At 50.0% G+C, this 70,722-nt stretch overlaps 2 protein-coding genes across 2 annotated transcripts; one reads left to right on the top strand and one right to left on the bottom strand.

The window, feature by feature from the left end:
• Positions 1–7,414: 7,414 nt before the first annotated feature.
• On the top strand, positions 7,415–10,903 carry FABP6 (fatty acid binding protein 6). Its single transcript, XM_054567889.1, has 4 exons — positions 7,415–7,527; positions 8,831–9,006; positions 9,485–9,574; positions 10,850–10,903. The coding sequence occupies exons 1-4, from the start codon at positions 7,461–7,463 to the stop codon at positions 10,901–10,903; spliced, it is 387 nt and encodes a 128-aa protein (XP_054423864.1). The 5' UTR covers positions 7,415–7,460.
• An 8,414-nt stretch (positions 10,904–19,317) lies between these two features.
• Positions 19,318–66,349, bottom strand: CCNJL (cyclin J like). Its single transcript, XM_054567888.1, has 7 exons — positions 66,190–66,349; positions 66,110–66,158; positions 65,599–65,728; positions 41,018–41,231; positions 22,879–23,181; positions 21,113–21,272; positions 19,318–19,741 (listed from the first exon to the last, which is right to left on the bottom strand). Exons 1-7 carry the CDS (start codon positions 66,347–66,349, stop codon positions 19,318–19,320), a joined length of 1,440 nt encoding a protein of 479 aa, XP_054423863.1.
• Positions 66,350–70,722: the final 4,373 nt, after the last annotated feature.

Below are 70,722 nucleotides of genomic sequence, written 5' to 3'. Positions count from 1 at the left end.
AGCAGACCATTTGGGGGCAGGGCCGTCTTTGGACAGGCCTTCAAAATCCGCCACTTGGGCTGCAGCCTGTGTAGCTCTGACATTACAGGATATAACACCAGGGAGGACACTCGTGCCCCAGCTCACAGACCTGCGAAGCCTGTTCCCCTCTGCACACTCCAAGGAGAAACATAAGAACAGCCACTTCCTGGCCTTCTCTGAATGTCTGACACTTTCCATAATTTAACTGCCTGCTCTGGATAATTACTTTGCTTCTGCTTACGAGCTTAGAGCGATAGTGGTTCCCAATAACTAGAAACTTAATAAGGCTAAATTATAATGAGTGTCCTGCAGAATTACACACCGCATTAACACCAAATGAGTTCATTAGAAATTCATTAGGAGTGATTCCTGTGGCTGCCGCAGGAATTAATCACAGGTAGCCAGCGGCGGCGGAAGGGAGGTGAACGACTGCATAAAGCAACTGGAGGAAGACCTTTTGGCATCTGACTTTGGCCTGAAGCAATATTTTTGAGGGTCATGGGCTGCTCTGGGTCTGAGTTCGGTCGTGCGGTTGCTTCGCTGTTGTCGGAACTACCTCCATTGCGCTCTCCTGGTTATGGCCCCAGCCAGGGTTAGACGATCTTCTTTTGCCGTGCGGGGGAGCTGAGGTCTCATAGAGAGGACTTACCGTTCTTGCCTGCCTGCCAACAATTTCTCCTTCCCTGGTAAACACGTTCACGTTCCTTCCAGGTTCCTTGCAGAGCTACTCCCCCTTATATTGCACATGAGTCTTCAGTCAAGACCTTCCACCCACCCCCAGAATTGACTCATGTCCCTAACTAGGCCAACTGGACTTTCTCTCCTGGTACTTTTTAATTGACTAACCTTTTCAGTAATTGGCCCACCTGGGAATTTGAGTCTTGGCTAGAGGCCTACGAGGATGAGAAATATTGAAGGTCCTCATCCTCCACAGACTTACGACTCATGAACAGCCACGGGCACTTCAGGCCCATACCTCTTGCCTCGAATAATGCTCTTCATGTTAGTAATGGTTTTGAGTACTAATACTTTCGTTTGTTTTCTCCATGTTGTCGTGTTTGCCATTTGTGTGTGCAGTTTTTCCTACCTACCTAACTGTCCAACATAGGGAACTGGTTAAATATTAATAGTTGCAGTGTTTCTATTCAGTGGATTTACTCTGTGGCCACTGAAGAGATGGCTGGGGGCTGGGGTGGCCGCTCGGCGGTGGGAGTGACGTGGGAGAGTTGATAAGACTACTAGTTGATAAGGTGCTATGGGGAATGGAGCGGGCGGCCGCTCAGTGATGAGGGGAAGGGCTACAGACAGGGCTGTGTAAAGCCCGGCTGAGGGAGGACCATGAATTTGTAGCGGTGTCATCCCTACCCTCCCCCTATTGTGCCTTTTCTCCTGGTTGTAGTCAGTCCTGAAGATGGAGAAAAGATTAGAAAAAATTTTTTGTCCAAAGATGAAACCTAGGAAGCCAAGGCGGCCAAAGAACATTGAAGGTCCCAGCAGAGGAAACGATGCATCCACGGGCTGCAGAGGAAAGGAACTGAAGCTAAGAGTAGGGGATGAACTGGGAGAAAGAGTAGGGGATGAGCCTCAAGGCTGGGCCTTCGCCCAGTAGGGTGGGGACCGCCTTCTACTGTGTATCTCCATCCCCTCACACATAGCCTGGTGCTCAGGAAGTAGATATTGAGTGACTGGATTAATGCATGGCTTACAACTCTGGTATTAGAGCCAGGGACTGGCATTCTGCTGTTCATTATAGTGGTAGCAAGTACCACTTCAGGTTCAGGAGAACTGAATTCAAATCCGAGCTTCACCAGCAACTTCGTGACCTTGGACACTTAACACACTCTTGCATATTCTGTGCCAAGCTCTGAAAAAAGCGCTTTACGAAAGTTAACTCATTTAATACTCTTAACCCCCCTTTATGGTTGGTACAATTATTACCCTCTGTGCAGAGGAGAAAACTGAGGTGCAGGAAGACAAATAACTTGTCCAAGGTCACACAAGCAGCATTTGCAGAGCTGGGATCAAATCCAGGCAGCCTGGCCTCAGAGTTCTTATGTCTTCTAATTTTTAATTATTTCTAATTGTTCATAAACAAAGTGCTGACTGGACTTTCCAAGAGAATACTGAGTTTCTGAGCCTCTGACAGAGCGAGGAGAATCCTCATGGAATAAATTACCCCTAGAGGTTCCACTTAACCTTGACATTCTGGGATCAACCCCAATTAGTATTTCAGATTCTTGGCTGAGGACAAAAGGAGGAAGGGGGTTTGACTGAGGAATCTGTAACACCAGTCAACCAGGGCCTCCATGCAAGGCCCTGGAAGGCGCCTGGGAGGCAGGCTGGGAGGAAGCTGGGGCTTCTCCTCCGGCCTGGGACTCAAGCGCCGGCCTGCCCCACCCGCTTCGCTAGTTACTCTCAGAATGAGGGTGGCTGACTTGAGGCAGGAGCTAGAGCCCAGGTGGGAGGTGGGTGGTCCAGAGGGGCCTCATCTGGGGGCCCTTCTTCATCTCCATTGGGGTATAGTTGCTCTGTTGGTTCAATTGCTCCGTAAAACCTCCCTGGGAGTTCATTTGCCCCTCGTGGAAGGCTCTCGATGAGCACCTGCATTAACAGGTGAACCCCAGCTGAAGAGGAGAGACTGGGTGTGGGGAAGACAAGGGCTGGGGGACAGGCGCGCACACAGGCTCTCGTGGAGGGAGTGGCGCTGACTCAGGGGTTCTGGTGCCAACGTTGTCCTTTCCACACCCCCACCACTCCCATCTGCTGTTGACTCTGACCTCGGATGAGTCGCTACTAAGGAGAACATTTTCCTGGCTGTGCAAAAGAAAGTCAAAGAAAACACTGGTACACGGGGGCCTGGAGAGGCCATCTGGTCTACCCGGCCAGCTCTTGCTAAGTGCCCTGGCTGGAGCTGCTCAAGGTGACTGTGCATCATACCCCCTGGGGAACCTGTCAAATGCAGGTTCCAGGGCCCCGCCCAGACCTACCTAATCAGTTTCTGGACCAGGGCCCAGGGATTTCCATTTTTCACAAGCCTTCCCCTCCTGCACCCTCCGTGGTGTATGAGGAAGAGCACACTTTGGAGACTACTGCCCCATAGTCTATTCCGGACTGACCTGAACAAAAAGTCCAAAATCAACAGTACTCCCGTGCCTGCCGGGCACACCCCTATAATGAAGTATGAAATGCAGCTTCTCTCCTAGGAGGCATTACATTCTAATTGGGAGATAAAAGACACACTTTGCGAGGAGGTAAATTAATGCTACAATCAATTGTAATTCAAAGAAATGGGTAGATAGGCTGGACAAACTGCCAATGAGCAAGAATAACTGTGTCATTCACTGAGCGTCTATGACATCCTAGATCCGAGGCTAAGCCCCTTGTTTATATACTCTTGTTTGACCCTCATTTATCTCATGAAAACTCTGGATGACAGTTTTTTTACCCCCACCTAATAATGAGTCAATTAAGGCTTTGGCTTGTTTGTCCATTTCTGTCAGGTCAGCCTTCCCTGACCCTTAGGAAGTGCTGGTCAGGGTGATGTCTCTTCCCGCATCATCATGGCCTTTCTCTCATTTATGACACCATGTTCTCTTCACCTGTTTACTAGGCTGGGTCCTCCACAAGCCCTGAGGACAGATAGTATCTGTCTCCTGCACAGTAGGTGCTCAGGTAACATTTGCTGAATAAATGAATGGTTGTGAGTCTGAAGTCTCCAAGCTCACACATGAAGATTAATAGAGGAGACTCTTAAAGCCCAGGTGTCCCCCTGAGCCATGACAAGGAGAATGTACACACTGGGGGGATTCCTGTTAGGAACAATCTACAGGCTAGAATAATCATGGAAGGCTCTCAAGAGGGGGTGTATTTGTAAGGACAATTAAAATTTAGAAAGACAGGTGAAAGGTGAGCAGTCCTTCCAGACAGGCCAAAGCACAAAGGTAGGATTCTACCAAGTGCATACTTCCTCCAAGACTAGAGACCCCCGGGGATTTCAGGAGACTGCACCCCACCCCCTAAACCTCTCTAGATTATCCACCGATTGTCACCTTAGGTCTCACGTAGAGCCAACCACATCTGGGAAATTATTTTCTTCCACGGTTTACAGGAAAGCGGCAGATGCTCTATTGCTTCCCCTGACTAGACTGGGGTAGCACAATGTATGCTGGTAGTGGACTCCTCCATTTGGAAAGTCCCTTTTAATAATGAATGGAATGGTTATCAGTTTCCAGGGAGAAAGAAGATCCATAATGTTTAAAATAAACTGCAAATTAGGCGTGGGGAGTCAAGACAAAATAATATCTTTGGGTTTCAGTTTTGTTAAAAAGAACAGAAAAAAAGATAAGCACAAATATGTTTGTGTGCATGTGGGAAATATCTAAAAGGTTATGTACTCAATTTAACAGCAGCTGGAAAATGAGATGTAGTGGAATGTGGGCCGTTCACCTTCACTTTATCCTATTTTCAGCTCTTGTCTTTTTAAAAATTGAGTATGTATTCATTTCACAATTTGAAAACAAGACCCTATCGTGGGATTACAGGTATCCTTTAGTTTGTGTTTTGCTTTCTCCCAAATTTCCTGCTATGAACATCTATTACTATTATAATCAGAAAACTTAAAACCCTTTCCTCCATAAAGGTTATTTAATAAAAAAAAAAAAAAAAAAAAAAGGTGTCACTTCTTAAGATGGCACAGTCTGCGATGTTGCTGGCAGAATGTTTGGGGAAAGTACTAAGATGTTTTAAACTTTGTGTCCCAAGACATTTAGCACCCAGGTGAGCTGGGTATAAACCAATTTAGTCCCAACATGACAAAACATATTAAGAGCTCTATGAATGTTCCAGATCCTGTAACTTTGTAATCCCAACCTGGGGCTTTAGCTCAATGAAATGCTTAAAAAAAAAAAAATCCTCTCCATATGAAAAAGCTCACTGTGGCCTGGAATTTAATGAGGTAAGCTGGGATCCCCCTAAAAGTCCAACAGCAAACATTATGTAGCCATTTCTAACAATCAACATGGCATCTTTTCAGAACCATGGGACTGTGTTTACAAAGTAATTCTGGGCAAAGAAAAATAGAATGAAATATTACATTTGCATGGAGATTATAGCTATTATATATCTTTTCTAATTAGAGTCACTGAGAAAGCAAGGATGAGAGAGAAAGAAAAGAGTGAAAGAGGGAGGAAGAAAACAGAAAAATTAAAAGTTACAGTGTTAGGGTAATGGGACCATGGGGAATTTTTGGAAATGTCCTTAAGTGATATTGAAAATTTGTTTTGGTAGTAAATATGAACTATATACAGGGACTCTGTGACTTTGGGCAAGTTCCTTCAATTCTCTGAACCTCAGTTTCCTCCTTGGCAAAATAGGGACAATAACTGTACCTACTTCATAGAGTTGTTTTGAAGATTAAGTGAAGTAATTCACATAAAACACTCAGCACCATGCCCAACACATACTAAACACTAAATGTTAGCAATTATTGTCATTGTTATTGCATCATTGTTTTCAATGAGGGGAAATACTCATGTGCTCTAGGAGGGAATGTAAACTGTTAACACCTTTCAGAAAGGCAGTAGAGTCATCGATATCAATATTTTATTTATAAAAACCTTTGTTCCAGGAACCTCATATCTAGGAATTCATCCTCAGCAAATAATCTTAGTAAATAATCTGACATGTACACCAAGAGGTGCACATGTAAATGTTTATCTCAGAGTTATTTATAATAGGAAAAGATGGGAAACAACCTAAACATCCAGAAATAGCTATATAAGTTATAAAACATACAGACAATAAAAATACTCTGGAGCTATGAAGAAGGATATGATATACCTTTTGTAATGATATAGGCATGATCTATATCATTACATAAAAAGGGGTTATAGGACAATATAATTCATTTACATAAGAAAGTGTATGTATACATTTAAAAGTCTAGAAGGGTTGATACCAAACTGTTATCAAGGACTGTCTCTGCTGGGACTTCCAGTTGCTCTGAATTATGAAATTTTAATAAATATAATTTAGCATCAGAAAATCCATGATGATGATGATGATGATGTGCGTGTGTGTATGTTAGCAGTGGTTTAATGTGTGTTTATGTTTTTTTTCTTTTTAAACAAGACTCCTGGCTGGGATAAGAAATTCCAAGACTGGAGAGTGAAGGCTGGTAAAATGCGGCCAAGTTGGTGTCATCAGCTTAGAGGCCAGTGAGTCCCAGCGCTGGGGGTCAGCAACTGTGGCGAATTCATGGGGGTTCATGGAGAGCTGACTCTGCGAGAAGAGAGAGACCTGCCAGATCTTAATGAATAAGAAGAAGGATGCGGGCCTTTGCAGAGGGCTTCATGCTTTGCCTCATCAACCAGCTGGGTCCAGAGGACAGTCCCACCACACAGGCGGGGCAGGAGTTGTCGCGGCGGTGATGGAGTCGCCAGATGACACAACAGGAACCCGAAGTCAGGGGTCTAAGTTCCTAGCCCTTCCAGCTGTGAAACTCGAAAAAAGTTCTTCAAGGCCCTAGCCCATGCCTGTCCCATAGCGGGTCTTCGCACACCCTGGCACCTCCTCCTCCGGGGTGGCTCCCGGGGCTGCTGCTTCACGCTGCTGGCATTCTTCTCTGCATCCTTCTTGTGCCTATTCTTCTTCAAGGGCTCTTTGCTGCAGCCAAACTCATTGTTTCCTTTCATCCTGGCCCTTTGCACCTCCGTCACACTTTTCCCCTACCCTCATATATCATTTCCCTACATTGGCCTTCTCCAATCTGCCTGCTTGTCCTGACATCCAAATCCCACTGTTCCTTCAAGACCTGTATCAAATGCCTTCTACACAAAGACATAGCAGCCACCTGTGCAGGGTCGCTCCTTCCCCAGGCCCCAGGCCACACCCCTGCATTTCTCTCTGGACACAGTGCACACCGTGCTTGCACGAGAGCTCTTTGCAGTTGTCCGTTTTGTCTCTGGCCCAGCCTGGAAGCTCTCTTGGGAAGGAGGTATGTCTCACTCAGTGTTTCCTCGGTGCCCCACGCAGGACGTGCCTCATGCACTTCGGTTGGTGAATGCGGGAGTGAAAGAGTAAGCGAGAGGGGACGAGCATGGATGAAGGGGAGACATGGATGAACGGAGGGACGGACGGGCCGAGCGGATGACCCCACAGGCCCTGCAGCAGCGCCGGCCCTGGCCCTGCTGGGAAAGGCGACGGGGCTGCAGCCAGCACTTGCCTGGGTGAATGACCTTGGGGCCCTTCTCCTCCAGGCCCTTCCCACATCATAAAACATCAAGTACTTCCTTTTCAGGGGCAGGAGGGACAAGTGGGGTGACATAGGGGGCTGAGCCTCAGCATCTGGGAGGGTTTATAAGCTGGGGCGCCAGGCCCTTCCGCACCACGAACCTTTCTCCTCATCTCCTTGCTCCCTGGCCTCCAGGTCTCCCGGCAGCATGGCCTTCAACGGCAAGTACGAGATGGAGAGTGAGAAGAACTATGACGAGTTCATGAAGCGCCTTGGTGAGTGGGGTCCTAAGGATGCCTTGCCTGGGATGGTCTGCAGAAACCAGCCCTGGTCCAGGAACCCAAATTCCTGGGGTAAAGTGGGATGGGACTTCATTTATTCATTCATTCACTTTCTCATTTGTTGAGCACTTCTCTGTCCCAGGCTCTTAGGCTAATAGGAACCATAAAGACTCTGACTTTAAAACACTTAGGGAATATAAGAATATCCAATTTACTGAGCAAAAACTTGAGGCCCAGAGAGGTTGAATTACTAGTCCAAGGCCACACAGCTAGAAATTGATGAAGTAGAGACTAAATTGCTGTACTCATTCAAATGTTTATTGAACGTCTACTATATGTAAGAGCCAACCTACTGTTACTGAGGGGGCATCTCAGCTCTTGCTATAGAGGATATTAGAACCCAAGGCTCTATGATGAAATGAGTGGTATCGCCACATCCTGCCTTACAACAGGTGACTAAGGAGTGAGCATAGACTAGTTTTGACAAGCTACATACTCATTCAATCATTCAACAAACAAAGGCTGTGTGGGCGGAGAGATCAAAGACTCACACCTCCCACTGCTAGGTTTGCAACACTGCTTGTGGGGAACCAATGAGATGGCCAGGATGGGCCGTCCTGCATCTAAGTCTGAGGCAGTGCAATTGTCAGGAGTCTGAGGACAGCCCCAGGGACCGGTGCCCTCATCCTGGTGGCAGAGAGGCCCCAAGAGCCATGCTTGTGTGCCCTGGGACCTTGGGGAGGCCAAAGCCCTTCCAGGTCAATTATTGGGATTGGCCCTGAAGTAACAGTGACTTAGCCTTCCCCGCAACAGTCTGGTGTGGAATTACGAGTGAGCCAGTCTCAGTTCTAGACCTGGCTGGCGCTGCCCAGAGCTCCCACTGAGGTACGGGGAGCCCTCTTTCCTGCTGCGGGTCTTCATTTCTGAATCCATGAAATAAGAGCCATAGAAGATGATCGTGAAGGTCCCCCTCATTCAGGAACTTTGTGAGCTTGGCAAGTTTCTATTATGTTACCATAAGAACAACGATTATTTATTGTCAACTACACAGCAGGAGCTTTACAAGACACACTTTATTTGTTGCACCAGCCCTGTGAAGTGGGCCTCACGACCCCATATTGCAGATGGAAGCACTGAGGCTGGGAGAAGTATTTGCCCAAGCCGCATAAATCATGGTAGAACTGAAATGTGTGCTGTTAATTGTCAGGGTAGCTTGCCCCAGAGCAGGCGAGCTCTTTTCCAAAACCATAGGTGTAAACAGCTTTTACATAGCCCTTCTGCTTGTCCCCCGGGCCAGGGCTCCCCAGCGAAGCAATTGAAAAGGGCCGTAACTTCAAGATCGTCACGGAGGTCCAGCAGGATGGGCAGAACTTCACCTGGTCCCAGCACTACCCCGGGGGCCACTCCATGACCAACAAGTTCACCATTGGCAAGGAGTGCGACATGGAGACCATGGGGGGCAAGAAGTTCAAGGTGAGCAGTCGCTGGAAATGCTGTTATCTATTTAACATCCCCTCATTGATAGCCTAGGTTGGATTTTTAGGTTATTTACAATGACAAGCAATGCTGCAATCAACACCCTCAGACAACATCACCATCATCCTAACAACAATGGTCACGTCTAACCCCGCAATTAATAAGGAGGCTCACCACATGCCTGGCAGTTCTAAGCACTTTACATGTGTCATATTTAATTACTTAATCCTCATGATAACTCTATGAAGCAGGTATAGTTACTACCCCCATTTTAGTGATGCACAAGGAAGGCACAGCAAAGCTGAGTGACTCGTGCAGGTGATCTGTGTCTGGTTTATGTAACCGTACACCTACAAGGCAAATTAATTCCTAGAGAGGATCGCTGGGGCGGCAGGCAGGTCCTTCGTCCCAGAGGGGCTGGCGTGCATTTGGCGGCCTCTGCCGACTCACACTCAGGGCTATGCTTCCCTTCCAGGCCACGGTGCAGATGGAGGGTGGGAAGCTGGTGGTGGATTTCCCCAACTATCACCAGACTTCGGAGATCGCGGGTGACAAGCTGGTGGAGGTGAGTGTCCTGCTGGCTCCTGGCAGGCCCGGAAGTGCTTTTCTGCCCACAGCCAGGGCCCCGGAGAGGCAGGCTTCTGGGCAGCTGGTTTTGTAAGAACTTCCTGTGTGGCAGGCCATGTGCTCTCATCGAAATTCACGATAACCCTGAACGGGTAGGGACTTTTATCTCTAGTTTACAGATGAGGAGACTGAGGCATGGGGAGGCTCAGTGGTTAGCTGGGGGGGCACGTAGCTTTTATAGCAGAGATGGGATCTGTGACTCTTGAGCCCACGCTTGAGCCCCGGAGGCCCAAGTCTGGAAAACCCACGGGGCGCTTTCCAGAGTGCCGGTGAAGGGGAAGTCCAGGTGACCCCAGCCAGGGCAGCCAACACTCTGCTCCACCATGAGGCTTCAGCCCTTCCTGCTAGGTCTTCTGATTTTTCAAGAGAGGCTGGAAATCTGCACTTCTTTGTAAAACCTCCAGGTTGTTAAATGTTTTTAAAAATCCCGGCTGGGCCAACACACACACCTGTGGACTGACCCCTCCCACACTCCGTGCTCTGTAAACACAGGTCGGGGGTGCTGTCTCGGGGGGCTCTTCACCTCACTTCCATTTCTACCATGCCACCCCCAAACCCAGGGCTCCAGGTGTTTCCCCAGCGGGAAAGACTCGGAGGTGAAGTTAAAAGGAAAAGCTTGCTGCTTTCCTCGGCCAGACGTAAGGACCAACGGATGACACGTGCACACGCTATGACAGCTTGTCTCCGTGGCCTCGAGCCCGGGGCCCTGCGCACAGGGGCCTTCACTGAACAGCATCCTCTTGTCAGCCTTTCCCCGAAAAACTTATGCTCCCCGAGGGCAGCAGCCACATCTGCCCATCACTAAGCACACCTGCCCCCAATTCCAAATGGTGCAGAGGTTGAGCGTGTCCTTTGACCTTAGATGGGTTGACTTCTCTACACTTCAGTTTTCTCATCTGTACCATGGGGACAACCTCACAGTGTTGTTGGGAGGATTCAATGGGATAATGCCCGGGAAGGGCCTGGCCTGGTGGACTGCAGTGAACAGACGGGGGGAAGTTACCGTGTAAAGAGTCATCTGCTTAGCACTTTCGCTATACGGAGTCTGTGCAGTGATTTGTGTCAGAAATTGGGAAACTGAGGCCCAGAGAAGGGGTGCAACTGGTTCGTTTCTACTCGGGGCTAGGATCGGAGGCCGGTCTTCCGCCAGCTGTGCCCCATGACCCCCCGGGGTCCCAGCACTGATTCCCTGTGTTCTGGCTGCTTCTTTCAGATCTCCACCATCGGAGACGTGACCTACGAGCGCGTGTATAAGAGGCTGGCCTGAGCAGCCAGGCGGGGCTCCGAGGCGCTCACAAAGCCACCAATAAAGCTGGCCCAAGAACAGGCCTTCTGCTCACTTCAGAACCTCTTTGTCTTTGTTTTCTGATGCCGTGGGCGTAGCTTCTGGCTGGAGTGGGATGGGAAACCCTTGAAGATGGTCAGACAGGCCAAGCCCTTGTCCTGAGGTCCCTGTGGGATCCATGTCATGGCAAAGGGGGTCTTGAATGTGGACTGAATACCCTGGGCCCCTGCAAAAAGCCAAAGGCAGTGGCTCAAGAAGCACCATGGACACACTTCCGTAGACCCCCCACCCCACTCTGCCACCCACCACGGTGTGGGCGGACTTAATCCTTTAAAGAGACCAATGTCACCCGGGAGGGGTGACACAGTGACTCTGAGATGGGCCACAGGACAAGCATAGCAGAATTGGTGCGTGGGGCGGGGGAGGGGGTAGGAATGGCTTTTCCAAGAAAGGCCTCCAAGGCTGCGCAGACACTGGACGGACACCTGGGGCTTAGCTGGGTGGGTGGTCCAGCATGTCCCTGGCTCTGCTGCTACTTTCCTGTCGGGTCATTCCTTTGGGCCTCAGTTTACCTACTGGTACCAAGGAGTGCCAGGGGGGCCAATGAAGGGTTGAGGAAAAATGACAGTCCATAAGGTAGCAAAGGGACAATGAGAATGACAGGAGGGGACTGGGGAGTCATGGTGTGGACTAGTAGCTTGGGCAGGGGCCTGGGAGAAGCTGAGAGAGGCTGTGGTGGGCTGGGAAAGGTGGTCAGAGGGTCACTTGGATGTCCTGGTGGGTGCCCGGGGCCCTGGTCAGGAAGGCTTCCGAGGCAGCGTTTGGCTTTGGCAGACGCCCCTACCTAGTTACTGGGCCTGCCCAGGGCTTGGGGGGTAGGAAAGGGAGGCGGGCCCTGGCTAGATAGTCCTTACGCCAGGGCACTGAACGGGCCTTCTTACCTCTCCCATCTCCTGGGAGTGGCCACATTCAGGTACCACCTTGACTCCTTTCTAACCCCACACTGTTTTGAATGACAGTTTGCTTATTTTTACTGCAAGGAAGACTTTCCATCACTTCTAAACGTGAGAAGCCAACATTATGCTCCATAAATAAAACTATTAACAAAGCTGAAACTGAACCATGTGGACTTCAAGCTCAATTCTGTTGCCCCTGCCCAAAGCCCTGAGCCTGAGGCCTCCCTTTATGAAAACGCTGAGATGTAAACTTGCAGTAGTATCAAATGGGGAACTTTCTTCTTGACTAATGAAAATTACTGGAAGACTGCTGTGAAAAATTACAGTTGTCCCCCTTATCCACAGGGAGTATGTTCTGAGACCTCCCCCAGGGGATTTCTGAAACCAGATCGTATCAAATTCTATATATGCTGTTTTTTCCTGTACATACATTTGTATGGTAAAGTTTAATTTATAAAGTTTAATTAGGGACTGTAAGAGATTGCTAATAATACAATAGAATTATAACAATATACTGAAATGAAAGTTATGTGAATGTCATCGCTTTCAAATTATCTATAGTGGACTGTACTCACCCTTCTCGTAGTGACGTGAGACGACATTACTCCGTCGTGACAAGATCAGTGAATGGTGAAGGGTGTGACCGTTAGGGGCCGAGAGACCTCCTGACTATACGTAACCAGCACTCGACAGCTTCTCTGTGGCATACCCGAACTGCCAGCATCACTACTCTTGTGCTTCGGGGTCATTATTATGCAAAATAAGGGTTACTAGACATAAGCACTGAGATACCAAGACAGCCGATCTGATGCCCCAAACGACTACTGCTGGCTGCGCAGGGTCTATAGCGCCCTGATGCTGGATGCGTCCCGGGCGGGAGCCGGTGGGACTCGCGAGATTTTATCACGCTACTCAGAATAGCCCGCAATTTAAACCATGAATGGTTTATTACTGGAATTTTCCATGTACTATTTTCAGACGGTGGTTGACCACAGGGTAACCAAAACTGCGGAAAGTGGAACTGCGGATAAGCAACCATGGTAGTAACTTTGAGACTTGAATTCTCTAAATTACCTTGAATATACAAGTCCCACACATAGAGCGTAGTAAGGGTCTGTGTACACAGCAGGTGCTTAGTAAGTGCTATTTGACCCAAGGTCCTTGCAGCCTGCGTAGTCTACAGCCTTTTGCTCTGAGCGGCCAGCCTCGGCCTGGACAGAGGGCACAGCGTGACCACTCACAGTTCACTCCTTGCCTCCTCCAACATTCTGCCCTGAAACTTGTTTATCTTTCCAAGAACAGCTTTGAGCTTCTACCCCCTCTGTCAACTGCGGCACACAAAGCCAGGACCCCATGACTTCTATCATTTTGCCAAGACTTATTGCTAATTAAGTGAACTAGGTAAGCATTAAATTAAACTAGCAGCAATGCTGTTTCCCCTCCAGACTGAATAATTATTCATAATGAGCTTGGATAATAAGTCTCTAAGTAACAGCAAGTTAACCATAATTGAGCTAAAAATTGAGAGACAGAGAAAGAGAAAGAGAAAGACATTGTTTTTAGTTTTGGAAACTGATTCAAGAACAAATCCAGCCCTGGCTCATGTGGCTCAGTGGATTGAGCACCAGCCTGTGAGCTGAAAGGGTACCGGTTGGATTCCCTGTCAGGGCACATACCTGGGTTGTGGGTCAGGTCCTCACTTGGGGGTATGTGAGAGGCAACAGATCGATGTCTGTCTCACACATTGATGTTTTTCTCCCTCTCTCCCTTCCTTCCCACCTCTCTAAAATAAATAAAATCTTAATAACAAAAACAAAAGTTAACAAATTCAAATTATTGGCAGGGAAAAAATTCTTAAGTTGGTCTTGGTACAGATTCACAGACTCATGGAAGGGCAGGATCTCAGAGCTCACCTAGTTTAAAGTCTGTATTTTACAGGTATGGCAACCAAGGCTCAGAGAGGGAGAGACATTCATTTCAAGTCACCCAGCAGAGCGAGTCTCTGCGAGTAACGTGCCGTGGGCATCCCTGGCTGGCGGAGGCATTTCCCAGTCCAGCTCACGAGGGTGAATGGCATGAGCTGAGCTAGAGTCAAGTGTCTATTTTGCTCACATCTTGGCAAAGGGGCTTCTTCAGCCGGCAGAAGGGACCGTGGCTAAGAGCGTGGACTCTGGAGTCACATTGCTAAGGTTTCCATCCCTATTCTACCACCCAGAAGCTGAGTCACCTTCAGGTAAGTTCATCCATTTCTTTGAGCCTCAGTTTCCTCTCCTGTCAGTGGGGGTAGTCACTGTAGTTACCCAATAGAGTTGTTGTGCTACAAATGCACTGAATAGTAGCTGCTGCCACATGACCACCGTGACCTCCATTGTCACCACCAACGCTGAATCTCAAGCCAGTGTGATGAAAGGCTTAGGAGTGCCTCTTCCCTGAGCTTTTGAGGCACGCGGGCGAGCTGCCGGGCTGCTGGGAGCCCTAGCTCATCTCTGTGGAAAATGGATGAATCAGACCTTCCCTTGGGTCACGGAGGAGTTGCAGATCCATGTCAGTGGCTTCGAAAGTTAGAGGAGCTTCGTCGTTTGCTGTGATGTTCCAGATGCTGCAGTCACTCCCCACTCAGTCCAGGTGCCCCTTACCCAGGCGCTTCATGACCTTCCCCCTGACGCCTGAGAGGCACCTCTTCCGCTCTGCCAGGGCGACCACATCCCTCCTGACAAGCTCATCTAGTGAAACGGGAGCTTCCCAAACCACCACCAGGTGGCACTCCGCCACCCGCCTGCTGCCCATGGCCACCCAGATGCGACTGCGTGCTGGGGAGGGTGGGGCAAGGCGGGGTCGGGCAGTAAAATCCTGAGTGATTGGGCTTTGGTGCAGGCGCGTCTGTGTCTTCTAGGGGTGACAAGGCATTGGAGGCCGTGTGGCTCCTCCAGCCAGGCTCATGCAATTGTGAAACCCACTCCCACCACCTGCCCATGGTAAGATCTTGAGCCTCCCTGAACCTCAGTGTCCTCTTCTGGAAAATGGTGGTAACTCCAGCTCATGGGGGCATTGTGAGGGCAAAATAAGAGCAGGGGGAATGAGAGAGCACAAGGGACGTATCAAACACAGGGCCCGGAACATAATAAGTGCTCAGTAAACAGCTTTTCAGGGCCTTCTTGGTTGGTTCTCTGTGAGAAGGGGCACAGACAGGGCCAGAGCTCCCTCAGCAGGGAGAACTATCCACACCTGGCTGTGCAGCTGCGTCTCCTGGGGGTCCTGTTAAAAGGACAGCCTGAGCCCCACCCCAAATTCGCTGAACCGAACTCTTTAGGTACAAAGACTAGGGAGCTGCCGACACGAAGTGCTCCCCAGCCAGGCATGACAGAATGTTCCACTCCCAATCCTTCCATTTTTCAGACGCAAAAACAGACCCAGAAAGGGGAACTGACAGCTATGGAGTATTAGGCCCGACTCCCTATACATCCTATACATCCTGCCTATAGTGCAGGTGTGTCCAACATTTTGGCGCCTCTGGGCCACACTGGAAGAAGAGTTGTCTTGGGCCACACATTAAATACACTTCGATATGTAATCACAATAAAACCTCATAATGTTCTAAGTAAACTTGCGATTGAATGTTGGGCCGCATTCATAGCCATCCTGGGCTGCATGCGGCCTGCGGGCTGCACGTTGGACGCCCCTGTGTAGTATCTCTGTCGAGGGCAGGGCCCTGAGCACTGGCCAGAGCTGGCCCAGCAGAAGCAGCCAGACCACTTGAGTTCTTTTCCTTCCTTTAACACTAGAGCTGGGCTGGAGGGAGGGGAAGCTCAGAGGCCCACCTGAGCCCCCAGAGGGAGACGTCCATTTATATACAATATTCCTCCTAGAACTCCCTGTTGAAAAGGGATACCACAGACTCCACGCGTTTTTACCATAAACCTGAAGTGAAGGCTGATCACCTTCCCCAACTACAAGTGGTGAGACAGAGTTTCAGAGCAGTGAGCTGGCATTTCTCAAGGTCACCTAGCTAAGAGCAGACAAACGCAGACCTTCCATGTCTCCGGCCCAACGTCCTTGTCTGTGTAGCACTAGATGTTGCAAGCTTCCAGCCCGCGGCCCCTCTAACCTATAGTGTATTAATTGGTCTTCTCTTGTGTTAAAAATTTTTTAAATTAAATGAAAAATTATATTTCCTAGATAGCATAGACTTCCAATTTTTCTGTAAATCTGAAGATTTGGCAACAAAGAGCTTACATCCGTGAACAGTGTTACTGGACAGAGCTGAGTAAAAGCCATCTCCTCAGACACAGGCTTCAACTGTCCCCACCATCGGCTGGCTTCAAAACCGTTACCTGCCTGCTCCTGGTGGGCATTTGGGCTCGAGGCTCCTCTCAAATGCTATGGCCTTTCTGCTCAAATTCAAGTCCCAAAGTCTTTCCTGCAGAACAGAGAACGAGGTTACCAGGGCTGGCGAGATTCTTTCCCAGGTACCCGGTGCCAGGGATCGCCAGGGCCAGCCTAGAGGTGGCGTCCTTTCCAGGGGATCCCCAAGCCTGTCTTGCAACTCCACCTTCAAGGAGGGGCCTCAGGGAAGCCCTCCCCACTCAGAGCCTGTTGGGGGCAGACAGGTGGAGCCGGAGAGCCTGTTAGCCCATGGCAGCTGTGCAAGAAATGCGTTTGTGTGTGTCTGCCTGCCTGCCTGTGAGCGCGCTCTGAGAGAACGCCTGCCGCTCTGTAACCCAGAAGCATGGGTGCCAGGCAACTCTTCTCTTTTATGACCCCGCATCCACTGTTCTGTCCTGTCTTCCTACTGGGTGAGGGACAGCTGGGAGCCTGTCTCACTCACCCAAAAACCCTGGAGGTGCATGAATTATGGCTCCTTCCTTCCCCACTGCTGCCCCTGGATGAGGTACTTCTGCGCACTGCGCTTCCTGATCTGTAAAATACAGCTGATGAAGTCCCAGCCTTGTAGGGTTACAGGGATGATCATTGTAAATGCCGGCAAAGTCCTTAGCACAGCGCTTTACACATAGTGAATGCTCAGTAAGGCCAGCTGCTACGATTAGCACTACCATCATCAGGCAATGACATTCTAGATATTCTGCTGGGGGTGGATGGCTTGGGGCGCAACCACCAACCCAATCAACAAGATCACTTCAGAAGCTTTTAACCGCTATGAGGAAAATAAAAAGGGGCAATGATTGAGTGAGTAGGGGTATTGCAAGGGCCCTCTTTAGGAGGTTGCATGTAAACTGAGGTTTCTCAACTTTGGCACTATTGTCATTTTGGGCCAGATCATTCTTCACTGTGGGGACTGTTCTGTGCATTGTAAGATGCTGAGCAGCGTCCCCGGCCTCTACTTGCCAAATGCCAGCCCCTCCCCTTCCCCAACTGTGACAACCAAAAACGTCTCCAAACACTGACACCTGTCCCCTGGGGAGCACATGTGAGTGAACACCACTGAGAATCACTGAAACAGAGGAGGAGAGAATTCAGATGTGAGGACAGGTGGTGAGATGGCCTTTGAACCGGGAGGACGTGAGGAAGGCTCGACTCTGACCCTAATCCAGGCATTTGCAAGGTTGAGCTAATTCCTTAAAATCAGTCTCTCTCGCTCTATGTGTAATAAGTCTGTTGCTCTGGAGAACCCTGAGTTAGTGGTAAAGCTAGGATGTCAAGTCTCAGTCACCACGGCTGCCCGTGTCCCCAGGGAGACCCAGCCGCACAAACTCTCAGCAGGAGCGAGGCACCCTCAGGCCCAGGTGAAAGGGAGGGGGGTGTGGCCGGCTGAGCGAAGACGACTAGGAAGAGAACTCGGAGACCTAGAGCAGGTGGCGTGTTTATTGCAGGACGCCTTTTTCTGGGGGCCCCTCACCAGCCCCCAGCCGCAGAATAAACAGACACAAGAACTTGGAATCCAAACCAGTCACACATAAATAGGAGGTTGGCAAAGGAAAAAGAGAAAAACAAACGAACGTGCAGTCTCCTATATGAATGTGACCAAGTGGCAGTGCCAGACCCACACCCAGTCTCTTCTTCTTCCGCTCCCACGTGGAGGCTTTCTCCAGCTCGGAACGTTGCCTTCAGACTGACCGGACACGGCGGCACGCCGCCACGTCCCGGCAGCCCCCTGCCGGTCTCCGGACAGGCAAGCGAGTCCACAAAATCAACATGGTTTCTTCTTCAAAAACAAACATACGGAAAAATGCTTTCATGGTTCTTTGCCCCTCCCAGTTCTGTTGGGTGAACAACGTGTCCCCGATCCAACCCAAAAAACACACTGAGCACAAGCCGCGAGTCGGAATAAAAACATATTGCACATGGCCACCTGAGTGGTCCTGAGAGCCCCCTCGCTGCAGATACCCAAATACTGGCTTTTGATCCAAAAGATCACTTGCCTGTCACTGGTGGAGTCACGAAGGCCCGCCCGCCCACTCCCCAAATCCAGCTGGCCATTCCCCATTACTACCCTTCGCCACTAGCCAAACTCAAAGCCGAGGCTGGGTTTACACTCACGCACTAAAAGCAGGTAGAGGGAGGTGGGGATGTGGGTGTTAAGTCTCTGTCACCCTTCAACAACCTTTTGCCTCTGGGTGGTTACTGAAGTTCTACAGGTGAACACAGCATCCAAAATGTGGAATCTTCTGGAACCGAGAGACTGGAAAGTGGTTCTCCCCAACCACACGCTTTTGAAAAGGGAGCTCTGCTGTTACCCACCGGGCCGTCACAGGCCGGGGTAAAACCTACAGCCCGCGCGTGGGACAGGCAGTATGGCAACCAACATCGTTTTTCTCCAAAGGAATTTTCAAGTATCACAAAATCCCTGATACAGTATGTAAACAAGACTTCTTACTGAACAGAGAGCTAGGTCACTTCGGGAAGCAGCAGCACGTGAAATGTCTAAAAGGGGGTAGGTTCGACATTAAAGGCAAGACAGCCGCCCACTGTGCCTCAGAAGGCAGACGCTCAGGCCCCACCCACACGCAGGCCTTGCATGGGGCCCCTGCCCCATCGACCGGGGTCCTGAGAACATGCCAGGCTGTGCCTTCTTCTTCAGTGGTGTAGCTGCCGTCGGCAAAGAATAAACGAGTCTCTGATGCTGAGCACCGGGTGTGCTCGCAGACTGGTGTCTGCGTCCAGCTCCCAGTCTCCTGGCCTCTCACCAGGTGTTTCTCGGTTCTCTGGGCCCCTGCTCCAGGGGACGACCACCAAGCCATCCCCCTGCACCGCAGGCACGCGTGGAAGACATTTTCCAGAGGAATGCTCTTGGGTGAGGTATCTCATTGACTGTTTTGCTCTGGGTCCGTTTTATTTAAAAAGAGCACAGACCCTCTCCAAGCCAGGGCACCGAGGCTCTGCGGGGGTGGCCTCCCAGTCGCCTTGCTCTGCTGAGCTCCCCTTGTCAGCGGCCTCTTCCTCTGCCCGGGTCCCCAAGGCTTCCCTGGGTGGTCCAACAGGGCCCTATCTGTCAAAACAGCCTGCAGGGAACGCGTGGCTCCCGCTGAAGTAGCTGCTTCTGTAGGTGGTGGCGAGGCAGTGCCGGGGCTCGGCTGCGATGGCCATCTGCATGCTGAGGGACGCGGGCAGGGGCACGGGGCACACGTCCAGGGGCTGGAGGGAGGGGTACGGGGTGTGGAGGGATGAGCCAGTGCCTGCTGAGAGCAGGCTCCCCGAACCCTGGGCCTGCAGTGAGTCCCGGTAGGCCAGACACAGGTCCTGCACCGGGGCCTGGAACTGCCCCAGGGCCACCGGCGTCGGCTGGCTGAGGGCGGGGTAGGCAGGTGGCTGGAACAGCATTTGGGTGGGGGCTGGGGACGTGCCGGGCACCATCGCCAAGGCCTGGCTCTTGACTGTGACGGCATCCTTGAGGACATTGTCATACGCTCTGAAAGGAAAGGACCCAGGTGAGACTCAGAGGTGAAAGGCAGACACCTGAGAGCACCTCCACCTGCCCCGCTAAGTGGGTCTCTGTGCTGTGACCGCTGGACCCTGCCCAGCCTGTGCTCGCTGCCTCCGGCCTTGGTCCCACTAGCCTCAGGCCTCGGATCTCCGCTTGGATCCACGTCCTGCAAAGACCTCTTCTGACCCCTCAAGACCAGCCTTGCTGTCCTGCAGTCGTACTGCCCCCTCACAGTCAACTCCCTAGGCGGTAACTTCCGGGTTACTCCCTGGCCCCGCGCTGTGCCGCGCGTGAGCTCCAACAGAGACCCGTGCCTGCTCCTGCTCACCGCTGCCTCCCCACGCCGGGCACGGCGCCTGCCCCGAGGGCAGAGCTCCTGCTGCTCAGATAAGCCCCACCTCTGCCTTCAAGGCCCTTTCAGCGGCTCTGTCCCCGCTGGGTCACTCTAGAGCTAGCGGTTCCCAAGCAAGTTGCCCACGGGGCCTCGGTTTCTTCATTTGTGAAGAGGAATGTAAGAGAGGAGCCAGTGGAGGCTGCAGCAGGTCTGGGGAGGGGGTTATCCCCGCGCAGCAGCCGTGAAGAGGCAGGGCTGGTGGCTAAGAGTCCGGGGGTCTCTGTCAGCACTCAGGCCAGGCCGCGGTCTCTGGCTTTGGGTAGTTTCTCCAAGGCACAGGTTTGAAAACAAGGCCCAGGGAGCAGGACGGACACTCCAGGAAAATGAGACAAGGGCAGCTGCATCTGGAGGCCAAGAGGTGGCTCTTTAGGGACCTGGCCCCGTGTTCAGCAGGGCCAAGTGTCTAGGAGACGCTGCCCCGTCAGGTGGAAGAGGGACTGGGGGCAGCTGGGCAGGATCTTTCTGTTCCATCTGCCTCTTTCACCTCTGATATCAGTTTCATGGTGCTGGGTCTACAAAGCCTTTAAGGATCTTCTCTGACACACTGAATGTTTTCTCCCCAAGATTCCCAGGGATCCTTACAAGGAGGCTGTGGCCCCTTAAGTTAAGCCACTCTGGGCTTAGCTGGCTAAGAGGTCAGCTGTGTGGCCACACCTGAGTAAACAGCGCGTAATGAGAGTCCTTCAATGTGATCATCCATAGACTGACTGCTACACTGAAAACTTCGATCAAAGAGCCAGACACGCAGAAGGTTGTGCACACAACCCCTCTCTCCCTCACTCCTTGATCCTAAAACTGCAAACCCAAACCTGCCCCAAATATGAAGGACCAACTCCCCACACCCCAATGCTATCAGGAGTCCCCGTGACCCACGGGACGTGAGACGCTAGCTGGGGGACCCACCATAAGCCTCAGACTTGAGGAACTCGCCTGCACTGGGCCTGAACTGGAGAGGGACTTACACCAGCAGGATCTCGATGCACGTGCTGAGATGTTCCAGGGAGTAGTTTGAGATCCTCTGCAGGTCTCTGGTCCAGTAGGGAGAGAGCTGAAGGCAAATCCTAGAGGCCCCAACGCAGGCCGCGGCGACCACAGAAGGCTGGAACTTGTAGAAAATGTGATCTGAAAGGGAATGCGAGGGAGTCAGCATCAACCAGCCTCGCCTGGAGGCCCGGCGCCCTGCCTGCCTTGTGTGCCCCGGAATCGGCAGACAGACAAGTGGGTTCAAAGCTGTTGACTGCTGCGCTGTGCCACCGCCCCGCCGCCCCCACCCCCCACACGATGAAAAGTGCAAAGGGCACCATGAAGTTCTTTAATCATAAACATCTCGGCTCTGGGGTTTCTGATGTCTGCCTAGGTCAGTGACTTTCAAAATATGGTCCACGGCTTCTGGGGGCCACAAGGGGCTTGCACATGGGCTACAATGGAACCACAGAATATCTGTCCTTTCTTTGGTGGTTAGAGATGAATGATGTGCCATTTCAAAGGCTATTTATTAATAGTAACAAAGCTTGGACCACAGTAGGCACTCAATAAAAATCTGTTGAACCAATGAACGTATGAATGAATGGCTATAGCAGTTTGATATTCAGAACTACAGTTGTCACTCGGCTTACATTTACTGAGGGATCCCCCACCCTGCTTTACTGAAGTATGATTGAAAAATAAAAACTGTACATGTAAATGAGGTGTACAGCGTGAGGCTTTGGAATATGTATACACTGTGAATTTATCTGAGAAACCCTAATGTCCCACACTAGAGTATCTTACAACATAGCAAAGCTGGCACTACTGATGTGCAAAGGCAAACTGTTGTAGTTCCCCCAGTTTTCCTGAGGGACACCTGGTTATCAGCGCACTGCCATGCTGTCTTAAACTGTTTACAATTTTCAATGACTTCAGCTCTTGCCTGTTAAAGTACGAAGTCAGTCAGGGTGGTATTATGGTTACAGGCATAGCCCCAGGGTCAGACTCCCCAGGTTTAAATTTTAGCAATGACCCTGGGTAAGTTACTCCTCCTCTTGAGCATCAGTTGAGGAAACTGACTTGAAAAACGGGAATAGCAGCAATGATTTTTTGGTGGAGTCATTGGCAGGTTCAAATGAGGTAACGTCCCTATGCAAAGCACTAAAATCGGGTGCCAGGCACACAGAAAGCACCCAATTAATACTTGGTAACACAGCTGTTGACACTGTTACCCCTGACCATTCTGATGTGTGGCGGGTTACTGGGTGGTTGGTCGACTCAACTGTATCTCTGACCAGTGTTTTACCTCCTACCTAGATTTTAAGATACTGGGAAGAGTGAGATTCAAACACAAGTCCCCAAACAGGGTATCTCAGTTGCTAAAACAGATGTAAACCTAACCCGCCCCCCTCGCCCCACCCATCTGTATGACGACAGCTCTTCCAGACTGACCCACCTGCAAATCTGTCCTATTCAGATCTGCAGTGTTGCAGGTCACCATAAAAAAGTTACCAGGTGACCACTAAGTTTGTAGGACACTGGTGGCCTGTAATAAGCTGCAATTTCTCTTTTATACATGATGGGTAACATGACTCCTTGTTCCTTTTTTGTTTATCCCTTGCAAAGTGGGAGAGTCTTGGGTGGAGGAGCTGCAGCCCGTAAGGGGGACCCCCCCAGGATGGACACGCGTGCCTCTCGGCGCCACCTGATCCCGGCCCCTGGGCGGTGGGGAGGGGCGAGAGGCCCCAACGTTGGGCCCCACCTTGCAGGGTGACCTCCAGGAAGTAGTGGGCGTACTCCCTGAGGCACTCTTTGGTCTTGCGGGGGCAGGTGGTGGGCCAGCTGTGGCAGTGCTGGTCCTTCTGGCTGACGGAGGCCAGGAGGTAGTAGTCTAGGAAGTGGGCGGGTGTGGGCAGGCAGAGGTTCCAGCCGAAGGCCTCCAGGAGCAGCAGCTCCGTGCTCAGGAGCTCTTTCTTGGTGAGGGTGAAGTTCTGGCTGCTCAGGATCCTCGTGCTGTTGATCTGCTCCAGCTTGGGCACGTGGTCTTCCCTGTCCTCGAATTTACCTGTGGGAGACACAGAGGTTACTGGGAGACGGCACTCGCCGACACCCAGGAATTTAGTAAAGGGCCACCGGGATGTGCCTGGACGTGCCTGGATGGTGCTGGTGGGGAGGATGGGGGGCCAGAAGGCCCCACTGCCGAGGGAGCACGAGTGTACACACTGACCTGTCGAACCTGAGCTCGAATCCCCAAGCCCTCGCGTCGAGCTATGTGATCATGCACAGGTATGTCACCCTCTCTGTGCCTCAGGCCTCTCACCTGCAAAATGGAACCTGGACCTCATAAGGCTTTTGCCAGATGCAATGACAAAACGCATACGCGATGCTCAGGCCAGCACGTGGAACGCAGAAGGCGCTGAAGAGTCGTCAGCACCCGCAGTGAGGACCTGCGGAATGCAGGGGCGGCTCCTGTCTGGTTGCGGCTCGTTCAACCTCGGGACCGCTCAGAGGGCCAGGTCGTAGTCAGAATGACGCCGCAAATCTGACCTTGTCCCCCCAGATGCGAAACGCCCTTTGAGAACTCCCCACCACCTCAGTACTGAGTTTAAGCGGCATCGATGGGTTTTTAATTTGGGTCCCCTCAGAAACAGAGGGCTTGGGAGGTGAGCCTAGGGAAGATTGGGAGGTAGGAGAAGACAGGAAAGGGAAGAAGGCCCCGAAGGGGACTTATCAAGTGTGTCACCACCGTGGACAACTGGAGCCTGTCCCCACACGGAATTCTGGGAAACAAGATCAAACGCAAGCCTTGGTCAGGCCGGCGGAGGGTCAAGGTGCTGGGGCTGTGGGCGGGAAGTGGCAGCCTCCACCGTGGGCGGCTCTGCAGCCTTCCGCCCCTCCCTGCGGGGAGGTGCGCGCACCTGGTCTGGGCCCCTGTCGCTGCAGTTCTCAAGGCACCATGCTCTCCTGGCCCCGTCTACACAGCCCCTCCGCCGGGGGCTGCCCCCAACCCCTCTTCACTCGGCTATCCTTGCCTCGTTCTCTGCCTTCGGAGTCACGGGCCCTCGGAAGCCTTCCCTGACCACAGTGCCACGTTCTGCCCGAGCCCGCCTCAGACGGCAGCGAGCCCCGAGTCCTGGCCTCGCTCCGGTCGCCGGGGGCCTCCAAGCCCGACCTCACTGGGCGCAGAGCAGCTGCTGAGCGAGCGTCAGCAGAGGCAGCTGCGCTCAAAGCACACGTCTGTGCCAGTAAGGGAACAGCCACCAAAGTGTCCACACACCTGTGTGCAACCGCCAGCGCTTCCGACCCACTTCTCACCAGGCTTTCAAGCTTCTCGGGAGGAGGAGGAGGAGGAAACCACGACAGGCAGCGGGGCAGACGCAACACGGTCCTCGGGAGGGCTCAAAGGACGTCACTGGGAAATGAAACGCCGACTCTGGGAAGCCTGCGGGCCCGTCTTCTCGGCGAGCCTGACAACACCCACTCAGTGGACGGCGGTGGCGTAACAGGACTCTGGTCTTCGACAGGGAGGAGCTGAGCGAGTGGAAGTGGACAGCACAGCAAGGAGCGGAGAGGACCGCCGGCCTGTCCCTAAGCAGTGAACACCCTCGGCCCCCTCTCCTTTCGGAGCCCCATCCATCAGGAACCACCTCCGAAACACACGCCTTCCCTTGTCATCACACTCAGGGGTGGCACAGGAGGGCAAAGGCGAGGGCAACGCTGCCCAAGGGGGAAGAGCCTCTTGTACAGCTGAGATCCTGGGCTGGGGCCTGGCTGACCAGGCCCTGCCTCTTACCCCCACGCCCTCCACCCTCAGGCACAGGACCCAGCCAGGTGGAACTCTGACCCTCCTCCAGCTGGGGGTGTTGGTCCCCTCACCCACCTACCATGTGTCCTCCAGAGCTCAGTCAGAGGCTGCTGGATGTCCCCACGGCACTTCTCACACTCAGATTGCTTGTGTGATGTTGAGTAGTAATATTCCTGGCCAGCAGGTCATTAACAGGTCTAAATGCCGTGAGAACTAGGTCCCACCCATTCACGGCTGTGCCCCCACGTCCAGCTCAGCCCCTGGCACATGGTAGGTGCCCAATGAATATTCATTGAGAGAAGGAATGGTTCTCTCTGGATAGTGAAATTTTAGGCCCTTTCAATTGTCCTCTGATGATCCCTGGTTATCTGTATGCCCTAACTTTTTTCTCATGGTCATGGATTCTTTGTGCAATTTAAAAGGAAAGAAACATTCCCCCCCCCCCCAAAATTGTCAAGGCTTCCCTGAATCTTGTGCTGAACTGGGCCAACACTGTTCACAGGCACTCGATAGATACGAGCTCTTCCCGGGAGCGGGAGGCGGCTCGGTGAAGGCCACAGTCCCCGTGGAAACGTGCATTGGGCTGGGAGGGCACTAAGGCCCTCCCGCGGCACTGCTGGCAGCCAGCAACCTATTCTGACGGGCGGGTGTGCTCGGTCAGATCAGTTTCCTCCCTGCCCTTGGTGCTTTTCAAAGCTTTCAGAGCTCTGCTTTTCCCCCAACCACCAGGCCCAAGAGGATTACCCTGGCGTGGAAGCAGCTGTGATGACCGAGTCTGAATTCACCGGCAGCTTCTTGGGGACCCGCTAAGCTACAGGCCAGAGCCAGGCAGAGGGGGATCTGATTCCTCAATGTGTTGGCTCTGAATCTAACAGCACGAAACTCCACAGGCCTCTCATTCCCCACCCAGGAGGATGAGGCCACAAGGGGAGATGAAACGGCCCCGCGGAATGGGAAAGGCTCATGTGTCCAGCACACAGAGCTGCATGGAGTCCTGTGCTGGGCCTGGCGCTGTGCTTTGTGCAGGACACGCACCGGATCCTCCCGTTCTGTTCAGATCCTCAGAGACTCAGAGAGAAAAAGCTCTGAGAACTCGGCTCCACGCTCCGGAGCGACCCCACAGCCTCTGCTCTTAACTGCTGGCCAGCCGCCCCAGCTTAGCGGCTATTCCCCAGCACAAAACATTTCACAGCCAGAAAAGATTTTATGAGTTTCCTGGTGTCGCACGTGCCTGGCAGACATTTCCTCCCCTCCTCCCATGACCGTGAGTGGGGCCAGTCCTTTGTCCCCAGCGCTGCCACCACCAAGCGCCGCCACTCAGCTGCCTGCTTCTTATCGACAAGACAAACGACACAGACAACAGATGCCTGGGAGTCTTCAGGCAGGTCCCCAGGCAGGCGCAGGGGACAGAAGTCCAAGTCCTTCCAAGTCAGACAAGAGCCACAGACTCTCTTCAACTTGTTTGATCTATTTGGAAAATTTTCAAATCCACAGAAAAGATGAATGAACTGAGATGACCCTTCACCCAGATTCACTAACTGCTTCACCCCCGTTCGGTGTGTGTGTGCACACACATGTATGTAAATATTGGTTCTGTTCAATCATTTCTAGTCAGGTTGCAGATGGGATGTGCCCCCTAGACACTTGAGCATCTTTCCCTGAGGTCATTTTCCTGCATAATCATAATGGTATTAGCAATCCTAAGAACATCACTATTAATGCAATAACATTTTCTAATACTCAATTCATATTTCACTTTCTGTAAGGGTCCCAAAAATGCCTTTTATAACTTTTTTTTTTTTTTTTAAAGATACAGGATCTAACAAGGCTTACATATGGTATCTGTTATGTCTCTCCAGTCCTATTCTTTCTTTGTTTTTCCTGACACAGACTCTTTGGATGAATCTAGGCCAGTTGTCTTTTTTTTTTTTTAAGACTGGAAGACTGGCCTTCTATTCTGGACTGTCTGATTGGTTCCTCATAATCAAACAGTTTGGGCAACTACAGAGGTGGTGTTTTGTGCTTCTTACTGAATCACATCAGGGATTGTATAATGTCAGCTCATCCCAGCAACAGCCATGCTGCGTTTGATTGATGGATTAGGGTAGTGCCACAAGTTTGCTCCATTTTAAAGGGACCGTTTTCCTGTGAAATTAATAAGCAGTCTGTGAGGTGTCACTTTGAGGCTCTGTGACTATCCTTTTCCCCCAAAAACCTTTAATAGTTTGACATCCACAGGTGATCCACACTCTACTGAATAAATTCCTACATGGGTTCTATCATTTCACCTATACTGTTCTTTTTGGATGTTCACGTTGCCCCAAATTTGAACAGCAGGAGCCCTATCAACATACTTTTAAGATTTAAAACAAAAAGCCCTAACCCTACTGAAGCACTGCTCCTGGGTCCAGCAGGCCAGACGCACCCAGGGGAGCCCTCCGTGTGGGCGAGACCTGCAATCACACCTCTTCAGACCCTCTGCTCGCCCGGCCCCCCCCCCCCCCACCCCCGCCCCTCAGCGCCCCCGGGGGCTGGTGCACCGGGAGCCAGGGAGATTCCTGGCAGGTCACACAATTAGTGCACCGAAACTTTTTTTTCCTCCTTGCATTTCAAGATGGTTTTTTCCCCGTACCTTCAAATTCTGACAAAATACAGTACAGTGAAAAAATTAAACATATCAATTTTGTTTCCTGATACCAGGCATTTTTAAAAACAATTTCCATTTTTTGTCCATGTTCGATAAATAACAAAATTACACTTTTATTTTTTCGTATCTGGACTAATAGCTCTAGGATATTCCTAAAAAAGAAAAAGAAATAATGTGACCAGAAATTTTAAAACTTTAAGATAGCTCCAAGTCACAAAACTATAACTGAAAGTGCTAATGATGACCTTCCTTAAGGGTTACATTTTAAAGGTTTCCCTTAATGAGTTTGTCTCAATAGTTGTTTGTTGTTGTTGTTGTTGTTGTTGTTAACAACACCTCATTTACCTAAAACACATTCAAGGACTTTATTATATTCAAGAAAATAGCCTAAAGTGTTTGGACCTGAACTCATAACCACATGCTAGACCACAGAGGCGAGGCACTGTCCGCCCGACAGGCCCAGGCAGGGTGCGCGCAGGCTGTGTTTAACCGCCTTTAACTGTACTGTTCCGTGGCATTAAGTACATTCACACTGTTGTGCAACTAATCCCCAGAACTCTTTTCATCTGGCAGAACTGAAACTGTAGACCCACGAGACAATCGCGCCCTCCCCCCGCCCCCCGCCCTGGGTAGCCACCATTCTCCTTTCTGTCTCTCTGAATTGACTACTCTGAGTGAGGACTGGCTTTTCTTCTTCTACCTACCGTCCTAGCCATCAAGCCTTATTCAGACCAAACAGGATTTCCTGACTTGTCTGAATTAGGGCCAAGAAAAACAATACTTTTAATTGCTTAAATGAGACAAACAAAAACAGGCTTTATGTTGCAAATGTTTAAATATACCAAAAAAAAATAGAGAAAATATTATAATGAACCCCCATGGATGCATTACCACCCAGCTCAAACAATCATCTGCATTTATAGGGCTTTTATTTTATTTTATTATTTTTTTAAATTTATTGATTTTAGAGAGCGAGAGGGGAAGTGGTGAACGGGGGACAGACAGGGGCACCAATTTATTGTTCCACTTATTCCTGCATTCATTGCTTGATTCTTGCATGTGCCCTGACCAGGGATCAAACCTGCAACCCCGGCATATCAGGACAATGCTCTAATCAGTTGAGCTACCCAGCTAGGGCAGAACCAGCTTTTAAAGCAACATATGGCTATTTTTCTTTCTTAAAAAAAGTACAATGTCTTTAAAAACAGCAAAACTACTGACCAGGCTCTGTTGGACACCCAGAGTGGATGCTACAGTGGTTCTGGCCTCCTCCCCCTAGACTGTGACCTTGAACTCCACCCTTCTGCTGGTGGTTCCAAGGTTCCCAGAGAAGGGGGTAAAGGAGAGCGTGGGGTCCAAAGCCTTTCCCAGATGGGCCCTTCCCCCAGGGTGGGACCTCCCTAGGTCACAGAGCTAATTAGCAAGAGGCAGAGAATTCACATACCAGGATGTGAGCTCCAGAGGGCTGGGCAGCTGCAGCCGACCTCTGCCACGGCTCAGCAGCCGACCTCTGCCACGGCTCTGCAGCCAGCCTCTGCCACGGCTCTGCAGCCAGCCTCCGCCACGTTCTGCGGGCTTCTGAAACCCCAGGACACCCCCCGGGAGGGCAAGCCTCTGTGGACCTGTTTGCTGTGTCTTCCACAAGCTCCTCTGTTCATTCTGGTGACAAACCCAGGAGGCGGGGAGTGTTTTCCACACTAATCAAAAGCTCAGAAAGGTGGCATTGCCCCCACCATCCCGCTAGCTGGTAAAGGACAAAGTAAAATGCAAAGTGTGGCTGCCTGCTCCATGAGGATGGGACCCCATCTGTTTTGTAGAACATGGCAGACCTCATCACCTAGCACAGCAGCCAGCATAATAATGGTAATAGTTAAATAAATGGCTCCAGAAGTCCAGAGCTTTCTAAACCGCAAAGTAGGAAATCTCTCATACAGTCAAGGATCCCTGAAATCCCAGCCTCTCCGTGAGTGTGTCTATCTGGGCGCGGGAATCCCCACGGATGAGGGGTCAGGCCGGCTGCAGCCGCTCTCCCATCTAACCACCCCACTCTCCACAAGCACTTTTGTCTTCATCTTCCCCTCTGCTCATGCTACACAGTCCTTCAGTCCCACAGCCTGTCCACCAAGGAGCTGCAAGATGAGCAGGGTTTAGTTTTTTCACCCGATGATAGAATTGACATTGAAAAGTAAGTCTCTACTGGTATACTTTCTATAGTGAAAGACCACCCCAATTCTGCCCAAACCAGCTTTTCATTAAAAACATAAACAAACAAACAAACAAACAGCTCTTTGGCTTCTTATAGTTATCAGAGGCTAGAAGGGTGCTTCCTACTCATCCCCAAAAGGTGCACTGCCATACGCCCAGCAGACAGGTGCCTTTGTGGGGAAACAGGAGACAGATTTTGAGCAATCTGACAGAGAAGGCAGGAGAGGACTCCGAGGCCAGCACCCCCTCAAAGGCTGTTTCACTTTGCGATGCGGCGCAGAGGGACAGAGCGCACTGAGGACGACCGTCCGGGGTTCTGGGAGGCTCGGCCCTCACCGGCTGTGTGGTCTGGCACAAGTCTCCGCCCCGGTGCCTGTGTGCTGACAGTGTGAACAACAGAAGGAGACAGAACCGTGGTGAGGGTGGCAGAGGGCTTGGCAGGCTGAGAAGGGTGCTCAGCACTCAACAAACACTGGAACTTGCTCTGCTTTGCAAACCTCTGCGCGATTCAGCACCAGCTGAGCAAGCACAGTCACAGGCTCAATGACGGTCCATTTCTGGATAGGATTTCACGGAGTGGAGAGAGGAAGCCCGAGCCAGAGCAAGCAAACCCTCCAGCTGTAAGACAGTGTTTTCGTGGCCGTCTTCAGGGAAGAGCGGGTGCTGTGAAGACCACAGGGGTCGGGAGCACAGAGAGTCCCCATCGCTCTGCCCTTAAACACCTGCCGCAGGCACGGCCACCCCAGGGATCCGGAGGCTACGGAATGTCCTGGAGAAACAAGCCGCCAATCTCAGCTATGCCTGGACCCCCGGGGCCCACCGGGTCAACCTGGTACCTTCCCCAGCTGAGCTCGCTCCCCCCTTCAGGGAACAAAGAACAAGCACCCCTACTTAAGAGAAAGGGCCTCGCTCCTTCCTCTTAAAGTCAAGGCTGCATCTCTGGTCTCTGGGACAGAGTAGTCCTGGACAGGTACTGAATAAATGAATGAATGAAGGCCCGTTTCTGACAGGCTGAATCAATTCCCGAGAACAACTTGGGAAACAGAGGCTAAAGATGAGACTGTGGGCTATGCTTTCCTTCGAGAGGAAACTGTGAAAATGCCTCCCAGGTCCGATGGGGCACTCAGCCAGCGGGGTCGCACATTATGGCTTCCCTTCTGCCTGCGAGGACTTCCCGGTCTCAGGATTCAGTAACAGGTGTGGGAACTTCACGTGTTGTCCTTGGCAAATCTCTGGCTCCTTCTCTGTGCTCTTCTTTACAAGGGACCCAAAAAATTCAGACTGTCTAAAAGCAGTGGGACAGGGGCCACTTGTCATATAAATGGCTGGCATCTGGAGCCAGGGTCGAGTAAGGGCTTCGTGCAGAGAAGCGGAGTTGTTTCCTGCAACAAAAGCCACTGCAGGCCTCACGAGGTCACGCTCCGGGAAGAGCAGAGTGCAAGAGCCAAAGGTGTGGTCCTGGGTCCTATGTTCCCACCTCTGCTGGGAGCAGGGAGAAGGAGGAGGAGAGGCAATCATGGCCACTTCTGTCCATGTTAGAAGGGGAGCCACTTCCAGACATGAGACCCGGTCCTGAGGTCAGCCAGGACAGCTAACACGTGGCTCAGAAGCGGAACCTCTCCGTTGCTGGCCGTGTTTTCCTGCTGCAGCCGCAGAAGGAAGTGATCTGCTACAGGACAAAGGCCACTGATGTGTTGTGAACAAAGTGGCTGGGAACAAAGACTCAGGGACAGCTAGCTGGGTCTGCATCCTAGCCGTGTACCCTGGGGCCAGTTACTTAACTTGTGGGCCTCGGCTTCCTCCCCTGTCACCTGGGGAAAATAATACTGCCTACTATTGGGTTGGCCAAAAAGTCCATTTAGGTTTTTTCCATAAACTAAAAGACACATTTTTCATTTTCACCAATAACTTTATTGACTTGGCTATTTCCAAGAAACTTCACAAACCACTTTTGACACATCTGATCAGTCAGACCACCTTCTCCATACAATTGCACAAATCTTTTTTTTTTTTTGCATTTCAGTTGCGTTTTTACCTTTCTTGAAATAATAAAGCATAATATGACAAAAAAAATTACGTATTTTCTTCCATCTTCAATATTAAAACGGCTGCACAAAAATTTACCAATTTTGGTAAGTTTTTAAAAAATGCATGCTTATATGACAGCTGTCAAAATATAATCTAACAAAATTGTTTTGAATGAAGTTAAAGACAACGAAGCACCAGTAGAGCCATCATATGGAAAAAACTAACTGAACTTTTAAGCCAACTCAATACATAGAATTGTTCTGAAGATTAAATGAGTAAATCCATGCAAAGAACTCAGACTACTCATTAAATATTAGCCATGATCACTGAGGCCAGAATCTGTCCTCTACCTTCAAGTTTTGAGTATATATAAAAAATGTACTGAGTTTGCAAATAACTTTTATTCATTATATTTCTTTTCTATATTCTAATTTTCTACAAGAAAGAAACATTACTCCCCTGCTGAGGAAACCTAGTTTAAACTTCTCAGAAGACAAGATGCCACTTATGGGACCCTAGAAGCCAGAACTGGCAGAGTAAATGCCAAAGAAGGTTCCAGAACATGGGTGTGCCCTAGTCCAAGACTATCCTGCCATAAATCTGCTTTACAAGTGCCCACAGGTCAGAAGGTATCAGACTTTCCTAGAAGAGTTCCAGAAACCCAACATGTCAGTGACAAAGAAGAGACTTCCTGTCTAGACACCAAAATGCTTATAATTAAAATGAAGACTTGGGAGGCAGGGAGAGGCACGCTCCTTGAAGGCAATCCCTCAGAAATTCAGGCAAACACAACTACCATAAAAACAATCCTCTCACCACCCAAGGGTGTAACAGGCTGGCATATTTCCTTCAGGTGTCAACATGGGTTTCAAACCAGCCGAAGCTGCCTGGCTGGTGCTATCCCAGCCAGCGCCGGCCAGGCAGCGGGTGCCCAGCAAAGGGCAGCTAGTAATGATCTGGCGAGTGAACTCTCTACCATGTGGAGTCTCCTGGCTGAGGCAAGGATAAGCTACAATCCAGAAAACCCTCCGGGTGGTTCTCCCACGGACAAGGAACCTAATGAATAAGGATGCCAGTGCCCGCGTCCACGTCAGCAATAGCAGGAGAATCCTGTCTGTAGACAGGGGAGAAGGTACTAGGGGACACAAGTATTCGCTACAGGTCAGGTTCAAGGTTATAGTAAACAGAAAGAAAATAAAAACAGCCACCTGGCTCCAGCAGCCGCACTGCATATAGCATGAAGAGCAGACAGGGTGCCTGACGTCAACGTCCCTGTCATTTTCCCGCTGGGTGAGCCAGGCTGTTCTCCTACCAGGAAGGACATTTGGGTTTTTCTCAGAAGGGCAATTAGCTTATTCTTGGCATGTACCCAGAGACCTGCTGGCAATGCCTGGCTTGAAGGCTGCTTCTTTAGGATGGGGACTTGGTCTGTGATGTGCTCCCCTGCCTCTAGGCTCAGCACATAGTAGGTACGTGTGAGTGAAATGAATCATCTTCAATGACGGAGGCTGTACGCATTCCTTCCGTTCACCACCATCTCCCCGGGGCAGAACACAGCGTCTGGCATGCTGGAGAGGGCAAATGAATGTTCCTGAATGATTTACCTGTGTGGCTCAAGGGCTCCTGAGCATGTTCAGTTAACTCACCATTCCACACACACACAAAAACAACCAACCCCCCCCAAAACAAAAATAAAAAAACCCACCCTCAGAGCCCAGAACACCAGTGCCTGCACAAACAGGTCTGTGCAGTAGACTTGCTAAGACGAACTGTACAGTTTCTGAGTTTCCAGCCAGCTGTCTGACAGGCACGCGCACAAAATCCTCCCCGTGAAATGGCACGCGAGCCTGCCAGTCTGCAGAGACGGCCACAGGAGCTGGAAAGCCGCCCCGTCCTCGGCCGCTGTGCTGTAACCCTGGAGCCCGAGCCCGGGTTTGCGCAGTGTGGCGCTCCTGGGACAGACCCCCTTTTTTCCAGTCTGCCCGTGCCGGGTGGCCACCAGGGTGATGCCACCAATGAGAAGGGGCCCTATCCTCCTCATTGAGTTGCGTCAACGCACTGTCACACCGTCAACGACGGTCACTTTAGGTGCACATATCCAACGTGAGCCCTATCCTGACGACGGAAACGTGAAGCAATGGCTGGGAGGAAATGCCATATTCCTCCTGGACACTCTTGCACGAGCCGCAAAGAGCTGTTAAATTATCTCTTGTGAGGCGGCAGCCACATTTCCTTGCTGACTTGGGTTTAATCCTGTAAGTAAATCTCATGCTCTGTCTGAAATACACCCCTGAAAAAAGGCCACCTGGAAAAATCGCCACCTTTTGCAGGCGCTGCTTACAATTAGTGCCCGGAGGCATCTCAGCATCCCCAGCGTGGAGAGCAGGTAGGCTCCACCTCCTCGGAGAAGGAAGGTAGCCCCATCCTTCATACTTTTTACCAGGAGGGATTAAGACTGTTTTCAAGTTTCCAAAATCTCCAACGCGTGACCTCATCCTGCCCCCTGCCCTGCTGTCCAAGAAGGTGCTTCTCAGTAGCAACAGTTGCCGAATGATTAAACGGGGAGGGGAGGGGAGGGTTAACGGAGGGATGTAGGGTGAGTGCTGGGGCGTGAAGGTGGTTTACTGGGAGGAAGACAGGCCCCTCCTAGAATCTCCAATGCCTAGCACACAAACACCCGGCAGGCAATGGCTTTGACTGGCATGTGTCCCATGAAAGGCGGCTAATAATTTCTGGCCTTAGAAGCCTTCAAAGCAATTGGTCTGGGAGTTCATTCCTCGCCTGGACACCGGGGCAGGGCAGAGCACAAACGCGCTGCCGGCGGGGAGCACAGAAGGAAAGCCACCAGTGGACGCTGGTGGGGGGCCAGGATGGAGAAGGGACGTTGCTCCTCTCTGGACAGTTTGTTGTTTTAGGTGGAAGGCGTGATTCCAAAGGCTCCCACAAATTAAGTTCAATTTAAGAGAAAAGGGATCTCATCAGTGTTGGTTTTATTGAAACCTCTGCAGGGCGATGTAGCACTTGCTACCGAAATCTTAGATGCACACACGCTTTAAGACGAACAGCTCCACCTCTGGAAATTTATCTCCCAGACATATTCACTTAAGTGTGCAAAGATACAGGGAAAAAGACAGTGGTCATATTGTGCATCGTGGTGGGGAAAAAAAAACAATGTCAATCTAACTGTCCACCGACAGAGGCATCAGTGTTTCTATTATGGAACACTCTGCTGTCCATAAAAGGAGAAAGGTAAATCCACACAGACTGATGGGGAAGATCTTCCCTAGTATACCACGAACCAAGCACCTTAGGTATGAACCCAGTTGTGTAACACATAGCTGATTCTGATTATTCGCAATAATTATGGTGAAGTCACCACAACACTGAGCTAGTGAACACTGAACCACACTCCTAAGGGGAGATACAGGGTGAGGTTCCTGTGAGCCTCCGATCACAGCTGATCAGTACATAACCTTGTTTTGTGTATTTCTGTGTAATACATTGTTGATTCATTACCACGGAACTCATAGCCAAGTGCACTATAATCCATGCCTGAAGCAGCTTATCTAACAAACATATTTTCTCCAAAAAGGCACACGATAGCTTTCTTACACTTAGGGACCATTGGATGGACAGCTTTTAAACAGCAAAATTACCTAAAAGCAGAAAAATGAGACAACATGGCACTAAGTACTGAGGAAAGGACTTGTTTGAAGTAAGAGAGCTGAGACAAGAAGGCAGGGCACTGCTCCGTTCCATCCCAGCTGGGCACACATATGCAGGACTCACATTGTTTTGCTGAGCTGCACATGTGCATGAAAGACCACAGAAGTTCTGTGAGTACTGATTTGGGGGTTAAAAATAAATTTCAGTGAGTAGGTTGGTTCGCAGGTACGCAATCTCCAAATCATGAGGATCGACTGTGTGTGTGTATATGACCAGAACATTTCTAGAAAGTATACTAGATCGATGTTGGAAGAAGATACAAGAACCAGCTGCTCCCAAAAGTTCTCTCTGGAGACTGGGTTGGGCAATAGATGGAGAGAAAAAAAAGAATGAGAAGGGAGGAAGGAAGAGAATCTGACAAGTCTGTTTATTGGGCAATTTCTATGATTCATTCCCCTTCCCCACCTCATTAATGAAAATAGATTTTCCCAATTATGAAACATAAATATATCTGATGTAAGAATATACATCTAACTGTGGGAATGGGACTATGGTTCAGGAGAGAACTAAGTTTTTACACTAGGTAGTTCTTTATCTTTTGGATTTCTTACAATAAAAATGTATCTAATACTTCTTTTTTAAAAAAGATTTTACTTATTTATATTTAGACAGAAGGAAAGGGAGGGAGGAAGAGAGGGAGAGAAACATCAATGTGTAGTTGCCTCTCGTGTGCCTCCCACTGGGGGCCTGGTCCACAACCCAGGCACGCGCCCTGACTGGGAATTGAACTGACGACCCTTTGGTTCGCAGGCTGGCGCTCAGCCTACTGAGCCACACCAGCCAGGGCTGTATCTAATATTTCTTTAAAAAAACTTTTAATCCTCACCCAAAGACATGTTTATTCATTTTAAAGAGAAAGAAACATTGGTTTGTTGTTCTACTTATTTCAGCATTCATTGGTTGATGGTTGCATGTGCCCTGATCAGGGAGTGGATCTACAACCTTAGGGTATCAAGATGATGCTCTAACTGAGCTATCCAGCCAGAGACAATAAGGTCTTCCTTTTAAAGCCATGCTACCCTAGCAAAAAGGCCAGTGGTCCTGACTCTCGCCCTCTGGCTTTCTCCCACCCTCTCTCCTTTCTCTTGTCGCTCCGTGCCCTGGGCTAAGGATGCAACACCCAGTCATCTCTGAACAGCAACAACCAGGCAAAAGGAAAACTCCAAGTTTACGCTAAAAGTTCAACACAGAATTACCATTTGACCAGCACTTCCAGTTAGGGTTATACCTAAAAGAAGTGAAAACAAGTGTTCAAATAAAACTGGCACCTAAATGTCCAAAGCCCAAAGGTGAAAATGACTTAAATGTCTATCAGTAGACAAATGAATAAACAAAGGTGGTACATCCATAAAATATTCAGTCGTAACAAGGAATGAAGCACTGGTATGTGCTACAGTACTGATAACCTTGAAAACATCAAGTCAAAGAAGCCAGACACAAATGGCCACATACTTTATAATTCCTTTTATATGAAATAATCCAGAAGAGGAAAATCTGTATGCGCAGAAAACGGGTTAGTGGCTGCCAGGGGCGGGGGGTGGGCAGGAATGAGAAGTGACTGCTTAGGAGTATGAGGGTTCCTTTTGGGATGATGAACGTGTTCTGTAGCTGGACAGAGGTGACAGCTGCAAACAGGGTGACTGGACTGAAAGCCACAGAACTGTACACTTTAAAATGGTTAAAATGGGGAATTTTATGTTGTGGTATGAATTTTACCTTAATTACAAATAGTAAAAACACCCAAGGAAGCCCACACCAAGGCACACCATCATTCCATTACCCAAGATTAAAGATAAGGAGTGGATCTTCAAAGCAGGAAGAGAAACGGAGACAGTTACCGACAAAGGAGTGCCCGCCCATAAAACTCTCAGCTGATTTCTCAAAAAACAAACAAACAAACAAACAAATCACAAAACCTTGCAGGCAAGAATGGGCTGGAAAGAAGTCCTTAAAGTCCTGAAAGGCAAGGACCTACCCCCAAGATCACTCTCTCCAGCAAAGCTATCACTTAGAATGGAAAGGCAGATAAAAGTGCTTCCCAGAGAAGGTAAAGCTAAAGAAGTTCATCATCACCAAGCCCTTACTATATGAAACATTAAAGGGACTTATCTAAGAAAAAGATCAAACCTATGAACAGTAAAATGACAACCAACTCAAAACTATCAACAACTGAACCTAAAAAACCCCAACAACATAAACAAGCTAAGCAAACAACTAGAACAGAAACAGGATCACAGAAATGGAGATCAGAGGGGACGGGGAGGGGGGAGGACAGGGAAAAGGTACAGGGAATAAGAAGCATAAATGGTAGGTACGAAATAGACAGGGGGAAGTTAAGAATAGCACAGCAAATGGACAAGTCAAAGAACTTCCATGTACGACCCATGGACATAGACTAAGGCGGGGGGATGCAGGTGGGACGGGGGGTGCAGGGCGGAAGGGAATGGAGGGGAGAAAAAAATGGGAAACCTGTAATAGCAGAATCAGGAAAATAGATTTAAAAAAATAGTGAAAATAAAACTCTGACCTGTGACCTCGGGCAAGTCATTCGCTCTCTGAACCTACAGACTGAGCAGATGACGGCAGGGCCAGGGAGGCCGCTTGCGGGATCCCACGGGATGTGTGGGTACCGGGACTGGCACAGGGCTGGGTATGCAGAAAAGGACCAGGAAGCAACGCAGCTGCTGTCGCCAGAATGACTGATACGGACGTCGCCCTGCCCCAGTCAGCTTGCCTCAAAGCCAACTCACCTGAAAGTTATCGGGTTTCCATATTTTCAAATTGTCCTTTTAATGAAACCACAACAAAAGGACAGCTGGGGTAGGGGTGCTGTGTGAGAGGAATGATGAAAAGAGAGGGGGTCTCCTCAATTCATAGCGTATTTAGAGCTAGACTATTTTTTTGTCTGTCTTGTGTGAAGTAGGAAACCCAATTAACTCGGTCACAGGGGACAATGGGGGGGCTTTGCCACTGGTCCCCCACGGAACAACCTATAAGCTGTTTCTTTTCCCACCTGCTGCTGTAGGCCTGGAGATCCGGGTCCTGGCTATGGGGACAGAAAGGCCTGAATACAGGCAAAGAGGCTCCATCTGTGCAAAGGCCCTTATCTGCAAGCAGCTCTCAAAACCTAAGCGCTGACAGGTGGGGCAAGAAGAACCGTGTCTCTTCTTATCTATCTGGGAATTATTGGGTATAGGATTAGCAGAACTTCAAAGTCCTGAGGCAAGGTGACCCCCTTAGTAGCTGACAGTCGTCTGGGGAGGGGGGAGGGAGGCATGAATAGGATTTCAGGCTGTCATGGAAACTTTTCTTTCCTTGGGCCTCTGAGCATATGGCAGGTGTCCTGAAAACTCCGGCCCTGCTGCCCGAGGCTGGCTGCTGCCCTCAGACATGTGGGTGGGGGCGTCTGCCTCTCTGTCTGCGGGGCCGCCTCCCTCAGCCACAGCCCCAGCAGCACAAAGGAGTCTCCAGTGTGCGCCTCACATCCCGGCTCCCCAGACAGAGGCTGGGGGGGAGCCTGCGTGGCCCCATGGAAATCTAAGTCCCTTGCCCCCAGCGGGCCCCGATGCAGCCCACAGATCACAGACAGCAGCAGGCCAAAGGCCACAGCGGGCCCCCCCTGGGCCGCCTGAAATGCGATGCCCGCTCTGCCCTCGCTCACGGGGATGTCTTGCAAGCCCCACAGCTCTTCCCAAGACCAAAGAGAGCTGCGTGTTGCTTTGAAGTAGTAAACAGGGTGGACTCGGCCAGGCTGGCTCCTCTGTGTCACACGGGGAATCCAGCTGGCTCAAGGTAGAGAAAAATCACAAACCGGGAGGCTGCGAAGCCAAAGCAGCCAAAGGGATTATAAATAACAGCAGGTGGAAGGTGCCAGGGTAGAAAACAAGGCAGAATTTTGAAGAGTCTAAAGCTCCTGGAACTGGGCGATCGTGCCTGTGGGAGTTCGTGGCCGTGTGCCAGGAGCAGACAAAGCCACAGAGGAAACGGGCACCGTCTCCTCGCGGCATCAGCAGGGCTCCGGCGGGGGCGGGGGGCACCCATATAGTAAAATAGGACAGTAACATATTGTGGTAGAGACTGTAAAATCTCATTGAATTTTAAGAAGTGCTGGATGTCAAGGAAATGTCATGAAGTCAGGGCCACCTCAGGGCACCCCGCTCCTCTGCAGTGAGGGCAACCGGAGAACTGTGGAGGTCCAGGCCCACAGAGACCCTCGCTCCACTCATTTCATTTACCCTAGAAATATCTTTTTGAGGTCTTCCTATCTGCCAGGCTCCTTTTCCTCCCTGAAACACAGCTGTTTAGTGGGGAAGTGGGCGTTAATTAAAAGTACATGACGCCACCCTAGCTAGTGTGGCTCAGTTGGTTGAAGCGTCCTCCTGTAAACCAAAAGGTCGCGGGTTCAATTCCCAGCCAGGGCACATGCCTAGGTTACAGGTTCGATTTTTGGTCAGGGCGTGTACGAGAGACAACCAATCGATGTTTCTCTCTTGCGCTGATGTTCCTCTCCTCTCTTTCTCCCTCCTTTCCTCTCTCTCCAAAAATCAATGAGCACGTCCTCGGGTGAAGGTAATAAACAAATAAATTAATAAATGTGCACGGCGCCGCGAGGCTTTACCTGCTGAGGGCAGGGGGCAAAGGCTCTCTCAGGGGTGCCAGCATGAGTGACACTTACCCAGGGGAGGCAACAGGAAGCTCTCCAGGCCGAGGGAACAGCATGTGCAAAGTCCTGTGCCAGGAGAGGCTTGATTGGAACCCAGAGAGTGCAGAGGAGAAAGGCCTGAGGTCAGGGAGGCAGGACCTTGACAGTGGGTGTTTATCCTAAGAATGTTGGCCAACCAGGAGGCGATTTTAACAGGCACAGTGGCGTGGCAGACTCGTGTTTCAAGCAGATGAGCCAAGCAGCAGCATATTCCTACAGCAACCTCTACCAAGGCAGACCGATGCTCAAAGCTCTACTGCGTTTTAGTGAGGCCGCTTTGAAGATGCAAATGCCCAGGTCTGCTGACTGCATAATAGGTCCAGCGTGGGCCCGATCAAGCAGGCACATTTCTAAACTCCTCTGACAAGTCGGTGCTAAGGTTCCCCTCCCAGCACATTCAGTACCAGGAAACAGGTGATGTGGGGTTAAGAGCACAGGTTCTCACACTGCGCTTCTGGGCTCAGATCTTGTCTGCTGTATAATCCCTGGGTGCCTCAAGGCAAGTGTCTTAACCTCTCTGTGCTTTGGTAGAATGGGATACTAAAAGTGTCTGTCTTCGGGGTCACTGTGTGGATTCCCTAAGATCAAGAGGCTAAAATTCTTACCACTTAGCCTGGTACATTAGAGATGCTAAAGAAAATGTTGATGGTTATTATTAATAATATTAGCTGCCACTCAGCGAAGGATGAGCACAGAGGACGTGCGCCGACCACGGAAATGCACAAAGATTGGGGAGCACCCAGGCTCGAGGAGGAGGCAGCCCAGGGGAGGAAGGGGGTTCCACGTACTTGCGAGCAGGAGGCAGGAGACCGCCGCGGCGTACAGCTGCTTGGAGGTGGTGATGTTATAGCGATCCAGGAAGTGGTCCAGCAGGTAGACAGCCAGGTGCCGGGCCGCGGGGCACAGCTGGCAGTGGCTGCTCAGCAGGGTCAAGATGTCCACAAAGAACCGGCGGCTCTTCAGGAGTGGTGAGTGGGCTCGGAAGGCAGGCAGCTTCAGTTCCTGGAACAGGCAGGGCAGAAGGAGGGGGGAGGGTCAGGGCTGCCTCCCGAGAGCCTCGGATGCCCCAGCAAGCGGGAGGTGGGAGCCCGCCTGCTAGCTGGTTATGGGCACCGATTCCCTCGATACCCTGTTTGCTTTTCTTTGAGACCCAGGATGACAAACCTACCATCCCAGAAACGCCTGGACCCCATCCCATCCACCTTCACCCCGCACAGACTCGGAAAGTGTCGGGGACCTTCACGATGGTAAGGGCCGGTGAGGGAGATAATTGGCTCCCTTCCCAGGGAGAGGCTGGCTACCTGAGACGCACAGGCCGTAGGAGAATGCAGGAGACCCGCATCCAAATTCGGGTTCTGCTACTCAACCGAGCTGTGCCCCCTGGTCTCCTGCCTTCACCTTTGCTTCCTCCTCAGCGGCTGAGGAGGAAATGAGAAATGAACAGAGAGCACCCAGCACACAGTAACCGCTCAGGGCCCACGGCTTCATGTCCTCTGTGCCCGGGACTATGAGAGACAACTTAACGAAAATTCAACATGAACAAGTTGTTAAAATAATAGTACAAAGAACTCCGGAACACTGATATGTCCTCCTGAGGAGGCGACTTCTACTTTGTAATTTGTACACTGCCATGTTATCGGAATTTACTCATCTAACACAAGACCAACCAACAAAATATCAAGCCAACCAAGATTTTTATGATAGAAAAATTTCTCTTACATAATAGCTATCATATTTACAATTTCAGCAAAGTAGACCAGGCACGATTTATTTAGGAAATGTCTTAACAACATTTTGTCAAATAGGGAAAGCAAAGAGATGTAAAAATGAATAAAAACAGGAAAGGAGAAGTTGGCAGGTTCATCGGGGGATGAGCAATAGCTCTGGGACTAGGAGATGTCTGCTCATTCACTCAGTCACTTACCCCTTCATTCAAGAGACAGTAATTCATTCACTTCACTAGGTAAGTTTCCAGCACCTTCTGTACATCAGCTAATACTCTAGGCACTGAGGATACAATGTGGAATACAACAGACACAGAACTAAATATAAGATTAAAACTCTAAAACTCTGAGAAGAAAGCAGAAGCAAAACTTTATGACTTCAGGCAATGAGTTCTTCACTATGACACCTAAAGCAGAAACAACAAAAGACAAAAACAGCTAAGTTGGACTTCAAAACTAAAATATTTCATGCTTCCAAGACACCAATGAGAAGGTGAAAAGACAACCCACAAAATGGGAGATGTTTGTAAATCATGTATCACTAAGAGAGTGGAGTCAGAATATCTAAAGAATTCTTACAATTCAACAATAAAAAGATAAAAAAATCCAACTTAATGTGGGCAAAGGACTGTACAGATATTTTTCCAAATATGCAGAAATGGCCAATAAGCGCATGAAAAGATGCTCAATATCACTAATCATTAGGAAAATGCAAATCATTTTTGCACTGTGATACCACCTCACACCCATTAGGATGGCTGTTAGAAATACAAAACAGAAACTACGTCTCAGTGAGGATGCGAGCAAATTGGTGCCCTCATACAGCCTGCGGGAAAGCAAAACGGTGCGGCCGCCGCGGGCAACCGTCCATCGGTTCCTCAGGATGGGAAATGCAGACGCACCCATGACCCAGCAACTCCGATCCTTGCTGCGCACCCACGAGAAATGGAAACATGTGGCCACACAAAACCACGGATACAAATGCTCACAGTAGCACTTCCAGAATAACACCAAAATGGAAACAACCCAAATGCCCATCAAATGACGAATGGATGAACAACATATAGCATATCTGTACAATGGAGTATTATTAAGCCATAAAAATGAATGAAGTACTGATATGTTACAACATGGATGAACCTTAAACGCATGATGCGAAGTAAAAAAAGCCAGTTACAAAAGGGCACATACTGCCCCTCTAGCAGCGAGTCCACCTCCCCACCCTGCAGCAGGGCCCACGAGCGCGCAGGCTACTTACGAATTTCCTCTAAACCCTAGGGCTTTCAGGCTCTCGCCAGGAAGCAACCGCACAGATTCCTGGGTTCTGTAGGCGCAGCTACTGGAAATCAGCCCAGCGAACCTTGGCTCCGGCTGCACTGCCCTCATCAAGGCAGTTCAAAGCCCCAAAACACAAGTCAGATAGGCAACATCCTGACTTCCCTCCCTGCTCGACTCGGCCAAGCTTAACTCTTTCTGGTCTTTCCTTTGTGCCAACGGGGAGCACAGAGCTCAAAGCAACACACTAGGTCTTCCCTCTGTATCGTCCCTGGGAATACGTCCACTGGCTTGAGCAGATTCTCACGGGAAGTGATGGGTGCACGAAAGAGAAAGTGACGGACCTCTGGAATGGGCACCGATGCATGTCAAGCAGGCGTTAGCATGTAGGGCTTCCCGGACAAGGCTCCTCTCAAGGGGAAGCAGGGTTCTGAGAGCCACATGGCTGGTGGTGATGCTCTTCACCCCCATTTTGGCTCGTCCCTCAGGTACTGGGTTAAATGAACTTCCTAAGAAAGGCTTTCTCAACCCCTCACCATTCCAAATCAGGCCCCCTAGTCCCCTCCTTTAGCATGCTGTTCCCCATGGTCAGTTATTTACTTACATATGTGTCTCTCCTGGCTAAACCCTAGTTCCAGAAAGCAAGGGCCATGCCCACAGGGCCTACGCCACCCTCGCAGTGCCCGGGATGTGCCCTGCACAGAGGCAGGTGCTCAAGAAAATACTGACATGAGGGGAAAAAACGACGGCCACAGACGGGCATAAAGGAAGCTGAAATGCACACGACTAAGTGAAAAAAAAAAAAGAAAGCCAATCTGAAGAGGTTACATACTACATGATTCCAATTATAAGACATTCTAGCAAAGGCAGAACTATGGAGACAGTAAAGAGATCAGTGGTTGCTGGGGCTGGGGGCGAGGGAGGGATGAATGGGCAGAGCACAGAGGGTTTTGAGGGAGTGAAACTTCTCAGGACAAAACTGTAACGATGGACACCTGTCATTACACATTTGTCCAGGCCCATAGAATGTACACCACCAAGAGCAAACCCTACTATAAACAATGGATTTTGAGGGACAATGATGTGTCAACGTAGGTCCATCGACTGTAACAAAGGTACCACTTGGGTGGCGGATGTTGACAACAGGGCGGGCTTTGTAGGTGTGGGGGCAGGGTATAAAGGAACTCTGTATACCTTCTGCTGCCGTGAACCTAAAGCTGCTTAAAAACCTAAGTCCACTAAGAGAACAAATACACCCCTCCCCCCGCAGACTGGGGAGCAGCTTGGCAGACTCTGTCGAGTCAGGCAGTTCTGGGGTAGCATCTCAACTGCACTATTTACTAACCTTGGGCCCGTGATTTCTGAATCCCAGTGTCCTCATCTGGAAAACGGGGGTCATGCTACCATAACTGTAAAGTGCCTGGTGGCACTCAGCAAGCATTCGTGGCCTTGCCCTCCAGCTGGGCCATCAGACCTCAGAGGAGCCGAGCTTTTAGCCCCTCGGGCTCTCAGGACTCCCTTCTTTTGTCCAGCAGAACGAGGGAGGGTTTACGGCTGGGCCTGCGGACCTCTGCCGGCAAGGAGCCCCGCCCCGCCCCTCCGCAGAGCTCCGAGTCAAAGGGAATTAGGAGCGGGAGCCTCAGCTTCTTCCCCGCTGCACTCAGAGAAGGGCGATTCTTTGGCAAATGAACAACAATGTGGGACGCCAGCCTGCCGGCCCTATTTAGTTGGAGAATCCAGCTGATTACTTCCCTAACCCAATTAGCGGGAAAGGCATTCATTACAAGGGCTTTGCTCTAAGGATCCGCGTTCCCCTCAAAGCACTCTTGACCTGAGTCAGCTTGAAGGCCAGGGCAACAGGGCACGTGAAGCTGCCCCTCTGCTGCGCAGCCTGGATTCCAGAAACAAAAGAGCGGCCTGTGCGGGGAGGCCTGCGCTCTCGTGGATTAGGCAGGCACTTGGCAGGCAGACTGGCAGCAGCCAGCGGGGGGAAAGGGGGCCGGGAACCCGGCCAGGCAGGGTGACCTTCCTCTCAGCAGGGCCGGGGACAGCTTCAGGGTGGCCAGCAGAGAGGCTGCGGGGACGGCACAGATGAAGAGGGGTGGTGACGCAGGCAGAGGCTTCCTGGCCTCTCCCTCTCAGGCGGCTGGCCTTGCAGCACCTGAGTCTCACAGGTATTTCTAGACACCAGCAGATGACCAGGCGAGGCACAGGGACAGGTGACCCTGACGGAGTTCCTGGGCAGAAAAAATCCGTCTTCTAAAAATCTGCTTTTGTTATCTCAGGAGTTCTTTATTTTTAAAAATAATAACAGCGGGCCAGAAAACAATTCATGAGATATGCACTGGAATGTTAACAGCAGTTATTATCTCGGAGGGCGGGGGCCTCATGTGACTTTTACTTTCGTGCTTTTAACCACTGTCTGGATTTTGAAAAAACACTCGCTGTACACTAGTTGACTCTTTCAATGACTGTGTTTCCAGTTGGAAAGAAAAACATGGAGTGAGAGGGACTTGATACTCTTTGTATTAAGGCCCCATTCAAAACGTATCCCTGAGGTTCCTTTCAACCTCACATCAACACTTTGGCAAAATTAAGCCTTTAATACTAACATCTCCATGCCAGCGCTGGGCTAAATATCCCACGTCATCTTCACAAGATGCAAAGCCCCACCAAGGTCCCGCCCAGAAGAAGTCTTTTTCTTTTTACAAATATAAAGTATGTGTTCACTGGCAGATTTTCAAAAGTAGCAACGAATAACAAGTATCACTTAGAATCCCTCACGGAGGGAGATGTACTATTAAGTTTTATGTGGATTCCTCAGGTGTTTCTCTGCGCAAATGTTTACCAGACGGGATCGTAGTCTACGAGGGGGTCCCACGTCCCCTTTAGTGTTTTCAACGGCTGCCTGGTGTTTCACTGACAGGCTGTGCTATAACCCGCATTCTGGACACATGGGCCGTTTCTCTGCCTCCGGGTCCCTGTTCAGGCTGCTGATCAGCACCCCACATGGTGCCACCATCAGCAGTTACTATTGATGGAAGTGTCTGCTTATTTATAACTGTCCTCCCCGCTCCCCCAGGATGTGACGTCCATGAGAAAGGGGGCCACTTCTCGACTCTCCTGGTCCTGGCTGTACCCAGGTACTGGGCTCACAGTCGGGGCTACTGAATATCCATTGAATGGAGTGTTTTGCATGATGAACACAGGTGCAGCCTGAGTCAACGCCAAGTGGAGGATCCTCCCTCTGCTTGTGGCCTGCTCTGCCCCCTCGCCCCAGGTGCCCCTCACCTAGCCCCACATCCTCCCCTGGGGTAACCAGCAGGGTGGGGGAACTGCCCCCTTAAAAGAGAAACACTGGCACTCCCGAGACCAGTGGAGCCATTCTGGGAGAGAGGAATGTAGTGGGGGCCACGAAAGGCTAGAGGCCTTCAGAAACCATGTGCCCAAGATCTTTTCCTGGGAGTTCCAGGGTAGAAAGAGGATGATCTGCGAGGACCAGCATTCTGAGAAAGGCCAAGGACAAGTGAATAATGACCCACGTGAAACCCCAAACCAAGCTACAGACAGAGGGGGCGGGGCTTCTGGAGGCTGCTGCCCTGCTGACCTTGGCAGAGCTGGCAAATGCTCCACACCAGTGCTGGGCTCCCATGTGCACAGAGTACAGGCCAGGCCAGCCCAGGTGCAGTTAAAAGGACCCCGCGCCCACAGCTAGCACTGCTGGGTAGGGACCCCTGTCTGTCAGTGCCGTAGGACAGATGAGGGAAAAAAGTACAGAGTGTGCTCTTCACACACAGGCTCTGCTGGCTTTTTGAGGCTAACCTCAGGGGACTTTAAAGGTCACATGCACTGCAAAAGGCCAGCCAGTCACCCCTGGCTTCTCATACTAGGGGAGGGAGGGAGGTCTTCATTTTAACTGCTGGTGTCCTGCACTGTGTCATTTTCTAACTGCCTCACGGTTAACTCACTCTCCCTTCAGCTCTCAGCCTGAAAGTCGCTTCTGCAAAGAGTGTTTCCTGGTCACGTCCCTGTCACATACTCCCCAAGCGTCTAGGACTTTCCTTCCATCCATCCGCCCATCCCCTTTACTATTCTTCATCCCGGGACAATAACGATCACAAGGGAGGGACAGGGTCCATCTTGTTCAGCTCTGTGACCCCAATACCTGACAAAAAAAGAGATGCTCAGCGATTACCAAAACCTCCAAATTTGGGGAATGGCAAATACTTCAAATGATAAGAAAAAAAGATTTGTTCCTAATCTTAGGTTGAATAAAACTATTGAGCATAATGAAGACCAGGAGGGAGGTACAAGGAGCGTGGGATGTTGAATTCCAGGGGGAAGAGAACGCTCTGTCCTTGTCTTGGGGTGGCCATGGGCCTCAGTTGACCCAAAAGCAACAGAGGGGTACTCAGGAGGAAGCAGGCCAGTGTTAAGAAGATTGGAGCTTCAAGAATGATCATTTATGTATCCTATACTCTGTTGTTTAAAAGGCAATGTTTTCCAATATGTGTCATGGTGTCCCAGTCCCAAGAAACACTCCCTAAAGAAAAGGGTTCCGTGGACCCTTGGTTTGGGAAACACTGCGTACTACGTTGCTCCTTCCTAAATGGAATCATGTATTAGTCCCTTAGAGGACCTGAAACATTTGTTCAGGAACAACTTACATTGTTTTGGGAAACTCTAGGTTAAATTTATTTATCCTCAGGTGGTGACCACCACCTCTCCCCCTTTTTGGGGGGACAGAGTAACCACAGTCCAGAGCGCTTGTTCTGGGAAGTGGCGCTTTAGGGTGCTGGCGGCTGGGCCCTGGTGTGTTGGGGAAAACGGAGCCCCAGCACATCTGCACGGCGAAACTCTGGCAAAAATCCCTGGCTCGATGCCTAATAATTTGATAATTCTAAAACTGAGAGACTTACTGAAAAGCTTGCTGAGATTAAAAACCACAGCTTCCACTTGTAGAACTAACTGCCCTGGTAGGAATTTCCATGCAGCTGTGGTAGGAGGAGCCTCGGAGAGGCACAGAGGTTGCGCGTGGCAGCTGGTGGAGCCCCCGCAGTGAAGCGTCAGGGGCCCTGCCTCAGGGCTCCAGGGACTGGCCCCATGGTTACCTCCCCCTAAACCCCCGCTCTATCTCTCACGTATAATAGATATACATATATGAGGGGTGGACCCCCCCAAAATGGACTTATCTCTCGTAGGGCAGGCCCCTTGTAATACAGGCGTCGCTCCCCTACCCCCGCTAGGCAAGCGCTCTAGGAACCCAACTCTGTCGGTGGACCAGCTGGCGCTGTTGTGAGAGGCTGTGTTGGTTCAGCTTCCGTGAATTTTTTTGAAGACTTTTTTCAATGCATTTGCCCATTTCATGATGGGTGATTTACGAGCGCACCTGCCCACGCTGCACTGAGCGTTCAGCCGGTTTTGACCAGAAACCAGCATGACCCCCTTCTTCACCAGTTCTCACTCCAAGCAACATTGTTTTGTTTCCCCAGATGAAAAAAGTCCTCAAAGGGAAATGTTTTGCTGATGTGGAAAACGTGAAACAAAAAACGGCAGAAGCACTAAAAGGCATCAAAATCAGTGAGTTCAGAAACTGTTTTGAGCAGTGGGAAAGAAGTCTCAATGTGAGTATTGCATCAAATGGAGAGAACTTTGGAGGTGACTGAAGTTTAAACATGTAAGAATGTAAGAGTAAGTACATGATTTTTTATAAATAAATTCAGGGGTTTTTTTGGGTTTCCCCCCCATGAATTTTATATATATATATACACAAACGCACATATATATGTATATACATGTAGATGTCTAGGCACAATATACACATAGACGTCTATGTGTATATACACTCATATATATGTATACGCACACACACATATATATACATATTTATAATTTTGGAAGCTTCCAATTCTCTGTAAGCATTGACCTGCTTCCCCCTTAGTAATCATCTGATGCTATTGGGTCGCCTGAGCCACATGCCACCCCAAGGCCCAAGGCAAGGACTCAGCTTTCTGTTTCCCCGGGAATTCAGCATCCCAAGCTTCCTGTACCTCCCCTCTGGTCTTCATGAGTATTTGAAATTGCTCATTGTGATGAAAAGTTTTATACAATCTTCTATTTTATATATATGTATAATTTGAAAGTATATAAATGGTTTGTGTGTATATATATAAAAACTGGCCAGACACTGCGTCCCACGTATTTTGTCTTCTCACCCTCCAGCAGGCCCACAAGGTGGGGATTATCAGTACCCCGGTATCCCAGGCAAGGATGGCTCAGAGAGGCTACGCACCCTGCTTAAGGGCACCCCGTTAGTAGGTGATGGATCGGAATCTGGGTTTCACTCTGTGCTCTTAGCACTATGTTTTGGGGCCTCCATCTGATAGTTTAGGTTTGTGTTTTCCTTCCCAAATGATGTGATGTTGAACCAATCATAAAATATCTGATCACTATAGAAATTTTAGAAAATACAGCTGAGTACAAAGCACACTAAAATCACCAGCCATCCCACCAGCAGCCGTAAACTTGGAGTATGCACGTGTCAGAATACGCCCTTCCAGTCTTGTTCCTCTGCACACATACACCCCTGCTCCCTCCCCTCACAGGACTGCCAACCCTGACGCCAACCCTGACCGTTGTGACTCAACGGAGGCTCTCCACCCTGCCATCCGCCCCCCTGAGGAGGGCCCAGGCAGCGGCACCGCTCGTACCCAGGAAACCGAGGTGAAGAAGTGCAATGACCAAGGTTGTGTTGCAGCTGCTGGCAAATCCTAGACTTGGACATCGGGGGAGCTGGCCAGGCCTGGGCTGTGACGCTGCTTGGAGTGTGACAACTGCTTCCTAAACAGCTCAGGGTGCAACGCAGAACAGAGCCGCTCTCCCACCACGGCCACTGGGAGGAAACCACCCTGGTCTCCTCCCCTGCACGTCCACCAGGGCCACGCTCATCCTTGCTGCTGCCCATGGCCACCTCCCCAGGGAGCCCGGGCCTCCAGGCCCTGGGCCAGCTGCTTGGGAAACAGCTCCAGGGGTTGAGTCTGCCTAAGAACAAAGATGCAAGACGTGAAGAAACCCCGCTGGTAACCGGGTAACGGGTAACCGAGGTGACCAACAGGAAGTGAAGACTTGCAAATTCAAAGGGGAAAAAGAAAGGGGTGGGGGTAAGCTGGTTCTTCAGAGGCTCCAGGAGTACAACCCAGCGACGCCCTGCGAGGCTGGGGGATCACCCTGCTTCCCCTCTGCGCCATTGCTCCACAAACCCAGGGAGGCATTTTCAGTAAAGAACAAACATCTCTACGGAACCCTATTTCAACACTCCCAAAAGGGTGGCCCGTGGCACATTAAGCCGAAATGTCAGTGACATCCCCTTCTGCTGACATCCAGCCTGGAGCTTTCTTTTAGTAGAGAGAAAGACCACCCCAGCCACCGAGCACAACTCCCACCCGCCCCCCGAACTCCAGACACACCGCCTCCTTCCCAGGAGCCAGAGCCACTGCCGGGCATCCAATTGTGGCCAAAGGCATGTCTGCCCACCTCCTGGTGGTCCCCCCTACCCACCTACGCCACAGCCCTCCCAGCACCTCCTCAGACGACACTCGTAGCCTTTTTATGACCACACTCACTCAAGTTCTCCACTTCACCAACTTCCTAATAAGACCACCTCCCGCACACCTTCTCGGCCGGGGGGTGCCCCTCACTCTCCCTCCATTACCCGGGGGCATGGGTCACCTTTTCTCTAGAACAGGCCCAACCCTTGGACCTTTCCTCCTGGGTCCTCCTGTGGCCTCAAGAGCCCTTTATTCCACACGTCCGACTCCCATCCCTAATTTCCAGATTCCTTCTGATGGATTCTCCTTGACGCTAACATGCAGCCCCAAGCATGCCAGTAAAGTAACCTCCACCCCAACCCCTGCCCCCGTCGTTTCAGCTGGGACTCGGTTCCCCTACTGGTCTGTGGTCCAGGGTTCCTGCAACTGCGGTTGGTTGACCACAGGCACTGGAATTTAATGGGAATTCACTGAAAACATGGAAGCTTCCCTTTGTACTGAATTGGACAATGCCCCCCAACCACCACCAGGGGAAAAAAAACCCCTCATGTCTGTCCAGAATCTCAGAATGTCCCCTCATTTGGAAATAGGAACTTTACATATACAATCAAGTTTAAATGAGGACCTAACGGATTAGAATGGGCCCTAACCCAATGACTGGTGTCCCTATAAAAAGAGGAAACAGAGACACAGGCATAGAGAAAACAGACCAGGCAAAGACAGACACAGGGACAAGGTCACGTGAGGAGGCGGCAGAGAATGGAGGGATGCAGCTACAAGCCAAGGAACGCCAAGGGTGGCCAGCAACCACCAGATGCTGGAAGCGGCAAGAAAGGACCATCCTCAGAGCCTCTGAAGGGAGAACAGCCCTGACTTTGAACTTCTAGCCTCCGGAACTATGACAGAATCAACTTGGGTTGTTTTACGCAACCCAGTTCGAGGCAGTCTGAGGAACCTATGACACCCCTCATTTCCTGATTTACTCGGTCAGACCTGGGTGCGGAGCTGGGCACCTGTCTGTGCTTTACATGCCTCAGGCTTGCCTGTACTTTCCATGAAGGCTGAGAGCTGTTTTGTCATCATTTATAGTTACGAACCATTTAGCGATGAGATATGTTCTGAGAAATGCTACTTTAGGCTATTTTGTCATTGTGTGAACCCCGCAGAGTGCGCCTACACAAACCTAGATGGCACAGGCTACTGCACACCCAGACTACAGGTACAGCCGACTGCTCCCAGGTTACAAGTCTGCACGGCATGTTACTGCGCTGAATCCTGTAGGCAACTGGGACACAGTGGTAAGTGTTTGTGGACCTGAAGATGTCTCAATAGAGAAAAGGTGCAGAAAAAATATAGCCTAAAATATAAAAAATGGCGCTTAACGTGCATGGAGCTTGCAGGGCTGGAAGTCGCTCTGGGTGAGGTGGTGAGCGAGCGGTGAGGAGTGTGAAGGCCCAGGGCGTTACGGGACACTAGTGCAGACTTTACAAACACTGTCCCACAAGCCCCCCCCCTCCCCCTTCTGCCAACAGGGTCGGAAGTAGGACACAGAGGCTGGCAATGCGGCTCCATGAATAGCGGCATGGGCTGGATTGATCAGGAATTGATCGGAACTCGAGGAGAAGCTGGCTGGGTGAGGCACAGGTCGCAACAGTTACTGTCAGGCGGGAGTGAAAGGTGGTCTGAGGATCGGTAGGAATAAGAAATCAAGATGGAGAGCTGCAGGGGCTCAGAGAACTGTCAGGGCAAGGTAGTGTTTGGCTGCTGTGTGCTGGAGCAGTGGTCAGGTTGAGGACCTTTGCGGTAATCGTGAAAAAGAAGGTGTTTCACATGGAGGCGGGGTAGAACTGAGAACTCAATATTTTGTCTTTGGAAATTTGTTTTTGGTTCCACTGACCCTATCCGGCACAAAGGGCTCTCTCTGGCGTTGAACTGATGGAAGAAATAAAACTTATCAATGCTTTACATCATTACAATGGGAAACATTTCCAAAGCCCAGGGACGTGCTGGCTCCACACCCGCACAGAAAGCTGTGAATAGAGTGGCAGTGGCACCGAATAATTGTTAAGGAGGCTCCTGTGGACCCGAGTCCTACTACAGGACCTTAGGTCCTCAACACAGAATTCACAGCAATGTGCTCCGAAGACCATCAGGCTAGATGTGGGGGAGCTATATGTAGCTCCCTGTGAATACGTAGTGCTGGGGGTGCGGGCTCCTCAATGTGAAAAACGTTAGTCGCTAACTGATTGGGGCAGAGTCCGCGTGCTCAAAACTGAGGTGCTGTGAGTGAGAGGAAATCTAATGCCAAGCCCCAAGTTATAGCTCCCATGAGAGAAAGAAAAAAATCCTCCTCCACAACATATTCTTCCATTTCTTACACAAAATTCAGTGCCTTTGTAGTTTTAGAGGACCACTGTTATACATAGGGTCTGTCGTTGACGACATTGTCCTTATGCAGCCCATGACGCTGTATCCCCAGTGGCTAGCAGTGCTTGGTCAGCTACTACAAAACAGATATTGAATGCAAGAATGAATGTGCTCTGATGTTCGGGAACCACTAATGCTTTGGTCAGGATATTTAATTTTTTTTAAGCTGCTTTAATAATCAAATGAGATAACATACATCAAGCATTTAGCAGTGCCTGGCATATTGTAGGCGCCCAATAAACTTCAACTCCCTTCATTTTGTCAGCAGTGGGAATCTTTAAAGATTACACAGAAACTAGCCACTGCCAGAAGATGCTTTCTAAGAACAATGTTCGGTGTGACAAAGGCCCGTCATGCTCAGCAATGGAAAATTACTCTATTCCCACTAGTGAGAAACCTGAAATCTTTCACTCTTTTTGTTAGCTAGGCCTTATGACCCTTTTCCCTGAAACTGTTGAGTCTCCCCACTGCCTGCCCCGGTTCAGATGTCAGCTCTCTGAACCACTGCCAACACCCAGCCTCGAAGGCCAAGGTCGTGCCCCCGGGATCCGGCACTCCCTCTTCACACCCTTCTCAGAGCTCTCCCTGTGCCCTGAGGACAAGAGCAGACCCCCAGGGAGATGAGCGTCCCCAGAGCCAACGCTCCTGGTCCATCTCTCTCCCTTGGCCACTCACCGGAGTACCACTCAAAGGTCACTGGTGTGTGACCATCAGAAGCTGGCCTGGGCCCTGGTAGATGAACCTCCTCCACACCCCTGTGCCTAGCAAGCTTCTGCTTACCCTTTGAACCTGGCTTACACAGCACCTCCTCTTTCAAGCTTTTCACACCTCCCTGGGGAAATGGAAGTCATTGTTGGTACAGTGGTTAAGAGCCCGAGTTCAAATCCTGACCTTGTCCTCTGTTCGCTGTATGGCTTTGTGTATGTTATTTATTTATTTATCTGAATTTTTAGAAGCGTTTATTTGAGCCAAATTGATGGCATATACTGGGGAGCGAGATCTCAAATGCCCCAGAGATTAATAGCTTTGCAACTTCTTTTATGCACTTGAAATTGAGGAGGAGGCATAAAGAAGATTACGTGGAGGTGGGAGAAGCACAAGGCGGGGACTGGATTTCAGGACAGTTAACAAGATTATGTGCTCCTGCAGGTGTGTTAACCTGGGTACATAGGAACAATGGGATGTGACTACCCCCCATGACCGGCCCATTCATTTATTATCAGATCGCCCTGTGAGGCTAGTAAATGATTTAATTCTCCAAACTTGAGCATGTCCCATCTGTAACACAGTGATTATTATAGTACCTACTAGAGTAGGTTGTCAGAGGACTTCATTAATGGAGGGGAATATATGTCAAGCAAGCACCCATTTATGGGGACAGTCATCTCAAACACCGAGGCCCCCCAGGGTCCTGGCTGGCAGAGCCTCCCATGTACCTGGGACTCGGCAAATCACTGCGGGAGAAAGAGGCTTCCTGCCAACTGAGCTGCAGAGACGGTCCAAGGAAAGAAGCCAGCACTCAGCCTTGCCCGGACTCACGGCCAGCAAAGGCTCCTCGCACCCGCTAGGCTTCCTCCTTCCTGATCAGAATGCTGAATTCCCCCTCCCCCAAAAAGGCCTCCTGACACCTGGGAAGATGTTGGTAGGGGGTTGTCAAAAATTCCCCCAGAAACCACTTCATGGCTCATCTTAAGAAGACCCATGCAAAATGAACCCTGAAGTGTGAAGGGACAAGGGGGTCCATCTGCAAGTTGGTTTCAGGGAAAAATACATATATAAAGCTAGAGAAAGAGAATGGTAGGGCAAATGTGTTAAAATGTTCACAATCGTGTTCTGTGCTGGCAACTCTTCTGTAAGTTTGAAATGACCTCAAAACAGAAAGTGAACACCAAAGGGGAGACCAGCAAGAGATTTCAACTCAGAGTCAACACCTTAACACCATCCCCTCCCCCCTCCCCCGCCCCCTTAGGATGGACCTTCTCACCTCCTCAGTAGCTGCTCAGAGTGTCAGCCCCTTTGAAGGGGAAGTTCATGTTACACCATCACTGACTTGAAAGCTGGCTGCAACTCCACTGCTTGTCGAAAGTCAGACTGGAGAGCACACTGCCAAGCTCTGAGGCTCCAGCTCGCCCGCCCAACAGGGGACTCTGGCCAAGCCCCTGCGCCCTTGGAGGCGTTTCTCTAGCAGAAGGATGGAGTTACTGGCAGCCAGGCCACCTACCCTGCACGCAAGACTATTTCGACAGTGAAGTCCGGGAAGGCAGTGTGTGGGCTGTAAGGCAGAGACCTCCGATAAGGTGCCCGTGATGGGCACATACTGATGGGGCGGGAGGTCGTCTGCCGCAGCTGCTTAGACCTGGGGAGACGCCGCGCCTGCCGGCCCCTCACGGGCCTGGGGAGCTGAATCAAAAGGAAATAATTGCATTTATATGTGTATAATTACAAGCTGTGCTGACTGCAAACTAATAACCCAGGGCAGCCCCTTGCCCCGACCTTGCCTGGGACTCAAGGAAGGCACCTGAGGAAGTGATGTTTGGGCTGACAGCAGGAGATCAAGTAGATTAAAATCCCCAAGAGCACGGAAGTGTATACACCATTTGCCATTCGTTAGCAGTGAACCCAGGTTTAACAATGCCATGAGCAAACAGCGGGCCAAATCAAGGATAAGGGAGCTTCATCGCGACAAATGACCTGGTTTCTCCAAAAATCAATGGCATGAAAAAGAAATTTTTCAAAGGGGATGGGAGGTACGGAGACCATTAGAGTATAAAAGACTTAAGAGGAAGTTTAAGAAAATGGGCCTTATCTGGACCATGACTTGAACAAACCAACTATAAAGCCATGTTTGAGACGACTGGGGAAAACTAAGGATGCACTAGGCAACAGGAGGTGTTAATGAATCCGGTTAATTTTGTTAGGTGCAGCAATAGCACGGTTGTTCCATTACAAGAGCCTTTATTTGTGAGTGGATATTTGTCAGTGAAATCTTTTGCTGTCTGGGGACAAAAGCAGCAGGGACTGAAACGGGTTGGAGGGGGCACGGGGATGCATTCTACCATTCTCTCCATGTCTGTGTATCTTTTAAATTTTCTATAATAAAAAGTTAAGAAAAGAACCGTGGCTCACACCAAAGAGTCAGAAGGGCCCTGAATTGCTTGGGTTTTTTACAACGATCAGAAAAATTATTTGTCATTCAGTCCAAAGTTGTCCGCCATTTTTCAGTGAAGCGATGCACCCCAGTGGAACCAATTTCCTTCCGACGGCATTTAGGTTCTTTCCAACCTTTCCCCTCAATAATTGAGTCTCTGCAATTCCTGACACTTCTGCGCCGATGGGCCTGTCTTCTCCTGTCTCCCTCGACCCATTCACCCAAATCACTAGATGACCGTTTCCAGACTAAGGAGCTGGTGGTACCACTGTGGATATCCCTGTCACAAAGAAGGCCCAGGCTCTGGCACCATATGCTCCAGTGACCTGCAAGGGACCCAAGTAACTGCCACTTGCGGGTAGGGGGCAGGACACACTGCAGTGATGGGGCTGGGAGGGAGTTTCCTGGCCAGGGTGGAAGGCCACCGCAACGGCCCTCACCGCGCCCGAAACGGGTCTCAGGCTGGTTCCTGCTGCAGATGGGACGCTCCAAGCCCTAGAAAGTGCTCAGAGTTTCCGACCCCTTCCCTCCAGCCTCCAGTGCTTGTCCCACTCTGGGCTCTGCTCCTTCTATAGCCAAGAGACTCCATTCTGACCTACCTAAAGGACGCTGATTTCTACTAAAGGATAATAACCAGGGTTAACAACATTGCTGGGAAGCAGGCATTCTCCCACGACCCTGGTGGAAGTGCAAACCATACAACCCCCTGAGACTTTATTAACTGGTGATATGCAAAGTTCTGAGAATCATACCCTGTGACTGGCAGTTTCAGTTTAGGAAACAGGGCCACACTCACAGACAGAAGACCAGGATCACCTCCGGAGCGCTGTATAAAATCCAACCGTCTGCTACGAACAACCCGAAAGGCCATAAAGAGGGTAATGAATGAACACACTGTAGTATAATCACACAATGGAATACCACTCAGCAATAAAAAGAAATAAACTCCTAACATATACAACAACATAGACGAAACTCAAACACATTACGTTAAGAAAAAAAAAAAGGGCAGACACAATAGAGTCCACACGTGTAATTCCATTTATATGAAGCTCTAGAAAAGACAAATCTCGTCTACAGAGACAAAAGGCAGATCAGTGATGGCCTGGGGCGAGGAGCAGGGTGGGGTGAGGGGCAGAAGGAGAAGGGCCACCAGGAGATTCCACAGGCTGAGGGCACCGTTCTCTACCTTGATTACGGTGGCAGTTACGTGAGTGAATATGTCTGTCCACACTCACTATGAACTCTGAACTTATGCGCAGTAAAGACCTGTGCGTTACACTGTGCATAAATTATACTTCAATTTGTAATAATAAGCAGCTCCATCTAAATGTCCAATTAGGAGATGAGTTAGTCAGATCACAGCATGTCCATACACTTAAACATTACACATGACATTGCAGAAAAATAGTTAATGACACAGGAAGTTCCTTAGTACATGCAGTTAAGGAAAAACATAAGTTATAGAACTATAATATACTACAATGGCATTTTTGTAAAATAAAATGTATATATTTGGACAAGAAATGAGGAAAAAGAAATATTCCAGTAATTCATTAAATACAAATGTATTGAGTATATACTATACACCTTTATTATTACAATAAGCAGAAAAAGATTTTTTTTTTTAATATCTCTCTGGTCATGGAGATTCTATTTGGTGGTTTCATATAAAATATTTAAATCATTAAAATGTACCATTAAAAAAATCAAACGGTAAAAGGAAAGAGTGTAAATTATATTACCACTTGTGTTAGGACACACACATTTCTGTTTGTTTATATGGAGAATAACTCTGAAGGTCTCACAAGGAATTGGGACCGGTGGGACCCTTCATGGAGGGAAACCAGGGGGATGGGACAGGGTGGGAGGCAAGGAAGTCTATTCACAATCCATCCTTTACCGAACTTGATTATTTTTCTTTTACCATGTTACTGAATTACGTATTCTAAATAAACATGATCAATAGTTTCTAATGTTTTGCTAATGTCTGATACTCAGGAATTGGGTGAAGAATGATGCAAGAATGCGTGCGTGGTATACCGTTAAATAATCTGAGCAAGATACTTTCCACTTTTACTATAAAAAAAAAAAAAACCAAAATAAAAATGTCTTGCAATAACACACACACAAAACAAACTACACCAAAATGCCAACAGAGATCGCTTCCAAGTGGTGGGACTGTGCGGGGAATTTCTTTCTGCTCTGCGCTGGTATTCACTTTTGCAGACTGCTAAACAAATTAGCAAGAAAACATACTTCGTGCATGTGTGTGTGTGTGTGTGTATAACAACTTAAAAGAGGAGACAGAGAGAAAAGAGCAGATTCACAGTGTCACCTCCTTCTGCCAGGTGCTCAGACACACTGGAGAATGGTTGGCTGCAGTTCCCTTACCCAAGGGGCTGTGTGGTTTAGGAAGACAAAGAACAAGTCAAGGGCAAGGGCGCGGGGCCAGCTCAAAGCCTTTAATGTTGTGCCCTCACTCAGAGAGCACAGGCTTCCCTGGCCAACCAGAGGGCCCACCAAGCCCCTTCCCCACCCACCCCTTCCGGGGGCCCCAGAAGTTGACAGGTGCTCTCACACCCACTCTTCCCCGGGACACCTTGGAGGCAGGTGGGGCAGGGATCACCATCCAGGTTTACAGATGAAAGGAAGGCTCCGAGATACTTGGCTTCTTCTACAGATAAGATGCCCTGCGACCAAGTCTCGGCTGAGTGTTGCGGGCATGCTGAGCGTTCCAGTATTCTACGACATGAAGCACTCAAGAGGACACCAAGTTCTGACTCAGTTTTGTCCTCAGCTCCCTGCAGGACACAGGGGAGGCACGGGAGCCAGGGAGGCTTCAGCCGAACATCACCTTGAATGGCATCTCTTCCAGCTCCCTAACCCCGCTTCTCATCAACCTTCCATCCTCTGTTTGCACCCACCTCGGGGGGCAGCCCAGGTCATCGCTGCAGGCTGGGCAGCAAGGAACTCCTCCTTCTACTTGGAGCCGCACCCTCACCTCCAGGAAGGGACCCTGAGGGTCACTTGAGTACCACAAGCATAAGGCAGCCTTGTCAGTAGGTAAGGGCTAATCAAAGCCAGCATTTGGGTTTGAAAAGCCTGAATGACACACCCCTGGAACTCAGCTGGGCAGACCCACGCCACCGCCAGTGTGTGGAATACTTTCTCATGGGTAAAGCTGGGTGTGTCTTATGATTTGGGAAGAACTGACCCTTGGGGGTGCAGAAATCCAAAGAGGGGAAGGGAATAGAAAAATCAATGAAGGGTGACCTAGCCAAATCGGTGAGCGGGGACCTGGGTCGCCACTTTCTATAGGGAAACAAATGTTTAGCCTTTGAAATGAGGGAAGTCGAGGAGTTTAAGGGGAGGCGTGAGAGGAAAAAATATTAATGTTGGAAGAAATAAAAGGATGCACACGCTCCAGAGGTCACTAGAAAATGATACGGTTTTAACTCAGGGGCAAGGGCCGGAGCTGGAATGAGATTCCAGCTGTCAAGAGTTCAGGCAGGAGAGGGAGGCCCCCAGGTGTCCCTCCTACTCTGGCAAGTTAGAACAGCCCACCCTGTCCACCTCAGGGACAGGCACCAGCAAAGGCCACGTCACTCCAAGGTGAGATGCGCCACACACAGGTGAGGCGCCAGGCCCTGTGTGGACCACATCGGGAAAGCCCTGCCATCAGACCTTCCGAACGTCCAGAACAAGGCCCGAGCCCGCAGCTGGCAGCTGGCAGCTTCTCAGCGTGGCTTTGGAAGAGCTCAGCTGTAGTAGAGCCATTGTAACACAAACCAAAATACAGACTCTGCAGAGTAACCAGTGGCAGAGCCTTGGCTCTTTCCTGCCTCGTACTTCAGTTCTTAGCTAAAACGTTTGCTCTTTTAAATAAATTCTCATTCAAACTCACACCCTCTGAGTCTTGAAGCTTCCCACCTATAAAGCGGAGCCAGTTCCAGCCCTGGGGCAGACATGCCCGTGCCTGGCACAGCTGCCTGAAACACAGTAAATGCTCAATAAACAATAGCCACTCACATTACCATCGCTAAACGTCGTTTTGGAAAATCTTTGTATAAATTCAGTCAAAATCAGTAAAAAATGTCCCGTATCTGTCCACTGGTTCAAGAAACATGGGCTCACACAGCCAAAGTTCTCTAAGTGTGCAAGGAAGCGCGTTTCGGGAGTGGGAAAACTGTGTTCAGCGCTGTAGATCTCAAGTGTGGGGGAGGGTAAGAAGACCCCCAGGGTCTTCCGTGGCTTCAGTCCCTGGAAACGGCAAACACCCAAAGGAAGAGGAGGAGCCTGTGGCCCCGGAAGACAAACCTACCTGGTCGTGCCAGGTAGGGCCCCTCACGCGGCTTTGGGAGGGTGGGATCTCCCCCCACCAAGTGTACCCAAGTCTCTGTATTCAGAAAGTCTTCCACACACCCAAGAGGCCTTAAATCACAGCGTAAGGGTCCTCTGAACATTTCCTTCACTCACTAACATAACCACCTCCTATAATCGGAGAGTGAAAATTATGTGTCAGATGGATATAAATCACAAGGAGGCCATACCAAGTTCTACCTATTCTATTGCTCATTAGGAGATAGAATGTGGGGAGAAAAATGGAACCTCTTGGCACAAGTCTGGGGGCGCTGATTTGGGCCCAACCAGCAGTGCTTGTCCTAAGATCCTTACGCTGCACTTTGGTCCATCCCAGGAAATCTGCGCTCGCGGGGAATTCCACTTCTAACCCCTCCCCCATCTTTCTCCTCCCTGCCACCCCTGAATGCCCCCCCACCAACTGTCGGCGAGGAGAAGACGCAAGTCTGTAGGAAGCTGGGAGGCATCCTCCACCTGGCCCTGCGCCTGGCACCGTGGCCGCGTGCGTGCACAGGCTGCACAGCCAGGCCAGGCCAGGCCGGGGACATCTCCTGGTGCATGTGAAAGCCCCGACTAGGATCCCTGGGAAACGCGCCTGCCCTGGAGAGTCCGCCTGAGCGAGTCCTTCCCTCCTGTGCTCTCCCAACGCTGTGCCTGAGCAGCCCAGGCAGTAGACGCCCCCCGGCCCCCTTCACACCGGACACTGGTCTGGAAATGCCGAGACACCAGACACTCCTGGTGCCTGCAAGGAGCTCACAGTCAAGTGAGGAGGCCAAGTTACCATTCAGGATGACAAGGACCGTGAGAGAAGTAAACATGAGGTTGGGACTAGGAACTCTGGTGGAGGGAAGAGAGGCTTGAAGGCCCAAAGAAGGTGGCCCCCACCTGTTGTTAGACTCAAGGCCATATTAATTTTAAACTCTGGTTGATGCACCTTTTGAGGGGGGAAAAAGATGGCTCTTGGTTTTAATTGGAATATTCATAAGAGCGTATACCTTCTTACCAAAAAATCATCACCAACAGCCTCACTGTCACGACCAGCCTAGCGATGATTTGTTCCTCCCCTCATGTTAAGTGCAGAAGTTCAAGGGCACAGGTATGACAGGTAAGGAAACTGACTCCCCTGTACTGGCTGGTGCCCCCCAGCCCCAGCAGAAAGGCCAGAAGGGGAATAGTCAAAGGAGGAGGTTCTCGGTACGTTCCAATGGAAGCAAAAGGCTCAGGGAGGATGATCCAAAGGCAAGTTAAGGGCTGAGCACGGGACAAAGGTGGCCGGAGAGGGAGGCCAAGGAGGGGTTTCTTCAGGGGCATCTGGTGGGAGCAGGGCTCCATCGCCTCCTTTGCCAGTCAGGAGGCCCATCCTGCTGGTCAGGAGACCTTGCTGATGGGGTCTAGGTCCCGGGCCCCAGCTCTCGGCACATGTGTCACTTGCGGCAAATTGCTGCCTTGCCCAGCCTCGACCCCAGTGTGAGCCAACGGTCCAACGGTATCACAACGTCTTTCATCTGAGGACTGCCTGTCGTGGCTGTGAACCCCTTGGAGGGCGGTCACAAACCCCAAGCCTTACCCTGACCACGCACTACGTGAAAGGGGCTGTTGGCCTCAGGTGCCGCCATCGTCAGTGGGAAGGCACGAAGCCTGCTCTGCCCCTGCCACGTGTCTCACACAGTTGCTGGGTCCCCTCGCTTTCTCCTAACTGCCTACAAAACATTTTCGCCAGCCTGCAGACGAGGAAATTAGAGAAGAGCCATGCCATTCTTCTCATCCTTCCACACCGGTCAGAGAGGCCCTGTTCCAGGCCCTGAGCAAGGCTCGCACAGGCCTCTTCCTGTGGAGCATGTATTCTGGGGGAAAAGGTAATAAAACAGAAACATAATTCAGATGCTGGTAAATGCTATAGAGAAAACTAAACAGGATGATTTGATAGGCTGACACAGAGGAGCAGTAAGAGAGAAAAGTAGACTCTAAATACAGACAACAGCCAGTGCAAAGGCCCTGAGACATGAAGGAGCCCCATGGATCCAAGGAAGAGAAAGGGGGTCAGAGTGGGAGACAAGGCAGGAAGGCAGACCAGGGCCCAGCTGTGTCAGGTGCTCCAGGTGGCGGTGAGGACGGGGAATCTTACTGTAAGCACCGTGCAGTGACATTGGAAGGTCCTTAAGCAGGGAAGTGACCCAACCTAAGTTCTAGCTATTGTAGAAGAATGAACGATGGCGGCCAGGTTTAAAGAGGTTTGGAGAGGCTGAAGGAGCAGCTCAGGGTTTTACCGCCATGACTAGCACGCATCCAATACCATGGCTCGTTTCCACAGTGTTGCATGTTACAGGCTGTAGTACAATATTATATGGGAATGTCACATCTGACAAGAGTGGGGTTTGCGCGATCTCTGGTCCCAGACTCACATCCTGCATCAGTCAAGTGAGGAAAACTGCTCGCGGTTGTGTCAGGACAATTCAACAGCAAAGAAGGCAACATGCTTCATATTTATCTGGCAACATTCAACAGTGAGTGTCTACTGTGTGCCATACATGTTACAGTGGTTAGAGATGGGGTGCTAGAGTAGACGTTTAATTCAAAAAATTCCTCTAGGAAAAATAAAGGGCCAGTCCTCATTCCTTAAGAAAGGAGAGGCTAGTGTGGATATGGGCTCCCCCTACGCTTCAGTTTTCTCTCCATTAAGCCAAATTTTCTTGAGAGGCGTCTTCTTTGAACAGGGAACGGAAGTAAAGAAGAGGGAAAAAAAAGTCAGTATTCTGGGGAGGTAAGACATTATAACCAAAGGAACCCAGGATTTACCCTATCAGACCAGGTGACCTCAAATCACAGGTGACCATCACCCCCTGAGTGCGCTTTCTGTTTCTAACCTGTAAAACCTGAACAAACCTGTCCTCCCTCAAGGCAGTGAACTAATCTGGCACCATGGCATGGGTGCGGCACAATTAATGGGACCTGCTTGCCCTGCTCCTTTGAGTGGGTAGAAGAGAGATTAGAACACACTCACTTACATAAGAAAGAAGGGATTCTCAGGTAACTGAGCTGGTTGAGTTTAAATTGTTCTTAGAAATCTTTCCTGCTGGACAGGAGCAAATGAGGTCAAAGTCATTCCTCTCAAGCTACAAGCAGAACTGACAACCACCTGAGCCCATGATAAGCCAGGAGGCCCAATTTCCAGGGCAGCTGCACTAATGGATTCAGCCACCACCTCCGAAGACTGGCTGGCCTACCCCACAGCCTCTGCTTTTTTAAAAATTTCATTTGTTTACTTTTAGAGAGGGGAAGGGAGGGAGAAAGAGAGGGAAAGAAACATGGATGTGTGAGAGGTACATCAACATTTGCCAACTGGGGCCCTGGCCTGCAACCCAGGTTCATACCCCGGCTGGAAATCGAACCAGCGACCTTTCAGTTCATAGGCTGGCACTCAATTGCCTGAGCCACACCAGCCAGGGCTGCTTTTTAACTAAACCACCAACACCAGATTTCCAGATTTCTTCTCCAGTTGCCCAGAATATGCTGCATCTTGACCACTCTACTCCAGGGAGAAGACCAAGGGAAGCAAAGGAAAGTTCCAGGCTGGTCAAGCAACACAGGACAGAGATGGACTAGTGGGTACAGAAAAAAAGAAAAAAATCACTTGGCTGAAAGACAGCGACTCTCAGATGAGGATGAAACCCCAACCAGCTGGTCACTTTTTGAGCAGAATTCCATGGACACCAGGTGTCCCTGTCTGCCCAGGGACCCAGGTTGAGAAGCCCTCTCCCTTCTTGCGTTGAGGTGTCCCCCAAATTCATGTCTACCTAGAACCTCGGAATGTGACCTTATTTGATAATAGGGTCCTTTCAGAAGTTCAATAATTAGTTAAATTAAGACCAGGTCAGGCTGGATTAAAGTAGACCCTATTCCAATGACTGGCCCCCTCATAGGACAGACAAAAGAGACACAGACCTACAGACAGAATGCCGTGTGGCAACAGAGTCAGACACTGCAGTGACTCGTCTACGAAGCCAAGGAACACTGGGGATTAAAACGTCCTGGCCGTGGGCTTCCAGCCTCTATTGTTTTAAATTCTCTCATTGGTAGTACTTTGTCATGGCCGCCCTAGGAAGATAGACTCTACTGCACACCTGTTCCCCAAACCACCCATCCGTCTCATCCCAGGGGTGGGAGGTAAGACACACAGGCCTGCCTCCAGCCCACCTGCACTTTCCCACCTAGTCAATGCCCAGGAGCACTCCTGCCTTTCAGGTAAGGGTACAACAGGGATCACATTTCAGCTGCCCCCACCTCCTGCCACCGGAGGCAAACTGGCCAGGGAGTGTTTGTTTTCTCCTCACATCCTCCTAGATTTATAGCCTCTCATTAAGGCTGGTATTTCTTAAAATTTATTCAGTCCCATCCTAGAGATACTGGAGGCAGGGGGTATACCTATGATACCTTAGGCTATCATTTATACTGAATCACTACTTTTACTTCACTCTCTTTTAAAAGGAACTGCTACATCGTGACAGCAAATGGAAAATCAGCATCATTTATCCCATGCAAAACTTGTTAGATACATATGTTCTTAAATTGCACATTAAAGTATTTTCAAGCCCATTCATTCACCTACTAAAATAATCTCGGGTGGCAATACTACGGAAAATATCACCTTACAGAGTACAGTGACTGTCTCATTTTAGCTGGCCCGGAGTTCCGGGCGCCTCATCAGAAAAACCAACTTAAGCTCTCCAATCTCGTTCCTGCCCTGGATCCTCCGGGAGAAGGCTCGGGGCAGAAGCAAAGAAAGGCACCGGGAGTTCTCAGTTCCCCCGCGGGGTGACCCAGAGTCGAGAGCGAAAGGGACTTTAAATTCCCAGTCCGGAGAGCGACAAGGGAGGGGAGGGACTGACCTTCTCGCGCAGGGTGCAGTGGACGTCCGAGGCGACGCGCCCTTCCCACCACGGCTCATCCATCACCGTGTCCGCCGCGCTCCGATCCGAGGCTACCGGGCTCTCAGGGCGCAACCTGCGTGGACATGGGCTACCTCAGCGGCCGCAGCGCGCTCCCCGCTCCGACCCCCAGCATCCCTATCCTCGCTCGCCCCCCGGCCGGGAGACCCTCCTGCCCACCTCTGCGGAGCTGGCGGTCGCCTCCCATCCCGGGAAGGTGGCGGTGTCCCCTCCCCTCTGTTCGTGGGACCTGGGGGAAGACCTGGAGCTGTGTAACAACTTGCAGAATTTTTATCTTCCCTTTTGCAAAAGTTGCAGAGAAAGTTGCCGACTCCGTTAGCTCGCCCGAGGCTGGGGCTCTGGCAAAGGCCACCAGCTCGCAGTCCCAACTCCTCCCCCGCCGCCCAGCCTTTGTCCTGCTCCCACATCCTGCCCTCGAGCCGGGGCGAAACTCACTCATTCCTCGCCGGGCGTGGGGGGCTGCGGACACCGAGTCCCTCCCAGGGCCGAGGCGGCGGGCCCTCGGGTGCACGCACGCGGCTGAGCCCTCGCGCCCCGCTCTCCACGCTGTCGACGGCAGCCTCCGCAGCCCGGCTCGCCCCCGCGCCGCCGCGCCCCAGCGTGCGCTCGGGTGCCGCTGCGGCTCGCTGCCTCCGGGCCGCCGGGGGCCTCCCTCTCTCGCTAGGGGAATTGGGGGCCGGGCCTCGCGCATGCGCTGCCAGCCCCCGCACCCCGCGGGGCGGGGGGCTGGGAATTGGAGTCTTTCTTTCGCCAGCGCTGGCTCCGCTTCCTGCCCGCCCTCCTCCCCCGCCTGGGTGGAAAGCTTCCCCTCACCTTGGTAGAGACTCCCGGTGGCCTCCTAGGCACCCCGCGGGCCTACACGGGGAGCGGGGGCGCTCCGGGACCGCGGTGCCACCTGCGCGCACCACGCGTGAAACGCGCGGGCGGGATGCCCCCACAAAGTTCTGTCTCCCGCGTGCGCTGCTCTAGCAAACCTTACGTCGGTTACACCTGTTCTTTTCTTTCATTTTTTCTTTTCTTTTCTCCCTTTCTCCTTCCTCTCTTCGTCCCTTCCTCCCTCCCTCCCTTCCTTTATTTCTCCTTCCTTCTTTCCTTCCCTGCTTTCTTTTTCGAACTTGTCCTGCGATGGGGAGGTAGACGTCCAAGCGTCCAGTTCCAGAAAGCTCTAGAAAGGCCGCTCTTGATTATCCACGAGTCTAATGCCAAAAGAGGCTCAGTAAATCCATTGGTATTTATTGTGCTGCAGCAAAGTGCAGATCTTCCCTTTCATTAAAGGGAAAACAGGCTTTTTGGAGGGTGCGGTGGGTGGAAGGCATTGTCTTTTTAATTTAGTCGTTTTCGAAAAGGCGCTCCTTTGAATCGGCATATCAGATAGGACAGCGTTGGCTGTCCTCTTGGTTGACTGTTTCTGTGATACTTACGGAGATTCCCAGACCTGTTGCAAACCCATCTACTAGCTGGATGATTTTTGCCTGGTTCCCCACGCTTTCGAAGCCTGGGAACCCTCATGTGTAAAATGGAAATAAAAATTGCTCCAACCTGCTGGAGATACGATCACTGAATAAAACAATTCGTATCAAGGGATAATCGCCATGCTAAGTATAAAACGAACACAGTACATAGCTGTTACTGAAGAGCCTTCAGTTTCTGACTGGTTTCTTGCAAGGGAATACTCACCTGGAAAAAATTTTAAAGTCAGCTTTGATGAGCTTCGATTGGAGCTTAAAGAGTCATTTGAATGTAAAAAAAAAGAAAAATTAGGAACTCTTGTAAAAGTGTAATATACGTAGGAATAAACCTATGGTAAAGTGCAGACTCTTAATGATTGAAGCAAGAAAGACTTGAAGAGATTGAAGGTGAAAACACCAACTTCACCCAAATTAACTCTTTAATAAAATTCTAATGGCCATGAGTGGATTCAGAAGGGATGACATAACGTTCTAACACTCAAATAGAAGAATATCTGTGAAAAAAAGTTAAGATATTTTAAAGTGGGGGGGGGGGGGCACAGTCAGGAAGACCTGTATTACCAAATCCTAAAGCATTGCAAAGCTATCACTGAAAGAGTGTAGTGTTGATACAAGAATAGGTGAATAAGCATCAGTGGAATTACTTAAGGCTTAGAACATATGCGGCATACTTTAAAATTAAACATAGGATCCATGGGGGCATTTCACTGTGGTGGGGAAAAGGATAAATTCCGAAGTCAGGTTGGGGAAATTAATATGGGGGGAAACGTACAACTAAGAATTTATTTAAACCATCACCAGAATCCGTATAAGAAGCTGTCAAATGTTGAAACTGAAACAACTTAGTACCAACTTTCATGTCCTTTATTCCAGGGAAAACAATCCATGGGTTGGGGGAGTACGGTGCCTCACAAGCTCCACGTGTGGGATCTGGGGCCGCGGAATGCGAGGAGAGACAACGCAGGAGCAGGGAGGGCGTGTTTGCCTAGGGGAGTGGGGTCCCCTTACAGGGCTGCTCTCTAGGGTGAGGTAAGCTAGGGACAGCCGAGGGGGAGGACTGGGACTGGTGCACGTTAGGTTTCCTGGACAGGTGTTTCTGGGAAGCTCCGGCTGACTTAGGTTTAGATTTGTGACCTGGTGGGGGCCACTGAGGCCACCCCCATTTTGGGGGTCCCAGTTCAGTAGCCCCCCCTGATCCACAGTTTCACTTTCCACAGTTTGTTTCCCACAAGCCAAAATAGCATATGGAAAATTCCGGAAATAAACAATGTATAAGTGTTAAATTGCGTGGTGTGATGACATTTCACGCCATCCCACTCGGTCCTGCCCACAGCGTGAATCGCCCCTTTGTCCAGCGTGGCCACCTCGTATGTCTGGTGTAAGAAGGTATTTTGAGAGGCCACCTTCACATACTTTTATTACAGTCTATTATTATACAGTCCATTATAATTATTATATTGTTAGTTATTATTGTTAATCTTTTACTGTGCCTTTATAAGGTGAACTTTATCAGAGGTATGAATGGATAAGAAAAAATGTAGTCCGTGTAGGATTCAGTACTAGCTGCGGTTTCAGGCGTCCACTGGGGTCCTGGGATGTGTCTCCTGTGGATAAGGGGGCACTACTGTATATGAATTAATTTTATCAAACCCAAAGAATTTTTTTTTTTTTTAACGCAGTTCTTTCGGGAAAAGAATCATCAATGGCAAATTAGGAAGGGTGGTAGAGGAAATCTAGTAAAGAACTATGAAGATTGAACCCAAAGAATTAAACAAAACAATGAAAATATCACAAGACAATTAAAAAAAATATGAGTGAATTATTTCAGAGGAGAAGGCCCAGATATGAAGGCATGGAAAGAAACCACAGACAGAATGAATATATATATATACATATATATATATATATATATATATATATATAGTGCAAGACTTATCAAATATCATCAAATGGGCAAATGACAAATTGAAGAAGACATTTTTCACAAATGTGACAAAGGTTGATCTCACTATATAAATCTTATAAGTCAATGCCTAAAACACTAACACCCCAAATGCAGAAATGGATGAATTGCTTGACATGAAAGAACAAATTCAAATGAATATTTTCCAAGTGCTCATACTTAGTAGCGAAGACATTTAAAGTTTTTTAAAGAAAGAGTGGGGTACATCTTTATAAAGCCTTTCTAAAAGCATAATATGCAGGGTTGACAAATATCCAGTGTTGTTGGGAACATAATAGCATCTTTCTGAAAGACACTATAACTCAAAAAGTTTAAAAATGTGTCATTTGCTCCAACTAGTCCACGTCTGGAAGTTTAAAAAAAAAAAAAGAAGAAGAAGAGTACAAGGATGTATTTACAGGGGTTTTATCACAATGCTTTTTTTATTACAGTAAACTATTAGAACAGGAACTAGTTAAATAATGATTTAGCTGTTAAAAAAAACATTTTTAGGAGAATGAATAAAGACTCAGGAAATGTTCACAATATATCAAGTGACAAAGGTTTGAGAAATCCCAATCATACCGCATTCAGACACAAGCAAAAGAAACTGAAGAATAGCCATGAAATTATTGACGGTGTAATCAGAGTAGTAGGATTATGAGAAATTTTATTTTACTCTTTATTCTAGCATTTTCTATCTTTTTACAAGAAACAAGCATTACCTTCATAGTCTGAAAAAAAGAATGATTGTGGTTTTAAAATAATCACAGGATAAACGTAACTAGTGTGGCCTTCCACTGAATCACATAACCCGCAGCGTTGTTTTGTTTTTGTTGTTTCATAGCTGTCTTATTTCTCTCTCCCTAATCTTTCTATGCTGGGTACACCGAAAGAAAAGCCTTTAGTATTCTCAGTTTGGAGTCCTCTCTTCCTAATCTTCAGTTCTCAGTCACCAGGACTTAGCTATCCGGTAGGTGAGACAGGGAGGCAGAAACTTTGGGCTTTTTTCCCGGGGACTATTTTAAAAGGATTCTAAACATCATCCGCCCTCTGCAGTCCTTTGTGTGTCGTTTTCAGGCATCTCTCAATTTCCCAGTATCTCTGAAGAATAAAAATACATTGCACAGAGGCGGGGGACAAAGAGGGTGAATGGTGACAGAAGGGGACTTGACTTCCGGTGGTCAGCACACAACAGAGTGTACAGATATTGTATGAGAAAGCTGTACCCCTGAAACTTATATAATACTATGAACCAATGTTGCCCCAATAACTTTAATTAAAAAGCAGCCCGCTCAAACCTCAAACCATTGCGCTGATGTTCTGGGTGAAGAGTCGCTGTCCACAGGTAGCAATGGTGACGGTGCCCTTAGCAGAAGAGGCTTCCTCGGTGTGACTGCAGTTAGTGTCTCCCGCCCTGGCTGCCCCCAGCCAGGCCCCGAAGTTTTCGTTCGTTCATTCCTTCAAAAACAAAGCTTTATCAAGCACTTACTTGAGCCAACTACCACCCAATCTTTTGAGGTTCATGCGTTGGGAACAAAAAAGATTTGGAGGAAGACCAACCTCCTCTACAACTTCCCCAGGTACAAAATGACCTTTCCAATCTTCCTCAGAGGACAAATCAATCTAATGTTATCAACTGCTCACTTTACC

The sequence above is a fragment of the Pteronotus mesoamericanus genome, unplaced genomic scaffold (genome assembly GCF_021234165.1).
Source record: "Pteronotus mesoamericanus isolate MK-2021 breed Mesoamerican mustached bat unplaced genomic scaffold, CSHL_Meso_final contig_2, whole genome shotgun sequence".
In the NCBI taxonomy this organism is placed as follows: domain Eukaryota; kingdom Metazoa; phylum Chordata; class Mammalia; order Chiroptera; family Mormoopidae; genus Pteronotus; species Pteronotus mesoamericanus.
This window is presented reverse-complemented; position numbering and strand designations above follow the sequence as displayed.

What these genes read in the sequence shown, in the direction of transcription:
- FABP6 (XM_054567889.1), top strand. Translation starts at nt 7,461, where the DNA reads ATGGCCTTCAACGGCAAGTACGAGATGGAGAGTGAGAAGAACTATGAC. An exon ending in CGAGTTCATGAAGCGCCTTG is followed by an intron (nt 7,528 to 8,830) that starts GTGAGTGGGGTC and finishes CCCCCGGGCCAG; the next exon opens with GGCTCCCCAGCGAAGCAATT. An exon ending in CGGGTGACAAGCTGGTGGAG is followed by an intron (nt 9,575 to 10,849) that starts GTGAGTGTCCTG and finishes TGCTTCTTTCAG; the next exon opens with ATCTCCACCATCGGAGACGT.
- CCNJL (XM_054567888.1), bottom strand. Translation starts at nt 66,349, where the DNA reads ATGCGCGAGGCCCGGCCCCCAATTCCCCTAGCGAGAGAGGGAGGCCCC. An exon ending in CCTGGAGGTCACCCTGCAAG is followed by an intron (nt 21,273 to 22,878) that starts GTGGGGCCCAAC and finishes ATTCCCTTTCAG; the next exon opens with ATCACATTTTCTACAAGTTC. An exon ending in TGCATCGAGATCCTGCTGGT is followed by an intron (nt 19,742 to 21,112) that starts GTAAGTCCCTCT and finishes CTTTCCTTTCAG; the next exon opens with AGCGTATGACAATGTCCTCA.